Source organism: Lactuca virosa, chromosome 5 (genome assembly GCF_052849685.1).
Source record: "Lactuca virosa cultivar CGN04683 chromosome 5, Lactuca_virosa_CGN04683_v6, whole genome shotgun sequence".
NCBI lineage: Eukaryota > Viridiplantae > Streptophyta > Magnoliopsida > Asterales > Asteraceae > Lactuca > Lactuca virosa.
Window position 1 is genome coordinate 14915944 of NC_136430.1, and position 72089 is coordinate 14988032.

Sequence of the window (72089 nt, forward strand, 5' to 3'; positions counted from 1 at the left end):
CTTTCTACCTGTTAGCCATATGTTGTCTCCTTTGCGTGATTAATAATCCGACCTGGTACACAGCATATGCAACCTTTTACTTCTCAATCCCTCTGAAATTCTAGTCAGTCATATGTTTCACTCTCTGTGTGATTGAAAGATCCGACCTAAGTGTACATCATATGCATTCTAAATCTATCATTTCTATTAATAATTGTCTGCTCACCTAAAGTAAGGAGTATCTCGGAAGTCCTTGATTATCGGGTATATCAGGAAGCGGGAAACAGTACATCTAAAAATTGAACAATTATAGATTGTCTGTAGATCTCGCTGCTCAATTTAGGTGGACAACAATATCCTTGGTCGTCGTCGGCTGAATGGTCTTTAGGAAGTTTGTCTAGGAACACAGGATCACAATGTCTTGTCACTTGTAGTATGTCCTAAATTTGTCACTATCTTTCGTGTTTAAGTGGACAACAATACCGGCGATCGACCAGATCTATTCATGAAGGGGGAGGTACCGATGAACGGATTAAGGCTGTCTAACAACTTTGATCCCAAATATTTTTGTTTTTGTTAAATTTGTTCATAGTTTTTCTCTATGCACAAATTTAGGGGGAGTATTAGAAATAAACAAAAATCAGAAAATTCAAAAATCAAACAAAATTCAAAAAATTCAAAAATCAAACAAAAATCAGAAAATTAAAAAAAAAAAATTAGTGTTACCTCTATTTTATTTCTTGTTCAGAAAAATCAAAAAAAAAATTTCAAAAATATTGTGTGCTAACCTTGTTTTAGTTTTGTTTTATCTTTTTGTTTTGTTTGTCTTGAAAAGTGAATCCAGGTGTAGATGAGACTCGTGGAGACTATTGAAAATTTCTGAGCCGAGGCTTCATCCGTGAGCATCGAAGAATTCTCATTCGAAGGAGCAAGAAATGAAGATTATTCTTTCGACATTCAATGTTTCAACCCCAGAAGCAAGGTGAAGAAAGTGATCCAGAAGACTCGTTCTCTCTGATGTTCTCTCTGAAGATTCTCAAGCTGAAAGCGCTATCTTTCAAGAATCTTTTCAAGAAGCCTCCTCACCCAATGCGCGTTCAATGTCAAATTTTGAAGATAAGCCCAACTGCTCCAGATGAAGTCATTCATTGAAGATTCATCAAGTTCATCTTGAAGCTGTGAAGAATTTGAAGATAAATGCTGAAGCCAAGCTCACAATGAAGATTAACAAGAAAAGCCAGCTCCTTTTTAGGGGGAGCTTGGTGGGTTATTTAGAAAAGAAAGCTATAAACCAAGGGGGAGATTGTTGGGTGAAAAATATGGTTTATACTTTTCTTTTCTAAGCATTTGTTGTTTTTATTATTTGGGCCGAAAATAGTATAGGATTAATTGTAGCTTGGACCGAAAACCCATGTGTTTTCGATCTAGCATTGGATTATTTGTATTTTGGGCTTGGCCTTAGGTCCATATATATATATATATATATATATATATATATATATATATATATATATATATATATATATATATATATATATATATATATATATATATATATATATATATATATATATATATATATATATATAGGGTGAGGAGTGCATGTGAGGGTAAGAGCCAAGGAGCTTAAGTGTGTGTATTCTAAGGTGTGAGAGAATATAGAGAGAGAAGAAAGTGTGTGTGAATCTTGTGTATTGTTCATCATTCCAATCTTGAATACATCAAAAATTCATCTTCTTCTTCTCCTTCTATTCTATTAGATCTGAAATCATCCGTTTGATTGGGATTCCGCACCATCAAACGGATCTGATTGATACACAAGCAGATTTGGGGACTTACACAAAATCAACAAGTCAACCGAGTCAACCCAGTCGATTCAATATAAGGCTCATATGTGGGGCGTACTCCGGATGTACGTGGGGCATACTAGTTGTCCGAGGCGTCGGGGCTAAATCTGCATACGTGCAGTGTACCCTTCGGTACGCCCAGCGTACGCAACAGTCCCCTTCTTAATCTATTAAGAGCTTATTTCTCCGACGTAATACTGTTGGATTAATGTCTAAGTCCATAACTATAATTGGTAAGACTTGACCCGACCCGGCATGGTCCATTTGGGTTGCATGGCATCATGCATTTGGATAGACTATAATGAGAGAAATAACACTTAAGGTTGGTTAATATATTATAAGTTCTAATATATTAATAAGGTTATTTAATTAGTATTGATCAAGAATTAATTTGGAATTAATTAAGTGATCAAAAGGAGACTAATTAAATATATGGGTTGATTGTGTAAATCATTCATTCTTATATATGTGGGCTTGTGATCCAAGATTCCTTATGTTGGACTAAGTCCATGGGGTGACCCATGGATACTCCATGGAGGTTAAAATCCATGGAGCATAAGGAATGGGTAAAGTTATGAGTTACATGGTGTAACCCTAATAGCCACCATATAAAAGAATCCCATGGCTCAAGAAATCGTGCACTAATGTGTGAGTGTGAGGGTTAGACGATTTCAAGGAGTGTTCAAGTTTCTCTCAAGTTATTCCAAGTGTATTTGGTGTTGTGTGAACCATTTGAGGTGTCACACTTGGGGCACTAGGCACTCAAGCTTCATGAAGACATTCTACATCAAAGAGGTATGTATTCTATCTTGTTATATTTATTATTTTGTATGCTAGATTAGGATAATACCTTGGAGCGTGTGTGGTTAACCGGCACACTAACCTGGACTTAACAAGGTAGGCAAAGGGTAACTTAATATTTATCATAGTATCGGTAGAGCGTGTGTGGTTAACCGGCACACTGATTAAGGGGTAAATATTAAGGGTACCAAGTATATTTGCATGGTTATTCACACCTTGTTTTGTGATCCTCGGCATCCCAGTCACAAAACCTGAAGGGCACACTCGAGACTGAAACATGCCTTTGAACAGTTCAATGAATCTCAAAGATCTAGGACTTTCAAATCCAATTAAAACCTAATAAATTATTTCGTTTTTCATGGTGGAAATTGGTGAATCGTCATTCACCTACCTTCAAATATTTTATAGCTTGGATTACGGCATCCCTCTTCTAAGTTATAAAATAGTTTGTTGGGTCCTAGCCTTAATATTTCATATTGGGTGTCATATTAAGGACTTTAAATTAACTATCTTGAATATCTCCCAAAAAGATGTCTGGTCTAGACATTTATGATCTTCCCAAATCTCTTGAAACAAGCTTTCCTAAATGAAGATGATGTCCCATGGATATCATACTTCTTTCACCTCCTCCAATTATTCTCCCTAACCCACAAGTTCCTAAAAAGTTTAAGGTCACTCAAGCCCTATTGGCAAGGCAAGGTCTAGGTGTGATCACATCTTGGAGATGTAGTCACATATTGACAAGCCGGGAGAGTTGGGTGTCAAAGTCTTGAGAAAATTGGTGGCTCAACTACTTTCTAAGTCACATAGTGAGTTCTTTTGGGAATCCTATGAAACAGACTAAGACAAGACCCTTAATGATCTTATCTATTTGCTAAGATCAACTTCCTAAAACGCTATGGACATTGACAATGATGACATTGGATATCCAGTAAAGCTCTCTCTTCCCAATGGAAAGGGATCGGCCATAGTCAACTCGGTTGACCCAATGGTAAAGAGAGAGGCGAAGTCTGAGATAGTCCCATTATCAACGGTCTATAGGTAACTATTGCCAAAGGAAGGGGCATTGGTTACGAAGCTGCCAAATTTACCTAAGGATGTTAAAGTCAATAAGTTTGGCTCTACTTCAGGTAAAGTCCATTGTCTAACTCTATTAAGTACATGCTGATTCTGATCGCGAAGATGGATTTCAATCGCATGGTGCGGTGATCAGAATTTTGGGCTATTACTTAAGAGTTATGATATTTATATTGCTTAGGAATAGATAACAACAAGGTTTTCATATGGATTGTAAGGATAAGTTTTTCCGCAAAGTTTTTAAATAAAAGAAAAAGGTTTTGATTTTATTTATTTTAAGTATCCTTACAATGGCATTTGTGAAAAGTTGTTGCTTATAAGATTCCATTGATAGCAATATTGGAAAAATGGATTTGATTATTTCGGTTGTGGTAGTGTCTAATATTACCAAATAAGGAAAGATTCTCATCACCCAAGGTTCAATTGGACAGAAACTTGGAATCATGCAAGTTGTATAGTATGATGAATGAGAACTTTTAGCTTGGAAAATTAAGACTAATTCCTTATGTGAATAAGGAAAGGACTAAGGGATCGAGTACACATTCTTGTGCATTGGTCAAGTCCACCACAAAAGATCAAGAAGACTATTCGTCATGATTTACTTAAGTTCAGTAAATATGGTTATACTTATAAGTTTAAGTATAAGTCTGTAGCATTGGAGAAGTTTCAATGTGAGACAGAACGAATAAGAAGAATCAAAGTATGGCAGAAAGATAAAAGTTTCTCAAATCTGAAAAGATGGGAGAGTACTTTAGTATCATGTTTATGATCATCTTAATGATTAAGATACCATATCATAATTGGTCCTCTAAAGTCATCTTAGTGCATTCTTATGACTAAGAAGAGGAGTCATGAATTGTTGAAATGGTTAAATCAAAAAGATGAGTCATACTTCGTTCCAAAACAATTCTTAGAGTCATACTCCAAGATTGTAACTTGAGTGACATATCTTAAAGAGGGTTTGTTAACACTAGTCAAATGTAAGAGTAAAAGGTTATCTACTCTTGTACATTTGAAATTGGTAAGTTGTGATGTTTTGGATAAAACAGAGACCAACTTAGGCCAATTGTGTAAAGTGTTAGTCTTGATAAAGAATCCGCACTATCTCTTGACTATTTGACAAGGGAGTCTTATATGTGAAGAGGACAATGGGAGTCTTAAAGCTCTTGAAAGTTTCAAGACTTAATCAAGAATAAAAGCTAAAGTCCTTCACTAGCACACGACTTGAGGTTTATAACCTATCGTGTTGAAATTTTTGTGCCTATTCAAGTTGGCTTTGCATAGGAGTTCTGAGAGTTCTCAATTGGTTCCACAACTACTTGGAAGCAATGGCAGGCACCTGAGCTGCCAAATGTCAAGAATTTAAGATTGCACAAGTTTAATCAATATGAGTTTGGATTTGTCACTAACCTTGTCTTGTGATTATGGTTTTGACAAATTCACATGGATAAGAACACATACACTATTAAATCTAAGTGTCATAAGGTTTCTCTCCGATTCATGAAAATGATGGTGAGGAAACACTTTCACTAAGTAGATTTTAGCTAGATAGCAATTGTGATATTTGCATTCTCAAAGTCGTTAGTGGAGCGTGTGTGGTTTACCGGCACACTAACATAGACTTGTGAGAAGTGGCAAAGGTCTAAAAAATTGAGACTATGATTACGACATCCCTTTTCATAGTTCTAAAATTGTTTAGACACACATGTGAGCTATCTCAGAGAGGTGTATGATTTTGATAAAGTTTTATCAAAACAATCTAGTATCAGAAATCTGAACTTTGGTAAGAAAGTCAGCTGATTTCTGAGTACATGTCAAAGATAGTGGGAGCATAAGTGTTATGCTAATAATCATCATGTTAGTGGGAGCATGATAATTATGACAAAGGTTGCAAGTTAGCAATGTTAATTATAGAAAACAAAAGTTTCAATTCGTGAGGTTGCAGGGGTTGAAAAAGTTGTTTTGCTATAATTAAGGGAGAGGAAATTATACTTCATTTCAATTCTAAAAGCTTAGATTGAGATTTTAATGGTATTTAATCAAGGATATATATATATGAATTTCATGTTGGAATGGCTCAACATAAGGAAATTCTATATATGGGTCCATTATTTGCGTTCTAAAATTCGATTATGATTACGGCATCCCTTTTCATAATCTGAATTTTGAGAACTTGGCAAATTGAAATGGAAATATTATAGCAAAAGACTGGTTTAGTCTTTATGTGAGACATCATGAATCGTGTCCCATATGCTTCGGATATAGGATCGATTACATGTGGTATATTCATCCTTTCTAAAATTTTCCAAATGCCTGGGGCATTATGAAGGGAAAAGGTCTAGAATTGGATTGACTAAAATGATTAAGCAATTGTCGAGGACAATCTAAGGTTTACCAAAGATTGGTTGCTCAAGGATAGTTGGAAGTATAATGTTAATTCTGGAAGGACCATATTGACATAATCTGTAAGGAGGCAACTCTTGTTCAGAAGTGATAATCAAAATGAAATATGGAAATGTTTCAAAGTTAGAAATTATTCAATCTGTGTAAGATTAGGAAACTTAATGAAAGAAGGATGTTTCCAAGGAGCTGATCTCCTTTGGAATGCTCTGTAATGATTGTTGTCATGTCTTTCTGACTTCGTGCATAATCATTAAGAGGATCAATGCATATAAGTTTAGAATCTAACAGATTTCAGTAAATGGCATGAATTTGGAATTCTTGCATTTGCAGTAAGGATTTGGGACTGTGAAAAGAGGATCATTGGATTGATGTTCAATTGATCTATTTTACAAAGTAAAGATCATAGACAAACATAGTATGCATACTTGGTGTATGGCATGACTAGTGTTTAGAAAACATAGTGTACATGCTTGGAGCATGGGACAACTATTGTTTTAAATTCAAGTATAAAGTTGATAAAACCGAAACAATGAATAATGAGTAATCAGTATGGTGATAAATAAAAGTGTTTATTTATATTCATAGGGTTTGATACCATATTTGATTCATTTATTCTTGTGTTTCACTTTGCATGTTTTGACTTCCAGAATAACTAAGTTGCTCTTCCTGAATGATTAAGTTATTCAAACCATCCACAGTCGGTATTATGTTGGAAGTAGATATGAATCAAGATTGTCATGGGTTGGTTTGTAGAGGTCCAAGTTGGTGGACAAAAGTGGTGCTACAACACTCATGAGTGCTCATAAATTCTGAGTATTGGATTCAACCCGCGCTCATTTGAATCACTTCATGGATTTTATCACGAGTGATCATGAGACGATAATATCTTATATTCTTCAAACCTAGAGATATGAGTTGTTACTATGAGTTGGTTATACATTGATTGCACGAAAACGCATTGGTAACTCGATGTTATAAAACGTGCCTTTGTGTATGATTCAACAAGTAGTAGAACAAGCCATATGAGTCGAAGTTTATCCATTCCTTTTACCTTCGGGATAAAAGCGATATCTGTGGGCCCCTCGATGATTTAAAGATGATACATGTGAGTGCTTGGCCAAGCCAGGACTGATTTGATTTGTTCAATCAGTCAGTCATCATGAATCGGAAATCAGGAAACAACAAATGGACAGAGAGAATGATTGATAATCCATGTCTCAGTCCATATGATATCTAGAATGGAGGAATATATGATCCCTTATCTAATGGACAAGTCATTGACAAAGGTCAGAGTTCATCGACAAGGTCAGAGTTCGACAGAAGCTTTTGAGAGCTACGATTGCTGATCGGTTCCTGAAGTCATACGCAATAATAGTTTTAGACTTATCCAAGTGGGAGACTGTTGGATTAATGTCTAAGTCCATAACTATAATTGGTAAGACTTGACCCGACCCGGCATGGTCCATTTGGGTTGCATGGCATCATGCATTTGGATAGACTATAATGAGAGAAATAACACTTAAGGTTGGTTAATATATTATAAGTTCTAATATATTAATAAGGTTATTTATTTAGTATTGATCAAGAATTAATTTGGAATTAATTAAGTGATTGTGTAAATCATTCATTCTTATATATGTGGGCTTGTGATCCAAGATTCCTTATGTTGGACTAAGTCCATGGGGTGACCCATGGACACTCCATGGAGGTTAAAATCCATGGAGCATAAGGAATGGGTAAAGTTATGACTTACATGGTGTAACCCTAATAGCCACCATATAAAAGAATCCCATGGCTCAAGAAATCGTGCACTAATGTGTGAGTGTGAGGGCTAGACGATTTCAAGGAGTGTTCAAGTTTCTCTCAAGTTATTCCAAGTGTATTTGGTGTTGTGTGAACCATTTGAGGTGTCACACTTGGGGCACTAGGCACTGAAGCTTCATGAAGACATTCTACATCAAAGAGGTATGTATTCTATCTTGTTATATTTATTATTTTGTATGCTAGATTAGGATAATACCTTGGATGTTCATAATTGTATGTATAATAGAGAAAACATAGATCCAAGGTATTTAGGGTTGCATGTACACTTAGGAGTGTTAGAATGCTCATAACCCAACAAATACGTCCAAATGCAGATCCAAGGCTAAAATACCACCAAGAGTCATAAAGTTTCCAACTTTATGACTTTGCATGTCCATTAAGTGCTTAATACACAAAATCTCAGCATCTTAATGCCTTAAGACCTTCTATAACATGCATGGAGAAAAACTAAGCATGAAGACCACATTTTTATGACTCAAGACCCCTCACAAGGTCTGAAAGGACGACTTATTTGGTTAACGGCATGCCATGCTCAAGAATCACCAAATTTGGGACCAAAAATGCCCTAAATGAAGAAATGGCTAGATCTACAAGATAGGATGATCAAGTTAAAATCTTTTTACCTCCTGGAGGTTGCTAGCAAGTGGAGAATCCCATATCTAAGTTGCTTCCAAGCTTCAAGTTACTTGCACCAACTTCTTCTTCTTCAAGAACACCACCAAAGCACAAAAATGAGCTCAAAAGCACTATTCTCACTTAAGGTTTGCTAGAGGGTCATATTCTCAGTTGGAGGCTGATTAGGGTGAAGGTCTTGGGTCCATAAAGTTGTTTAAATAGGGTTCAAACCCTAAAATTTAGGGTTTGGAACCCTCACACATACGACTAGCGTACGAAGAGTATGCCCAGCATACTAAGTGCCTCGCATGTACACCATATGTATGAAGAGTATGCCCAATGTACTAAGTTCCAGTCAGAAATTACCAAAATGCCATTGTGGGCCATTTTGCACTCTTTCTTATGCACAAGGACTAAAATGCAATATTTATTCATGCTTAGGGTTAAAATTGAAAATACCTCATCATCGGGGTGTTAAAAAATATTATTATTAAAAATGTATTGCATTGATATTCGTTTAGAGTTATAATGATTTGATGCCTCAAACAGTATGTTATTTAATAAAAATACATCACTAATCTATAGAAGATTGTGACTCCATGACTTGACTTCTACGAGAGTAAGCTTCCTTCACTTGTTTCCTTAATATTACATGCATTCTGAAAGAGTGTCAACATAATGTTTGTGAGTTCACAGGTTTGAAATGTCTATATTGAAATTTACTTTTATGCTAAAAGTATGTTTACTGAAGATATACCTTTATATCAAAATTATATTTATTGAAAGTGTACTTTTAAACCAAAAGTATGTTTGTTAAAAGCGTTCTTTCTTGACCGAAAGTATGTTCCTAAAAATTGTACTTTCTTAACCGAAATTATGTTCGTGTAACATCCTGACTCTTGAGTTATTTAATTCAAATTAATTAAATTAATTTTTGAGTTGCCACGACGTGGTGGAGGCACCACCACGACGTGGCATATTAAGAATGTTTGCAAACTTTATTTAGGTCGCCACGACGTGGCAGTATTTATGCTACAACATGTTAACCGTCTGAGGATAAAAACCCTAATTTTCGTGTCTTAAGCCTTATTTAAGGAATGTATAAGCTAGAGTTTGCTCACCCTCAGCCTCCAACACTCTCTTTCCAAACCATAATTTGTTCTAGCCTCCTTGATCTCATTTTGGAAGAAACTTGTGGTGTTTTTGGCCTATTGAAGGAGAAGGAACCCCTCTTGGTGTGTTGGTTCACCTTGAAAGCATCGTCTTCATCTTCTAGAATATCTTATGGATATTTGTAAGTGTCCAAGACTCAATCTTTATGTTGTTAAATTGCTAGATCTCTAGATTTGTCCCATGTTTCTCATGTCTTGGTGGGTTGGGGTGGTGATATCTCATAAAGATTGCAACTTTATAAATCTCTAGGATATTTGGGGTATTTGATACTTAAGATATGAAGTAAGAGTGGGTTTTGTAGCAATGCATGAGGTTTTGGTCATAAAACCTTATTTTTTTACCTAATATGAAGTCAAGACATGCATGTCTATAAAGCACCAAGTTTTATGTTAGTTTTGGTGTTAGAAACTCTTCTGGAGATGATGGACTAAGGACCTTAAAGAATTTATGCTTAATGGTTGAGTCAATGTCATGTTTTGCCTTTTTAGAACCTAGGGTTTTGAGATCTTGATCTCTTGAGTGGTCTTAATGGATAAAGTTGGAAACTTTATCCATTTAGACCATAGTATGGATCAAATCTGAGATTTGGAGCTCTTGGGTCAGGGGAAACAGCTTAATCAATTAAGATGTTTAGAACCCAGTTCCCATAACACGGCACTCAGTGGACACAACATGGCGACTGGGGGTGGATCGATTGTTTTGTCCTTATTATGCCACACCGTGGCCAATAGGAGGCCACGACGTGGAGATCGGGTAAGACCACCTGGACTGCCTGATTTGGATTTTGACCGAATTTCAACCTGCATGCCATGACGTAGCCAAAGGATGACCACAACGTAGAGGTCGACTAATTTTGACTTTGACTTTGACAGTTGACTTCTAGGGTTGACTTTCGACTTGCGGACTTTTAGTCAATTTACTAGTTCTAGAAGGGAAAACTAAGGGTTCCATTATGTGGTTATATAGGTGTCGTTTAGCACCTGCGCCATGATTTTGAGAGCTTGTTGACTGTTGAGCTGTGTTGCGAGGTGAGTCTTCTCACTGTACTATAGGATGCTAGACTGTATGTGTGACTCTTGCATGTGTATGTATGTTTTGTATGTGTTGGGCATGATTATATGGGTTGGGCCCATTATATGGGTTGGGTCTGAATGTGTGGGCTGGTCCCGAAGCATGTATGTTGTGATGGGCCCATTCTTGTTTGGTATATGGTATTTTGGGGGAACTCACTAAGGTTTGTGCTTAGGGTTATGTTTAAATGTTTCAGGTACTCCTGGTTCAAAAGGGAAGAGATCGACATGATTGCTATGCACTCCCCTGAGTTTTATTCCGTATTATCTTTGATTTATCTTTGATGTTTGAGGATACATTATCACACTCTGATTATCTTTTATTTGAAATGAATGGATGTTGGTAATTTGTTACTTTAAAAATAAAAATTTTACCTTGAATTTTTGGGACGTTACAAGTTGGTATCAAAGCCTTGGTTTCAGGGATTCGGACACTCTCAAGTGTGTTTGGGCTCAAACTGAGAAATTGGTAAAAAAAATTTAAAGAAAAACGATTTCTCTAAAAAGGGTTTTATAAAAGAAAAAGGGTGCAATGCATGCAATCAACCGAGCTCAAGTAAGTATTTCACCAAAATACTATATATGTGTTATGTTTAGTGTGTTATATGTGGATCACATGCTAGATTAGGGCTAAGGATATGCTCAAAATTTCATGATAGAATGTTTGCTTAGGAGAGATGCCTTTATGCCTGATATGTGAGTCGATAGTAATGTATGCTAGTGATTAGAGATCTTCAGGGGTTTCTGAGATAGGACTGCCTGATTTTGTGGTGCCAGATTGCTATCATCAATGCTCGAATGCTACTTTATTCGTGCTTTGGGAGACCTTTACTGATGCCCATTAGCTATTAAGCGAATACGATAAGTTTCATACTATAAGGATTAAACAATCTTACGGTGTTAGGTTAAACTCTATTGCGTATCTCTTGTTTGAGTCCAACCCTTGTAGTGTAAGACCTTACAGTCGAAGGATTGTTTAATATTTGTCGTATGTGATTGTATTCATGAGGTAGCTAGGGGCGTCGGTGGAAGGTTCCTTTGCAGCTGATAGCGGAGATGGGGGAGGGAATCAAAGGAGAGCCTAGGAAGAATATAGTAGCTTGTGAGTGTGTTGTTTAGCGGGGTTTCAGGAATTGTTAAGGAAGTGAATTTGAGGATTCGATATGATTCTTGAGTAAAGTAAGGATAGGTGTTGAAGGTAGTATTGGGCTCATACTACTGAAAGCGCAGGATCTGTACTAGAGTCAAGGAAATTCATGATGATTATAAGGAACTTATAGAGTGTGAGCTTCTTCATGTGTATTCTGATTGTTTGTGTGTTGTATTTCATTATGGTGATGATACATGATGGAGCAGGAGGCAGGATCTAGTTTCGGTTCGAGCTCTAGTGTTGAACCAATTGATGAGGGACTACGCGAGTTCATCGCCTCGGAGATTACACGAGGTATCCTTGATGCGACCGCTATGATGTTCGGGATGATCAAGGAAGGGATTGTTGAGATGATGGGTGATCGCTTTCGGACCTTTTGAGTAGAGATGGCTGCCGGTCAGTATGGAGTATATGCGATCACGTATAAGGATTTACGCGCATGTGGGGCACCAAAGTTCTTCAGGGTGAAGGACCCCATTATCTTCAGGCGATAAATATCCAACATTAAGTGTGCTTAGATGACGAGCTTCTATCCTGAGGGGTTGAAGGTGAGGTTCGCTACGAGATGTTGGAGGGATCAAGCTCGTGAATGGTGGGTGGAGGTTGGACATGCTCTGGGAGCACCTGATATTGAGGCTATGACATGGCTTGATTTTGTGACCATATTTCGTCCAAAGTTTGCACCGACTGTTGAGGTTCAGCAGTTGGCAAGGTAGTTCCAGGACCTACGCCAGACAAATGATACTATGGCAGAGATCACCTCCACGTTTAGGTAGAGAGCTTTATTAGCTTCGCAGTACGCCGTAGATAAGGATATGAAGAAGACCCGGTATAACGACATACTGAGGGCGGATATAAGGTAGTTTGTTAGCTTTTTGGATGTTAGAGGATATGATAGCGAGAGCCCAGGAGCGGGAGATTGACTTGGAACACCTCAGTAAGAGGAAGACATAGAAGGTGCAGACATTACGAAGAGACCCAAGACTTCTGATTCACGATCTAGAGACCAGTCGGGTCGGGGCCGATGTGGTAGATGTGGGAGAGTTCATGAGGGGACTTTCCGAGAGAAGGGTGATGGCTGATTCAAGTGTGGCAAGACTGGTCATTTTATCAGGGATTGTCGCCAGGGATCGGGTATGATTTTCTTTCATTGCAATCAGACGGGCCACAGGAAGTCCGTTTGTCCAGGGTTGATGAGAGGAGCGGTGGTGGCACCCGCTCTAGCTACATTGAGGATCACAGATGGTCGTGAGGGCAATGCAGCGACCCTTGTAGTGAAGAGCAGGACTTTTTAGCTAACAACCAAGGAGACATGTACAACTCCTAATGTGGTCATGGGTATGTTTTCCATTTATTATTCGCTTTCATCATTGTTTATACTTATGTTTCATGTTGTAATGTTTAGGGACGCTCTAAGTGAACAGGTTGCATGCTATGGTTCTTTTTGATTTGGGTTATACTCGATCTTTTGTGTCTCTAGCGCTTAGTAAGAGGTTTGACGACGCTCCTGGTGAGCAAGATTTCCCATTGGAGGTCGAGCTTGATAATGATCGTATAATGAGAGTTTCAATGGTTCATCAAGGTTGTATTTTGGAATTTTCTAGTGAAAGGTACCAGATTGACTTGGTTCCCATTATGTTGCATGAGACGAAGGTGATTATGGGGGATGGACTGGTTGAGCCCTAATGTGGCTATGATTGATTGCGAGTGCCAGTTGGTGAGAGTTCGAGCCCCAAGTGGGGGAGAACTGGTTATTCATGTCGAGAGTGCACACCATGGGCCAACTCTGTGCTCCGCTGTGAGAGCTTGCAGGTATGTTCAACTGGGATGTTCTGGATTTTTCGCTTTCGTGACAAATGTCACGCCCGCAGATTCGGGCTAGACGATTAAGATATAATAAGTGTTAAAAATGACTTTTTGATAGAATATTATTTAGGAAAAATAATATTAACCAAAGTTATAGTATATGTGACAAGGATTCTGTACATATAAAGAACGTTGAAATCCGACTTCGTATGAAGAAGTTACGCTTCTTCGAAGTTTTGCAATTAAACCAGCACAACTCTGTGTATCAACAAGCATGAATTTTTGATAAACAACTTTTTAGCCTAAGTGATTGAAATTAAAGTCATAGTAGTCGTAAACCGAGAGAGTGTATATAAAGAACGTCCAAATCTGACTTCGTGATAGGAAGTTACGATTTTTCGAAATTTCAGTGCAACAGTGCGGACACAGAAACCGAAATCAATATCGGTCGATTGTTAGGAAAAACAATATAAATGAGAGTCAAAGATCTTGTTAATAAGAGTCCATCGATATAAATACAGCCAAGAACGGAAGTCATATGAGAGGGTTATGATTTTTATACTCGTTTAAAAGTCTAAGCCTGTTAAAAATATAACTTTAAAATAAAGTGAAAATTAGCTAACGGAGTCTCAAAGAAAATTATAGATCTCACTGATAGCTACGTGTGGATATAAAGAACATCGAAAACGGGGCTTGTATGAAGAAGATGTGATTTAAAAAAAATACGCGTGTGCTCGACGTGCTGACACTCCACTAAATTTCAGCCATATGTCACACTCTGCATGGAGCCACGTCACCCACCCAACAAAGTGCACAGAACGCACAGACAGGGTGCGCGACGCGCCTCCCCAGAATTTTCCTATAAATGTTGATTCCAAGCCCCATTCCATTTCCAACTCTCTATCGTGTCCACTCTGATTCCAAACACGGGTAAAACCCTTTCAACTCGTCAAGTTGTCTCGTTAACTCGCCGAGTCTGCAACGTGTCCAAACCATAGGGGTAAACCCTAACCGACTCGTCGAGTTGTCTGATATGTGTGAAATGAACTAGTTTTAATCCTAACAAACTCAAATAAAAATAAACACACGCAGGCAGTGTACCTATCGATAGCAGTTTAGTTCAAGCAAGCAGGGTATCGAACACTGGGAACAGTAATAATTAAACTAACTACTAAATTTATCTAATTAAAACTAACAATAAAAAGAAGAGGGTTTTCTTTAGTTTTGCAAGACTAGAAACTTAAATAAATGACTAACACTCAACCTAAAATAACTAACAACTAACGCAAATAAAAGGTAACTAGATACAATATTAAAAGAGACTTTTGTTCAGGTTCGAATCATTTATTCCTACGGTTGATTTCATGGCAAGTGCAATGGATTAATTTGTCATTGGCTACCGATTTAATGTGATTAGGTTCATATTCATTATCACTAATCCTTAGCAAACTAATTAATTTAAAAAGTGGCAAATTAATTAAACTAACAAGCTTACTAGATTACAAATTCGGATCAAGTGAGACTTGTAATATTAACTAAATTTATCAATTTAATTAACTCATGTATGGTTGTTCATCATACATGCTTACACATTGATTTACTTATTTTTCTAGTTAATCCTAGGTTCATAATCACTAATACTAGGCGTTAATATTGTGTTCACAAATCTGTATGATTCAAGCAATTAAGATGATATTCATGCAACTCAATAACTTGACTACTAACAGAAAAATCATCATAATCAACACATAAGGTTCTTTAACAAGCTCAACAAGACAAATTTACCAAATCTAATCAATCCAACCATAAAATCAAACCATAGTTATAAATTCATTTAGCCTAAACAGAAGTTATGAGTTTTAGCTCATATTTACAGCAGAAAACATCTCAAAAACTAAATCTAATGGTTGAAACATATTCTAATCAAAAGATTAAGGAAAAGAGAATGAATTTTGCCTTTAGATCTCTTCCAAATTGGTATCTAGGGTGCAATATCAAGTTTCAAAGCTCGAAAAATCATTTTCTTCACAGATTAGTCGCTCCAAAGTCCCAGAGAGAAGTCCTTGTCTCGTGAGTTTGTGCCCTTTATATAGTTTTCTAAAAACAGGGGCGACTCGTCAAGTCCATATACTGACTCGCCGAGTGAACAGGTTGCATGCTATGGTTCTTTTTGATTTGGGTTATACTCGATCTTTTGTGTCTCTAGCGCTTAGTAAGAGGTTTGACGACGCTCCTGGTGAGCAAGATTTCCCATTGGAGGTCGAGCTTGATAATGATCGTATAATGAGAGTTTCAATGGTTCATCAAGGTTGTATTTTGGAATTTTCTAGTGAAAGGTACCAGATTGACTTGGTTCCCATTATGTTGCATGAGACGAAGGTGATTATGGGGGATGGACTGGTTGAGCCCTAATGTGGCTATGATTGATTGCGAGTGCCAGTTGGTGAGAGTTCGAGCCCCAAGTGGGGGAGAACTGGTTATTCATGTCGAGAGTGCACACCATGGGCCAACTCTGTGCTCCGCTGTGAGAGCTTGCAGGTATGTTCAACTGGGATGTTCTGGATTTTTCGCTTTCGTGACAAATGTCACGCCCGCAGATTCGGGCTAGACGATTAAGATATAATAAGTGTTAAAAATGACTTTTTGATAGAATATTATTTAGGAAAAATAATATTAACCAAAGTTATAGTATATGTGACAAGGATTCTGTACATATAAAGAACGTTGAAATCCGACTTCGTATGAAGAAGTTACGCTTCTTCGAAGTTTTGCAATTAAACCAGCACAACTCTGTGTATCAACAAGCATGAATTTTTGATAAACAACTTTTTAGCCTAAGTGATTGAAATTAAAGTCATAGTAGTCGTAAACCGAGAGAGTGTATATAAAGAACGTCCAAATCTGACTTCGTGATAGGAAGTTACGATTTTTCGAAATTTCAGTGCAACAGTGCGGACACAGAAACCGAAATCAATATCGGTCGATTGTTAGGAAAAACAATATAAATGAGAGTCAAAGATCTTGTTAATAAGAGTCCATCGATATAAATACAGCCAAGAACGGAAGTCATATGAGAGGGTTATGATTTTTATACTCGTTTAAAAGTCTAAGCCTGTTAAAAATATAACTTTAAAATAAAGTGAAAATTAGCTAACGGAGTCTCAAAGAAAATTATAGATCTCACTGATAGCTACGTGTGGATATAAAGAACATCGAAAACGGGGCTTGTATGAAGAAGATGTGATTTAAAAAAAATACGCGTGTGCTCGACGTGCTGACACTCCACTAAATTTCAGCCATATGTCACACTCTGCATGGAGCCACGTCACCCACCCAACAAAGTGCACAGAACGCACAGACAGGGTGCGCGACGCGCCTCCCCAGAATTTTCCTATAAATGTTGATTCCAAGCCCCATTCCATTTCCAACTCTCTATCGTGTCCACTCTGATTCCAAACACGGGTAAAACCCTTTCAACTCGTCAAGTTGTCTCGTTAACTCGCCGAGTCTGCAACGTGTCCAAACCATAGGGGTAAACCCTAACCGACTCGTCGAGTTGTCTGATATGTGTGAAATGAACTAGTTTTAATCCTAACAAACTCAAATAAAAATAAACACACGCAGGCAGTGTACCTATCGATAGCAGTTTAGTTCAAGCAAGCAGGGTATCGAACACTGGGAACAGTAATAATTAAACTAACTACTAAATTTATCTAATTAAAACTAACAATAAAAAGAAGAGGGTTTTCTTTAGTTTTGCAAGACTAGAAACTTAAATAAATGACTAACACTCAACCTAAAATAACTAACAACTAACGCAAATAAAAGGTAACTAGATACAATATTAAAAGAGACTTTTGTTCAGGTTCGAATCATTTATTCCTACGGTTGATTTCATGGCAAGTGCAATGGATTAATTTGTCATTGGCTACCGATTTAATGTGATTAGGTTCATATTCATTATCACTAATCCTTAGCAAACTAATTAATTTAAAAAGTGGCAAATTAATTAAACTAACAAGCTTACTAGATTACAAATTCGGATCAAGTGAGACTTGTAATATTAACTAAATTTATCAATTTAATTAACTCATGTATGGTTGTTCATCATACATGCTTACACATTGATTTACTTATTTTTCTAGTTAATCCTAGGTTCATAATCACTAATACTAGGCGTTAATATTGTGTTCACAAATCTGTATGATTCAAGCAATTAAGATGATATTCATGCAACTCAATAACTTGACTACTAACAGAAAAATCATCATAATCAACACATAAGGTTCTTTAACAAGCTCAACAAGACAAATTTACCAAATCTAATCAATCCAACCATAAAATCAAACCATAGTTATAAATTCATTTAGCCTAAACAGAAGTTATGAGTTTTAGCTCATATTTACAGCAGAAAACATCTCAAAAACTAAATCTAATGGTTGAAACATATTCTAATCAAAAGATTAAGGAAAAGAGAATGAATTTTGCCTTTAGATCTCTTCCAAATTGGTATCTAGGGTGCAATATCAAGTTTCAAAGCTCGAAAAATCATTTTCTTCACAGATTAGTCGCTCCAAAGTCCCAGAGAGAAGTCCTTGTCTCGTGAGTTTGTGCCCTTTATATAGTTTTCTAAAAACAGGGGCGACTCGTCAAGTCCATATACTGACTCGCCGAGTGCATCACTTAAAATTTGTGCGCGGTAAAGCATTTGAGGTTTCGCGAATATTCCTATCTACTCGACGAGTTGAGGACCAACTCGCCGAGTCCTTCACATTTTTAGCTTGATTTCTTCTTTCTTCAATTCCCGAGCTTCCGATTTCTAATCCCACTTCCTTTTTAACTTGAGCATGTCTTTTAGGCTAAAAATACAATTTAAACACAATTAAGTACCTTTTGTTCAATAATTAGGACAAATTAGCTAAAAAGTATTAAGATATTAACCAAAATATATGTCTAAATATGCACATATCAAAATACTCCACAATTGACTTTTGCTTGGCCCCAAGCAAAACTGAATTTTAACACACTAGTACCACATAAGACAATTATAATCAAACCCAACCATTATGCAAAGACCGCAACGCATGCATTTGTGTCTAAAAATATTCCTAAGGACCCCCCCTAATCCTAAATACTCACAATCCTCATAAACACTCGCCCACTTCTTTTGAACAATGCTCATTTTATGCATCCCTCCGAATCCATCCCAGAAAACTTTCTTAACCTCAAGTCATTTTTGGTTAAACTACCAAGCATACATAATTTCTAGAAAAATTACAACTTTGATACCACAATGGAGCTCTTTGAATTCTTCACTTATTTGACCTTTGATCTCTTTGAATTCACCACCTTCTTTGTTTGGTTTTTGGTATCTTCAACTTTTGAATTTTGATCTTCATGCTTCATACTTTAATTGCTCCAAAGTTCTATAACTTTTTGGTTATTTCTATCTCTCTTTTTTTACATGTTCCTCACTTTTCTAGACACTCAAACCCTACATGCTTAAGCAAGTAGCTTAACTTCATCCTTTATTAGCTAAGGTATTAAGTTTTCCTGGATACATTTTTGGTACACGATGCTAAACATATTGCATCCCTCAAACTAAGCGAGGTTATGTTTTTATCCCATGATTTCACTAGAATAAAAGGAGCCACAAATGCATTATAATGTGTATAGGCTCAACTAAACATTTGGGTCCTCATAAGATCATCAAACACAATACTAGCATGAATCCTAATTGCTTTACCAAGATTTCCTAAATTAACCCTAGCAATTTTTTATGCAAAATTTTTTAAACTGACTAAAATTCTAAATTGACTAATATGTAACCAACCCCCTACCCCCACACTTAATTTATGCAATGTCCCTATTGCATATTATACATGATAAAAATATAAAAAGTAAAGAGGGAATTGGAACAAACTCCCTTGGGATAATAATGGCGAGGTTGATCTTCTTCATTTAAAGCTCCATCTTCAATTGACTTTAGGAATGGGAATAGCTCATCCAAATCCCGGGAGTCAAATCTCGTGTGTACAATTCCAAATATAAAAGAACAAGCTCTTGGAAATGCTCGGAAAATGATCTTCAAATAATATAGCCAAAACCAGCGTCAAAGGGCATTGAATTCTCAATCGAAAAATAAGAAGTTGAGAAACTCGTCGAGTCCATGTACTGAATCGGCGAGTTATAGTTATAAAAGCAGAAGAAATCGCGTTTTTTCACTTGGACTCATCGAGTTCTAGATGGGCACTCGACGAGTAGGCGTTGTATGGTAAAAAAATTATCTTCTGCTTCAGGTCCGTTTCTGGTGTATTTGGGCAATATCAAGATGACACTTCCTTTCATTTTTCTTCGATAAATAAGAACTGTTTTAACCTCTTTCATGATCGGACTCATACTCGGACTCAAAACTTCTATTTCTCTTGCCTAGACTCGATTTTTCTTGTTAATCTTGACTCTACTCTTGCACTTATCCCTCACCCTTAAACTGAAAAGACCAAAAACAAACACATGTAATAAAAAAGCAAACAACTAAAGATCCTAATTACTACAAGTTTCAAACATCAACCAAAAGAAAAACAAACCAAACCAATAGAATAGTTTTAAAACAAACCAAACAAATAAAATTAAAAAGGATAAACTAATCTTCATCTCTTTCCTCCTCATCATCTCCAACTCCGCTCCCCCCGGCTCCACTCCTTCTCGCATTTACCCTTTCTTCCCAATTCCTAATATGCGAGTACCCGGGTCCGTCCATCGGTTGAAAGTGCATGTGGTTCACCATATGGGAAAGAGCCATATAATTGTAGTTTAAACCTTGTCCAATATCATCTTGATGCCGTCTCAAATCCACATTATATCAATCCATTGGTAATTCTTCTTCCATGGGGATTACCGGTGGGTCTTCATGTGCACGTTCTTGTCTTGGCCTAACCTGCCTACTCGGTTCCTCGGGAGCTATCACATCATCATCATCATCGGGGATTGCAAAGTGACCACCACCATAATCTTCCACAACTCATTCCCTCCTATAAAGCATAACACTAAATGAAGGTGTTGGTAACATAGTCAACATAGTTCCGACTCCTCTCTCTAATACACCATACGACCTTGCCAAGCGGGTCACAAACATTCCACCATTTATCTTTGAAGTAGTCCGATTCTTCATCGCTCCCTCTCCTAAATACTTCGCCAAACAATAAGGAAGATTGAAAAATGTATTTGGCAAAATAATGCTCCACAAGTAGAAGATGTCAAGGGTCGGGACCTTGTCGTAATCTTTCCGCATGTTTATGGTACTAGTGTTGGATTAGTGTCTAAGTCCATACCTATATTTGGTATGTACTTGACCCGACTCGGCATGGTCCATTTGGGTTGCATGGCATCGGGACAATTGGATAGACAAGATGAGGAAAGAAAGGGATACTAGCTATTTATATTAATATATTATAAGTTCTAATATATAAATATATAATCATATTATTTAATTAGTATTGATCAAGGATTAATTTATAATTAATTAAATGATCAAAAGGAACTAATTAAATATGGACTTTTAGATATATATGTGTAGTGGGCCAAGTTCATTTAGGTTGGGCTAAGCCTTCATGGATAGTCCATGGAGCTTTAACCCATGGATCCTATGGAAATGAAAGGTCATGGGTATTAGGGTTTAACCCTAAAACTCCACACTATATAAAGAGTCAAATGGTGCATAAAATGGGTGCTAAGAAAAATGACTAGTTCATAGTTGTGAGGGCATAACCGATTTTATGAGATGTAAACCAAGTATCCTTTATTCCTTAGTTATTCCAAATGTTCATGGTGTTGTTTGAACCATTTGAGGTGTCGCACTTGGGGCACTCGGCTCTTAAGCATCAAGGAATCAAGCTACATAAAAAGGTATGTCTTCTAACTTGTTTTATTACCCAAGTATCAAATATTATATGCTAGATAGGGTAATACCTTGGAATATTCATATTTTCATGTATAATAGAGAAAACATAGATCCAAGGTATTTAGGGTTGCATGTACACTTAGGAGTGTTAGAATGCTCAAAACCCATCAGTGGTATCAGAGCCTAGGCTTGTTTTCTTGTTATACCTGCAAAATTGGCTGAAAAACGAAGTTTGTATGCTGTCTGGACAGCAGACTCGCCGAGTCCATAAAGGGACTCGACGAGTCCAAGGCAAAATTCATCCAACTCGTTGAGTTGGTTCATGCACTCGACGAGTTGGACCCCCTGACAGCATATCTTCGAGTTTTTTGGTTGGAAATGGACTAGGAACATTACCATAAGTTGTTTTCGAACCTATAAACCTGTTTTTTATGTGGTAATGTTCATGCTAATCTAATTTCAAAGATAATTATCAATAGAATCATGTTTTGTATTAGTTTAATGGTTAGGCTAATTTCATGAAAAAAATTGATTTGAATTATCTTGTTCTTATGAGTTGCTTAGATTAATAGGAAAGTTATGTGAAATTGTTGTTTTTCAATCCATTTTAATCTAAGAGTTGATTCTAAAATGTGTTTTTGTAACTTGTCCTCAAGTTACATGAAAAGTCACATTTAAGAATCATAAAACTCATAAATATTTCATAAGTTATGAATAAAGGAAAAGTCACATTCTTTTAATAGTTTAAAGTCTTCCATAACTTGTCCTCAAGTTATGGAACTTGAATAGTTTTTGTATTAAAACTACTTTAAACACATGAGTTATGGAATTGAATAGTTTTGAATAGTTTCAAAACTTGCCCTCAAGTTTTGGAATTTGAAAAGTTTTCCCTGATGAATACTTTAATTCCAAGTTAACCCTTAGAATTTTAAAAGTTAAAATTCAACCCTTATACTTTATAAGATTATAAGCTAATAATATATATATATGTATAAGAGCAAGTCAGCCTTACCGTTAGTAGGCCTCATTCACGAAGTCGGTCTATAAGGGGGGTATAAGGTTGTTGCCTATAAAATGGCAGCTTAATGGGTGTTCACTCTCACCCACCGCTTCCTTGACTGGTGGAGGGTCGTTAGCCGAACGGGTAGGAAAAGGACTATAATTCTCCCTTCATTAAAAGTATTAATGATAAATACTAAGTAACTAAACTTTTATAAATTCCCAATCTTAGTTACTTAGGAAAATGTGAATTTGGTGCTAACCCATGAAATTACACTTTGCACTTTGCTTAAGTCGGTTAGTGGAGCGTGTGTGGTTAACCGGCACACTAACCTGGATTTAAGAATGTAGGCAAAGGGTAACTTAATGTTTATCATAGGATCGGTGGAGCGCGTGTGGTTAACCGTCACATCGATTAAGTGATAAATATTAAGGGTACCAAGTATATTTGCATGGTTATTCATACCTTGTTTTGTGATCCTCGGCATCCCAGTCACAAAACCTGAAGGGCACAATCGAGATTGAAACATGCCATTGAAAAGTTCAATGAATCTCAAAAGAATCTAGGAGTTTCAAAACCAATTAAAACCTAATAAATTATTTCGTTTTCATGGTTGAAATTGGTGAATCGTCATTCACCTACCTTCAAATATTTTATAACCTGGATTACGGCATCCCTCTTCCAAGTTATAAAAGTATTATGTTGGGTCCTAGCCTTAATATTTCATATTAGGTGTTATATTAAGGACTTTAGATCAACTATCTTGAATATCTCCCAAAAGATGTCTAGTTCAGACATCTATGATCTTCCCAAATCTCTTGGAACTTCACTTCCTCCACCTCCTCCAATTATTCTCCCTAACCCACAAGTTCAAGGTCACTCACGCCCTATTGGCAAGCAAGGTCTATGTATGATCGCATCTTGGAGATGAAGTCACATATTGACAAGCCGGGAGAGTTGGGTGTCAAAGTCTTAAGAAAGTTGGATGTTCAATCACTTTCTAAGTCACATAGTGAGTTCCTTTGGGACTACTATGAAACAGACTATGACATGACCCTTAATGATCTTATCTATTTGCTTGGTGCTGCTGAATCAGCAATGATTTGAGGACTAGTAAAGCAAATTTGATTAGAAGATCAACTTCCCAAACTTTCACGGACTTTGAAAATGGTAACATTGGATATCCAGAAAAGCTTTCACTTCCCAATGGAAATGGATTGGCCATAGTCAACTCGGTTGACCAAATGGTAAAGAGAAAGGCAATTTTTCATAGTCTAGTGCGCCATTCCCAAAGAGTCCATATGTTTCTCTTGCCAAAGGAAGGGGCATTGATTGCGAAGCTGCCTATTTCTCTTGCCAAAGGAAGGGGCCTCTAACTCTTTTAAGTTTCTATTCTGAGATTCTTATTACATGATGTGACTGGGTCACATGTTGATGTTTTAAGAATCAAAGAAAAGTGAAGAAACTTAAAGGAAGAATATGTTGATTCTGATCGCAAAGATGGATTTTCGATCGCATGGTTCGGTGATCAAAATTTTGAGATGTTGCTTAGGAGTTATGATATATTGCTTAGGAATAGATAACAACAAGTTTTTCATATGCTTTTGTATTGTAAGGATAAGTTTTCTGCAAAGTTTTAAAAAATAAAAGGAAAATTTTTGATTTTATTTATTCTAAGTATCCTTACAATGGCATTTGTGAAAAATTGTTGTTTATATGATTCCATTGATAGCAAAATTGGAAATATGAATTTGATTCTTTCATTTGTGGTAGTGTCTAAATTTACCAAATAAGGAAAGATTCTCATCACCCAAGGTTTCAGTTGGATAGAAACTTGGAAATCATGCAAGTTGTAAAGTATGATGAATGAGAATTTTCATCTTTGGAAAATTAAGATTAATTCCTTGTTCACATGTATATGTGAGTCAAGTGAAGGACTAAGGGATCGAGTACACATTCTTGTGCACTGGTCAAGTCCACCACAAAAGATTGATAAGACTATTCTTCATGATTTACTAAGGCATAGTAAATATGGTGTACTTACAAGTTTAAGTATAATTCTGTAACATTGGAAAAGTTTTGATGTATGGCAGAACGAATGAGAAGAATCAAATTAGGCAGAAGGATAAAAGTTTCTCAAATCTGAAAAGATGGGAGAGTACTTTAGTGTCAAGTTTTGTGATCATCTCAATGATTAAGAAACCATGTCACAATTGGTCCTCTAAGGACATCTTAGTGCATTCTTACGACTAAGAAGAGCAATCTTGAATTGTTGAAATGGTTAAATCAAGAAGATGAGTCATACTTCGTTCCAAAACAAGTCTTAGAGTCATACTCCAAGACTGTAAGTTGAGTGACATGTCTTAAAGAAAGGTTTATAACACCTGTCAAATCTAAGAGTAAAAGTTTCCTACTCTTGTACATTTGAAATTGGTAAGTTGTGATGTTTTGGATAAAACAAAGACCAACTAAGGCCAATTGTGTGAAGTATTTATCTTGATAAAGAATCCGCACTATCTCTTGAATATTTGGCAATATATTCTTATATGTCAAGAGGACAGTAGGAGTCTTAAAGATCCTGAAAGATTTTCAAGATCTAATCAAGAATAAAAACCTGTAGTTTGACACTAGCACACGACGTGAGGTTTATAACCTATCATGTTGACATATTTCTATTTATGTGCTCATTCCAGTTAAATTTGGCTTTGCATATGAGTTCTGCGAGTTCTCAATTGGTTGCATAACAACTTGGAAGCAATGGCAGGCCCTTGTGTCGCCAGGTGGCAAGAAATTAAGATTGATTTCAATCCATAAGTGTGTGAATTTGTCACTAACCTTGTCTTGAGATTATGGTTTTAACAAATTCACATGGATAGGAACACATACACCATTAAATCTAAGTGTCATAAGGTTTCTCTTCGATTCATGAAAATGATGGTGAGGAAACACTTTCACTAAGTAGATTTTAAGTAGATAAAAGTCGTGATATTTGCATTCTCAAAGTCGTTAGTGGAGCGTGTGTGGTTAACCGGCACACTAACATGGACTTGTGAGAAATGGCAAAGGTCTAAACAATTGAGACTATGATTATGGCATCCCTTTTCATAGTTATAAAAATTGTTTAGACACACATGTGAGCTATCTAAGGAAAGGTGTGTGATTTTGATAAAGTCTTATAAAAAAATCTCTTATTAGAAATCTGAACTTTGGTAAAATAGTCAATAAAGTATTGATTTTTAGAAGTTCAGCTAATTTCTGAGTACATGTCAAAGCTAGTGGGAGCATAAGTGTTATGCTAATGATCATCATGTTAGTGAGAGAATGATAATTATTATGAGTATTGCAAGATAGCAATGTTAATTATAGAAAACAAAAGTTTCAATTCGTGAAGTTGAAGGGGTTGAAAAGTTGTTTTGCTATAATTAAGGGAGAGGAAATTATACTTCATTTCAATTCTAAAAGCTTAGATTGAGGTTTTAATTATCTTTAGTCAAGGATATATATGAATTTTGTGTTCGAATGGCTCAACATAAAGAAATTCTATATATGGGTCCATTATTTGCGTTCTAAAATTCGATTATGATTACGACATCCCTTTTCATAATCTGAATTATGAGAACTTGGCAAATAGAAATACTGTAGCAAAAGGACTGGTCTAGTATCATGTCTTTATGTGAGACATCATGAATCGTGTCCCATATGCTTCGGATATAGGATCAATTGCATGTGCTATAATATTCATCCTTCCTAAATTTTCCAAATGCTCAGGGCATTAAGAGGGGAAAAGTCTAGAATTGGATATGAGTAATTTGATTAAGCAATTGTCGAGAACAATCTAAGCTCTACCAAAGATTGGTTGCTCAGTGACAGTTGGAAGTATAGTGTAAATTTTTGGAAAGGACCATTTTGACATATTCTGAAAAGAGGCAACTCTTGTTCAGTTGTGATAGTCAAAATGAGAATATAGAAATATTCCCATAGGTGGAAGTTATTCATTAAATCTGTGTAAGATTAGGAAACATAATGTAAGAAGGATGTTCAAAGCAATGTACTTTGAATTTGAGACTTTGTTTCCATGGAATGATCTCCATTGGAATACTCTGTAATGTCTGTTGACAAGTCTTTGTGAATTTGTTCATAATCATTACAAGAGGACCACTGCATATAAGTTTAGAATTTAACAGATTTAGGTAAATGGAAGGAATTTGGAATTCTTGCATTTGCGGTAAGGATTTGGGATTGTGAAATGAGTATCATTGGAATTATGTTCAATCGATGTATTTCACAAAGTAAAGATTATAGACAAACTTAGTGTGCATACTTGTTGTATGGCATGACTAGTGTTTAGAAAACATAGTGTACATGCTTGGAGCATGGGACAACTATTGTTTTAATTCAAGTATAAAGTTGATAGTTTGAAACAGTATACAATGAATAATGTGTAATCAATATGGTGATAAATAAAAGATGTTTTATTTATATTCATAAGTTCTGAGACCATATTGGATTCGATTATTCTTGTGTTTCACTTTGCATGTTTTGACTTCCGGAATAACTTGGTCGTTCCTCCTGAATGACTAAGTTATTCAAACCATCCACAGTCGGTCATATGTTGGAAGTAGATATGAATCAAGACTATCATGGGTTGGCTTGTTAAGGTCTAAGATGTTGGACAAAGTGGTGCTACAACACTCATGAGTGCTTATAAGTTCTGAGTATTGGATTCAACCCACGCTCATTGGAATCACTTCATGGATTTTATCACGAGTGATCATGAGACGATAATATCATATATTCTTCAAACCTAGAGATATGAGTTGTTACTATGAGTTGGTTATACATTGATTGCACGAAAATGCATTGGTAACTCGATGTTATAAAACGTGACTTTGTGTATGATTCAACAAGTAGTAGAACAAGCCATATGAGTCGAAGTTTATCCATTCCTTTTACCTTCGGGATAAAAGCGATATCTGTGGGCACCTCGATGATTTAATGATGATACATGTGAGTGCTTGGCCAAGCCATGCCTGATTTGATCTGTTCAATCAGTCAGTCATCATGAATCGGAAATTGGGAAACAACAAATAGACAGAGAGAATGATTTACAATCCATATCTCAGTCCATATGATATCTAGAATGGAGGAATATATGAGCCCTTATGTAATGGACAAGTCATTGACGAGATCAGAGTTCAGTTACAACGTCATATTATTTAATTAGTATTGATCAAAGATTAATTTACAATTAATTAAATGATCAAAAGGAACTAATTAAATATGGACTTTTAGATATATATGTGTAGTGGGCCAAGTTCATTTAGGTTGGGCTAAGCCTTCATGGATAGTCCATGGAGCTTCAACCCATGGATCCTACGGAAATGAAAGGTCATGGGTATTAGGGTTTAACCCTGAACCTCCACACTATATAGAGAGTCGAATGGTGCATAAAATGGGTGCTAAGAAAAATGACTAGTTCATAGTTGTGAGGGCATAACCGATTTTATGAGATGTAAACCAAGTATCCTTTATTCCTTAGTTATTCCAAATGTTCATGGTGTTGTGTGAACCATTTGAGGTGTCACACTTGGGGCACTCGGCTCTTAAGCATCAAAGAATCAAGCTACATAAAAAGGTATGTCTTCTAACTTGTTTTATTACCCAAGTATCAAATATTGTATGCTAGATAGGGTAATACCTTGGAATATTCATATTTGCATGTATAATAGAGAAAACATAGATCCAAGGTATTTAGGGTTGCATGTACACTTAGGAGTGTTAGAATGCTCAAAACCCATCAACTAGCAATCAAGCGGTGAATCAAACGGTGAATGGGGGATCTTATGCTCCCCTCTTGAGCCGTCGAAGGAATGTAGACTCTATTCTCTATTGTATTCCACCAATTTACACCAATTGTTCCCTCCGGAAGATCTTTGTGGAAATTCTCCAAAAACAACCCGAAAGCTTCAATCATAACCTCAGATTCATCATAGATGCCCAGTCTCCAACCCAAATCCGCTATACTGCATTCACGGTATTCACCTCCAAGGCAAATATTTAAGACATTTTGATTATAAAAATCATTCCCTCCCCGGAATGATACCGTGGCAAAGAACTCTAGGCAAAGCTCCCGGTATACTGGTTCTTTAATTTGGAAAAACCTCCTCCAGCCATTGCAAGTAATTGGGATCCCATTTTGAACGAAAACCTTAGTCAAATAAGGATTTAATGCCTCCGTCAAACCCACTTGACCCATCCATTCCTAGTTTATCTCGTTTGGCACGTAAATATCCTTTCCCTTGAGTGTCTCGAGCTTCTTCTTCCACCAAGCCAAAGTGGACTTTTGAAATGGCTTGTGGAAAATTAAACCACGGAAATTCCCCTCGGCTTCCCCTTGAGCTTTGGCCTACTCTGAACATTTTCTGCAAAATCAACACAACACAAAACCACAAAACCACAGAGACATTAAAAGTTAAAAATCTGGACAGTTGTAACATGGACTCATCGAGTCCATGAACAGACTCGGCGAGTCAGATGAACTGTTCGCAGAAATCGAACCTGAGTTGGAACAAATCAGCCATGGATACTCAAAATTCGTTTCAGGGGTTTATCTAGGTTTGTATACCAAGTGTTAATTCACAAAGAATTTCAACTATAACACCCTAAATCGACCAAAATCGAAACCCTAAAATTCATGTCAAGTTCAAAAATCAGGAATCTAACAAATTAAATCATGAAGCTACCAAAGATTGAACCTTTAACAGAACTAGGAGTAAAAGATCTTACCTTTTGGTGAGAAATTGAATAAATCACGAAAATTGGGGAAGCTTGCTTGAGAGAAAACTTGCTCGTCGAGTGGTAGGCTGTGGTGGCTGAATGAAAAAAATGTTTTTACTATTAGGGTTAAAACCCTAATTCACAGAGTTTAAAAGTTATTTTTTTCCGGTTAAAAAGTCTACTCGTCGAGTAGGTGTCCCTAATCGGCAAGTAGCATCGCGATTTAATTGACTCATTTCGAAATGGACTTGTCGAGCAGGTATCCTGACTCGGCGAGTTTTTCATTATGTTTGAAAAAAATTTAAAATTTTTTACTCTTTTTGAAATACTTCACCACACTCCACACTCAAACCTTGCTTGTCCTCAAGCAATCATTTTAGACGAATAAGAAGATTTAGATTGAAGAAATCCTAAGAAAACCACACAAAAGAAAATAAAAGACGAAAAACAAAACGAAAAAGAAAGGTAAAAAGAAAGCAAACTCAAGCAGCGGGTTGCCTCGCGTAAGTGCTTCTTTTTGAGGAGTCTTTAGCTGGACTCCTTCCCGCTCTACGTTGCACCGAATTTCTCCAAATCCAACCCCTCTTCTAGTCCTTTATCCTTTGGCATTCCTTCTTCGTATTTCTTGATCCTATGCCCATTGACTTTAAAGCTCGACAAATCCTTGCTCCATACCTCAATCACCCTGTATGGATATACATGTTTGATTGTAAAAGGCCCGGACCAACGAGTGTGCAATTTTCCCGGAAAGAGATTTAGTCTTGAATTGTGCAAAATAACTTTTTGCCCTTCTTCAAACTCCTTATTACCCTTCAACCTTGCATCATGCCATCTTTTAGTCTTGTCTTTATAAATCAATGAGTTAGTGTAAGACTCATTTCTCAATTCCTCCAAAGCATTCATTTGCAATAGTCGATTGGCACGCAACTCGTTTGGCTCAAAATTGCATGTTTTTAAAGCCCAATAGGCTTTATGTTCAATCTCCATGGGTAAATGACAATTTTTTCCATAGACTAGCCTAAATGGTGTGGTTCCAATGGGTGTCTTGAATGCAGTTCAGAAGCCCAAAGTGCATCATCCAATTTATCCGCCCAATTTTTTCTATTACCACCCACCGATCTCTCCAAAATCCTTTTAAGTGCTCGATCTGTAATTTCGGTTTGCCCATTTGTTTGTGGATGATATTGTGTTGAAAATCTATGGCGTACACCATATTTTTGCAACACTTTTTCTAGTTGATCATTTGAAAAGTGGGTTCCTCTATCACTAATCAAAGCTTTTGGCACTCCAAATCTAGAAAATAATTTCTTTAGGAATTTTACTACCACCCTAGCATTATTAGTTGGTAATGCTTGCGCTTCTGCCCATTTTGACACATAATCCACCGCCACAAGTATGTATTTATTGCCTTTCGATGAAGGAAATGGTCCCATGAAATCCATACCCCAAACATCAAAGACTTCACAAACTTGAATACTCCTTTGAGGCATTTCATTCCTTGTCGATATATTAACTGTTCTCTGGAAAGCATCACATTCCCTCACGTATGTAGCAGCATCCTTGAAGATAGTAGCCCAATAAAACCCCACATCAAATACCTTCTTAGGAGTGAATTGTACAACATGATGTCCTCCTGTCGGCCCATTGTGGCAATGCTCTAGAATATCACGGATTTCCTTTCCAAATACACATCTTCTAATAATCCCATCCGCACAACTCCTAAAAAGATAAGGCTCATCCCAGAAATAATATTTAATTTCTGAGAAGAGCTTCTTCTTTTGTTGATGAGTGAGCCCTTTTGGAAGAAAATCTCCAGCCAAGAAATTTGCAATGTCGGCATACCATGGTTATTCCCCCATTATAACCATCAAATACTCTTTCGGGAAGCTATCTTCAATACCCTTGTCATCTATCTCTTCCCTTGCCGGATTTTCTAATCTGGAAAGATGGTCAGCAGCTACATTTTCCATCCCCTTTTTGTCCTTGATCTCGATGTCAAATTCTTGAAGTAGCAGCACCCATCGGATCAACCTCGGCTTCACATCCTGCTTGGCAAACAAGTACTTAATAGCAGAATGGTCGGTAAACACAGTAGTCTTAGACAAAATTAAATAGGTACGAAATTTGTCAAAGGCATACACCACGGCTAATAATTCTTTTTCCATTATGGTGTAATTTTCTTAGGTAGGATTTAGGGTATTGATGGCATAGTAAATGGGTTGAAAGTGTTTGTCAACCCTTTGGCCAAGTACAGCTCCTAAGACGAAGTCGCTTGCATCACACATTATTTCAAACGGTAAGTTCCAATTCGGAGCGATAATGATCGGGGCGTTAGTTAATTTTTATTTCAAAATGTCAGAAGAGGCTAAAAATTCTTTATAAATTTTGAAAGGTGCATCTTTCAAAAGTAGTTGAGTTAGAGGTCTAGTAATTTTTGAAAAATCTTTAATAAAGCGACAGTAAAAACCCGTGTGACCTAGAAAACTCCTAACTCCCTTTACATTAGTTGGTGGGGGTAATTTAGCAATTGTGTCAATTTTCGCCCGATCCACCTCAATCCCCACCTTGGATACTTTATGGCCTAATACAATGCCTTATTTCACCATAAAGTGTCATTTCTCCAAATTCAATAATAAATTGGTCTTTTCACACCTAGCAAGCATCAAGTCGAGGTTAGTAAGACAATCATGAAAAGAAGAGCCAAAAATAGAAAAATCATCCATGAATACTTCCATGAATTTTTCCACCATGTCATGGAATATCGCCTTCATGCATCTTTGGAAAGTTGTCGGAGCATTGCATAAGCCAAAGGGCATGTGTCGATAGGCAAATGTTCCACTTGGACAAGTAAAAGTGGTCTTCTCTTGATCAATTGGGTGTATGGAGATTTGGAATTAACCAGAAAATCCATCTAAAAAACAATAATAGCTATGGCCCGATAAACGCTCAAGCATTTTATCAATAAAAGGGAGAGGAAAATGGTCTTTGAAAGTGGCATCGTTTAGCTTTCGATAATCGATGCACACCCGCCAACCGGTTACCGTTCGTATAGGTATAAGCTCGTTCTTCTCGTTTGTGACGACCGTCATCCCTCCTTTCTTTGGTACTACTTGAACGGGACTAACCCATGCGCTATCAGAAAAGGAGTAGATTATCCCTGCATCTAAGAGCTTGAAAACTTCTTTCTTGACCACGTCTTGCATGTTCGGGTTCAACCCCCTTTGGTGTTGCACTACTAGCTTTGCACCTTCTTCAAGAATTATCTCATGCGAACAATATGAAGGACTTATTCCTTTTATATCGGTAATTTTTCATGCGATGGCATTCTTCCTTTTCTTTAAAACTTGAACTAACTCTTCTTTTTCAGCTTTGGTGAGGTCAGAAGCAATGATAACAGGCTTTTCATCACCTTCTTCGAGAAATGCGTATTCCAAATGTGCAGGCAGAGTTTTTAGCTCTAATTGCATATTTTGTACACTGAAATCGTTAAGTCCAGATAGGGGACTCATCGAGTCGAGGCCAAAATCCCCGTCTGATCACGATTTTTCAAGTGGACTCGTCGAGTCAGTTCCTGCGACTCGGCGAGTCGATCGTTCTTCATTTCTGATTATTTCTTCATATTCAGCTTCTTCTAGAAGTTTTCTATCTCCTTTAAGTCTTTTTTAGCATCAAAATTTTCTTCAAAGGTAAGGGTGGGTTCGTTTGGGTGGTCGTCTTTCCATTCTTCCATTAGTTCTTCCAAAGTGTCCACCAAAAATGTCGTGTAATCACTATACTTGGAATGCTTTATGGCTCGATCAACTCCAAATGTAACTGGCTCATCTCCCACCCGAAGGGTAAGCTTGGATTCTCTCATGACTACTATGACACTTGCGGTGTTTAGGAAAGGTCTTCCAAGAATGATCGACACTTGGTGGTCCTCTTCCATGTCTAGCACTATGAAGTCTGCGGGGAATACAAATTTATCAACTTTGACCAATAAATCCTCGCATATTCCCCTTGGAAATGTCACAATCATATTTTCTAAATGAATTGCCATACGGATTGGTTTTGGCTCCGGAAGGTTCAACTTCTTAAAGAAAGAGTATGGCATGAGATTAACACTCACCCCCGAATCCGATAATGCATAGCTAGTAGCTAGGTTCCCGAATTGGCATGGCAAAGTTAAGCTACCCGGGTCCCCCATATTCTTTGGTAATTTGTTCAACATTGCGGCTGAACAATTCTCATTAAGCACCACCTTGGACACCTCTTCCAACTTCTTTCGATTAGTGAGAAGCTCCATTAAGAATTTTGCGTACTTGGGCATTTGTGCAACCGCTTCAAGGAAAGGAATATTGATGTGGAGGGCTTTGATGTGTTCCGGGAACTTTTGATAATCTTCATGCTGCTTCTCTTGTCTGGCTCAGCCTGGAAATTGCAATGGAGGTTGATAAGGTTTCAAAGGGGGATCATTTTTCTGTTCAGACTGTGGACTCGTCGAGTCCTTATCCTTGACTCGGTGAGTCGGGTCGACTGTTTGGGATTTCGGGTCTCCGTTCTGTTCCTCCTACACCTCTTTTGTATTCTCATTCATTATAGGTGTCAGAGGGGTAATTATCTTCCCACTTCTAGTCGTCACAATGTTGATTTGAGCTCCTCTCGGATTTTTCTCGGTATTGCTTGGAAGTTCACCCGGTGCTCTTTGATTGATTTGTAGTGCAAGTTGGCCCAGCTGTTTTTCAATGTTGAGAATAGAGGCTTTCTGATTTCTCATCATTGCTTGTTGTTCCCTTATTGCTGCTTCGGTATCATTGTGTCTTTTGTCGGATGTGGCTACAAATTGCTTTAGCATGTCTTCAAGATCCATTTTATTTTCTTACACCGGCTCCTCCTTTTGATAGAAACCTCTAGTTTTCAGCCTATACGTCTCCTTCTTTTCCTTCTTGTACTCTTCATATGGTAGCCACTCTTTTTTCGGTTTTCGCCAATCCTCATCATATCTATCGCCACTTGAGTAACATACTTGCACTTTCCGGTTCCCATGTTCGTCTAGATCACAGTCTTTAGTAAGCTGAGGTCCGCTATAGTTTTCACATCCCACCTGGATGGCATGGATGGATTGATCCATCTTTGTCATTCTTCAGTCCATACTTTCCAATTTAGCCATCACGGTTGCCATACTATCATTGACTGAGTTCACCACCCATTGATTTGAGTCGTTCCTTGGATTATGATATTCTCTAGAATGCTTAGAGAATTCTTCAATTAGCTCATTTATAACAATGGGATTTTTCTTCGTGAGTGGTCCTTGGGAATCAAGGAGTTGCCTAGTTGTCACGTTCACTCCATCATAGAAAATGGAGACCTCTTGTTGAATGTTAAGATCATGGTGGGGGCAATTCCTTAACAAGCCTTTGTACCTTTCCCACGCTTCATAAAGTGACTCTCCCACTTGTTGTTCAAAGTTTGCAATTGCCTTTTTCAATTTTGCTATTTTGGAGGGAGGGAAAAATTGGTCTATGAATTCTTCATGCATTTTAGCCGATGTGGTGATAGACCCTGGAGGGAGTGATTTAAGCCAATCTTTCGCCGCTCCCTTAAATGTAACTGGTAGCATACGAAGCACGACAGGCTCGCGAGGTACATTAGGGATGTTGAAGTAGTCGGCTATGTCATTGACCTCCTCGATATGCTTGTATGCATCTTCGTGATCTTTCCCGTAGAATGGGATTTCCTTGAGTTGGGAGAGTATGTGGCCTTTTAGTTCAAAGTTAGCAGTTGCTGGAATCGCGGGTTGCACGAGTCCTGGTCCGATGTCGTCACGCATTCTTCTCTTGTACTCTCCCATTGGTATTTCTGTGATATCAGCCATGGTGTTTCTTAGTTCGCCTTCTGTGTCGCTTCCTTCAAATTCAGATCCGCTTTCTTCCTTCTCGGTTTCTGTTTCGTAGTCGGTTTCTTTTGGATTGGGATTGAGTTCAAAACCTTCTATCTTACTTTCTTCGCTCTTTTGGCTGCTAGACTCACCCACTTTCTTTCCTTTCTTCTTTCCAAAAACAGGTTTTAGGTCCTTGAAAGGTGACTTTTTGGCAGGTTAATCTCTTCAACGGTCTTATCCTTGTCCTTCCTCAAAGCTGATTCCGGATTTTCAAGAGGTGGTACCAAAGATGACTTCGATCCTTGGGTCATAAAATACCTGAAAGAAAATAGAAAACACGCGTAAAAAGAACAAAAACGAAATAGAAATAAAAACAAAAAATGCGATGGACTCGTCGAGTCAGTTCGACTGGACTCGACGAGTTCACTGCTTAAACAGAAAACTAAAAATTAAATTTTTTTAAGACAAACTAGAACTTAAACTAGATCACTAATTTACTAAAATGGTAACTTTGTGCAAGATAAATCTTACACAAAGGATCGATAACTCTAGCAATTAAGATAACTATTTAGACCGTTCCCCGGCAACGGCGCCAAAAACTTGATGTGTGTGAAACGAACTAGTTTTAATCCTAACAAACTCAAATAAAAACAAACACACGCAGGCACAATACCTATCGATAGCAGTTTAGTTCAAGCAAGCAGGCTATCAAACACAGGGAACGGTAATAATTAAACTAACTAGTAAAATTATCTAATTAAAACTAATAATAAAAAGAAGATGGTTTTCTCTAGTTTTGCAAGACTAGAAACTTAAATAAATGACTAACACTCAACCTAAAATAACTAACAACTAACGCAAATAAAAGTTAACTAGATTCAATATTAAAAGAGACTTCTGTTCAGGTTCGAATCATTTATTCCTATGGTTGATTTCATGGAAAGTGCAATGGATTAATTTGTCATTGACTACCGATTTAATGTGATTAGGTTCATATTCATTACTACTAATGCTTAGCAAACTAATTAATTCAAAAAGTGGCAAATTAACTAACAAGCTTACTAGATTACAGATTTGGATCAAGTGAGACTTGTAATAATAACTAAATTTATCAATTTAATTAACTCATGTATGGTTGTTCATCATACATGCTTACACATTGATTTACTTATTTTTCTAGTTAATCCTAGGTTCATAATCACTAATAATAGGCATAAAAAATTGTGTTCACAAATCCGTATGATTCAAGAAATTAAGATGATATTCATGCAACTCAATAACTTGACTACTAACAGAAAAATAATCATAATCAACACATAAGGTTCTTTAATGTCACACCCCAAAATCAAGAACGGCGGAAACGTTCTGGGGCGGAGGACGTCATGTAAAGTATCACAACAGTGTAAAGTAGTAAACAAGCAACAACATCATCCATTGCATTAATAGTAAGATTTTAATACATGTGTTATTTCATAGAATAAGATATGAATATAATGTATCAAAATAAAAGACGAGTCTTGACTGCTCCGTCTTCTCAAAACCTGGTCATCGTACCTGTCTACTGGTGACCTGAAAATACAAGTTATTTTGAAAGTGAGTATCAACTTTAAAGCTGGTGAGATCATAAGTATTTTAGTGTCATTGATTTGTAAAACTGTAAAGAAAAAGACTTATAATTTTTTTATGAAAACTTTGTATAAATATGAAAAACCCTAGAAAATCCCATATTTCCTATTCGTATAAAAACAGTCTTCTATCAAGACTCGACTGTTTTGAAGGTTTGCACCTCTGCAAAAATGAAGGTTTTTCCCCTAGTATAACTATTATTATCTAAATATAGCTATACATAAACGTGTATGTGATAAAATCACCAAGTAAATGTAATAGGGAAAATAATATTTTACCTCAACAGTGACACTGCTGGCTATAAAGTGAATAAAACATAGACTCCAGGTGGTATCGAATGAACAATACGCCTCGAAAAGTCTAAATGAATGAAGTGTAGACTCCAGGTGGTATCGAATGAACAATATGCCTCGAAAAGTTTAAATGAATGAAGTGTAGACTCCAGGTGGTATCGAATGAACAATACGCCTCGAAAAGTCTAAATGAATGAAGTGTAGACTCCAGGTGGTATCGAATGAACAATACGCCTCGAAAAGTCTAAATGAATGAAGTGTAGACTCCAGGTGGTATCGAATGAACAATACGCCTCAAAAAGTCTAAATGAATGAAGTGTAGACTCCAGGTGGTATCGAATGAACAATACGCCTCGAAAAGTCTAAATGAATGAAGTGTAGACTCCAGGTGGTATCGAATGAACAATACGCCTCGAAAAGTCTAAATGAATGAAGTGTAGACTCCAGGTGGTATCGAATGAACAATACGCCTCGAAAAGTCTAAATGAATGAAGTGTAGACTCCAGGTGTAGGATGGTCAGTCCAGTGGGGAGTAGTGTATGTACTAGTGCATCTTCATATAGTATACACTAGTGTCCCTATATATAGTATTTAATAGTGTCTCTTCCTATAGTATGTAATATATTCGTATAGACTCATGAATGAACTGACTGTTGTGTGATTCCTTGCACTAGAAATAGTAAATAGTATCTCCTAACTATACCCATTATAGTTACTAGTAATATATATATATATATATATATATATATATATATATATATATATATATATATATATATATATGAATAAATGGAAGTATGCCTTTGCTACCTAAAGGTACTGAACTGACCGATAGAACTTTTATGTCTATAAATGTATACATAATATATAACTAATATTTAGACGACCTTCGGACAAATAACTGGATACCCTAAGTCCACAACCAAACAAGGAACAGGAAATAAGGCGGGTTAGCAGTCCTAAGTCCTTTAAACATTACTTATATAACTATACATATATAGGCATGCATTTGACAATATAACAGTTTAAAAGGAGTTTTGTAAAACATTTGAAAAGTTTAATAATAAGACTTGATGACTTGATGTCAATTTATAAAACGATTTAAAAGCAGTTTGTTTGACATAAACAGTTTAAAGTATAAGAAATCCCTTATTTGGAACATAGTTTGAAGTACATGAAAACCTTTGCTTGAAACATAGCCATAACAGAATTTGAAAGGAAAGATGTAGTTTAGAAAACAAGTTTGATAAAGAGTTTAACGTGTAAAAGCATTCGAGAAATCATTTTGAAGTAGTTTGCTTGATAAAACAGCTAAAAGTGTAGTAAATCCTAAGTTTAATAGTTAATAATCACATGCGATTGATATAATAACTATCATGATTCAACTTGTATTCCCCCCCCCCCATAAAAGCATTTAAAAACATTTAAAAGGTTAATTAAGGGGTATGAACTCACCTGCAGTGAGTGGTTTGGATGGAAGTGTCGGATAGGATGCTAAGTGTCAAGTGAGGACTTGAACACACACACGGATCCTATGTAACATGTAGTGATACATAAATGTATCTAATTAGTCATTTAACAACTAATTAAGCAAGTAAAGACATCCTAATACATGGAAACACTTTGTTTCAAGTGCTAGGAGTGCTAGAGGGTTGCATCTAAGGAGAGTATGGCCTCACATTGGAGTTTACTTCACATTTGGTAGCAAGACATGAGTTTACGGTTTTTGGTCAATTCCCCCATGAGTTTACGGCCGTAAACTCATGGTAATTTGTACCATTGTGTGTTTTAAGGTCTTATACCCCTCACGGAAGTGTTCTAGGTTTGTATTCAAGGTTTAGGAAGGGACTAGGGCTCAAAATGGCTCATCTTTGGAGTTTACGGTCCTTGGACCACTCCCTTGGAGTTTACGGTCGTAAACCCATGTGTTTACGATCGTAAACCCATGAGTTTACGGCCGTAAACTCATGTTCACTCCAACCAATTCGTGATTTGGGGTCTTTAGCTCATGCATGCAAGGTTCTAGTCCAATATCCAAGCCCTAGAAGGTGTTGGTGACCCTTATTCATCACTTAATGGTGTTTACAGTTCAAGGAGATCCCTTGACCGTAAACCCATATGTTCTTGAGGGTTTTTGGTGTTCTTCAATGGTTTAACAAGTATTCTAAGTAAATAACTAGTTAGGAGGAGTGTACGTACTTATAGGAAGCTTGTATGAGTGTTTAAAGTCCAAGAACACTAGTGTGTGTTCTTGGTGTTTTGAAGAACACTTGAAGATCTACACAAATGGAATGATTTCATGGATGAAATCATGTAAGATCACTAGATTAAGGTAGAGAACAACTAATCAAGGCAAGAAACACTTACTTTCTTGAAGATCTTGAAGAAAAGTCGGATGATACTTGAGAGAGAAATGAGTTTTCTAGGCTTGAAATGGTGAAAAAGTGATAAAAATGACTAAGTGTCATATTTATACTTCTTGGGGTTTACGGCCGTAAACACCATGTTTGGGCTGTAAACTCCAAACTCTTGGAGTTTTGAGACTTTATTGTTGCACAATAAACCCTAGGGTATCCTCTCTCCAGTTATCTCCTGAAGCAATAAGCTTTAAAACACTCAAATGGACTTTAAACCGACTAAAATTTAGCAGAAAAGTATTTGACTTCTATTTGAAGTGCTTGACAGTAGGTTTTATACGAATGAAAATTTCGGGTTGTCACATTTAACAAGCTCAACAAGACAAATTTACCAAATCTAATTAATCAAACCATAGTTATAAATTCATTTAGCCTAAACAGAAGCTATGAGTTTTAGCTCATATTTACAGCAGAAAATATCTCAAAAACTAAATCTAATGGTTGAAACATATTCTAATCAAAAGATTAAGGAAAATAGAATGAATATTGCCTTTAGATCTCTTCCAAATTGGTATCTAGGGTGCAATCTCGAGTTTCAGAGCTCCAATAATCCTTTTCTTCGCAGATTAGTCGCTCCAAAATTCCATAGAGAAGTCCTTGTCTCGTGATTTTGTGCCCTTTATATAGTTTCCTGAAAACAGGGGCGACTCGTCGAGTCCATAGACTGACTCGCCGAGTCCATCACTTCAAATCCGTGCACGGTAAGGTATATGATGGTTCGCGAATATTCCTATCTACTCGATCAGTTGAGGACCAACTCACCGAGTCCTTCACATTTTTAGCTTGATTTCTTCTTTCTTTTATTCCCGAGCTTCCGATTGCTAATACCGCTTCCTTTTTAACTCGAGCATGTCTTTTAGGCTGAAAATACAATTTAAACACAATTAAGTAACTTTTGTTCAATAATTAGGACAAATTAGCCAAAAAGTATTAAGATATTAATGAAAATAAATGGCTAAATATGCACATATCATTGTCTCATCAACTCGTCGTGTCCCTTAATTCTATTTTCTCATTCACACAATTTTGGAAAAAAAAATAAGGTCTCATACTCTGAATCTAACCTCCTAAGGCTGAATCATCACGTAAAGTTGCAAGCTTTACGTTCATGCATGGCATATAGGGCTCAAAATGCCAAAATAAGCTCCATAAAAGTTTTTATGTTTGAAGACTTGCCCAAAGCTTAAATAAAGCTCGAATCTTTGGGCTCATCGGGACTCATATAGCTCAGATCTGAAGTCTCAACTCTCATGACCAGCTCAACAACTCCAACCCAAAACATAGATAAGATAAAGCCCTAAAACTCTCTAGAAAGAGATCTAACAAAAGGAATGATCAAGGAGATGGCTTTTTACCTCAGATAGCACCGAAAGAACACTGGATCCAAAGCTTCTTCTCAATCCAAACCGTCTTGCTCTTCAATCCTCTTCTAAAAATGCACTTGAACACAAGATCTTTAGCCTTTCTATCTCTCATTCCAAAGTGCTCGTCTAGGGTTTCCCTCAGTGTGTCTAAAATTAGGTTTTTCTCAATACAGACTCAACTCGTTGAGTCCAGCCCTTCGACTCGACGAGTCAGCTTCATAATTTGCGCGGTCAGCTCAGCTCCTACACGATGAGTCGGGACCAACCACTCGTCGAGTAGGTCATCCAAAGTGCATTATAACCCTTAAATTTCTCATCCAGAATTCGGGGTGTTACAATTCTCCCCCACTTGAATTAGATTCCGCCCTCGAAATCGATCCTTGACAACACATATATCCAACCCAATAACTCGATAAGCACCACCAAAAATCCCATATCATACAACAATCTCCCTTCCCAGACACCCGACCCTAATCAGAAACTCCCAATCCAGAAACAGGACGGACCCCTCTACCGCTACATACCAGTTCTGACTCTCCAGAACCTGGAAACCCTATTGGTCTGTCTCCCTGCTAGACCGCCCATGCAAGATATCATCATGTTACTCGCTCATCGAAAAACAGACCCCTGTAACACACTGCCATCTCTGATTTTCTTGTTGTGACTGTTGGAAACAAGTCGTTGACTAATAATTGGTTACCGATCACTCATGTCAGATATACCAATCGATCCAGATCATAGATCAAAGGGAAAGGAAGGGTCACACCTCACTAGGGACCCACCACATGTACTGCTATCAAAACCCATTTGAAAATGAACCTCGATAATCTATCCTTAGACATAATAAAATGATCATGCCCACTCAGAACTATCCTCTGATAACTACACTCATAAGCCCCAGCTTCCTCTCAAATTCCCCCTCCAACACTGAGCACAAGGTCAACTCCCGACCTAACAGTGGAACCCTCAAAGGCTACCCATTGCACACCAAATAAATCGACTTTACAGACTTCCTTCCCACAATAGCTATCTCTGCCCATCATATGACACACCAGTCACGAAGTTCGCTTTAACTCGAGCGAATATCACAATCCCATCTGAAGTCGCTTCACCTCAGAACTTTACGTCTCGTGGTCCTTCCCAAACAAACGAACTGACCCACTCAGGTCTATGACATCAGTTGGAACCCATTACCTTTCAATATGAAACCCATCCGAAAATCCAAAATCTCATCCTGCCTACTCAGTACACAAATAGAGCCAGACTCAAACTCGGGAGTCTGATTCAATAGAAGAATTGGAACCACTCATCTCCAATCTGATACTCAACTCACGCCCCATGATCCATAGATCTATGCATACACCACTTCTCCAATCGGGATGTAACGATTCCCGACCATCACGGAGACCCCAGTGTCACCCCTGGTCCGTCCTCCAGTTCCCAAAGACTCAATTGGTAAGGCTACCCAAGCCTAAGAACTCCTCTGTGTCATGCTCTGATTAGTGAATACTACGGATCCCCGTAGTTACAACATTCTTCCTTGTTTGATAATGAGTGCTACGACTCCCCGTAGTCTTAAGACACTACCTCACTGACTCGTGAATGCTACGGCTCCCCGCAGGCTTACGAGACTCTCTCACTGACTCGTGAATGCTACGGACCCCCGCAAGCTTACGACACTCTCTCACTGACTCATGAAAGCTACGGCTCCCCGCAGATTCACCATACTCTCTCACTCGTCGTGGGCTCACCCCACGGTTTTCCCTGACAGTCCCAAGTGATTACTCTCACTCAGATCCACTCGCTCTCTTATCACCCCATAATCTCATCCTCGAGTCATCACCTCACTGAGTTCACTAACTCATGCTCCGCAGTCCAATCATAGATAAGTACACACACCCACCCTGATTAAGCATCACTACTCCTGACGACAATCATTGCAACAAAACACTTTCTCTTGCTACAATTCACATTCTTGGATAATCTCGTTTGATGACAATTAGCTTAAGGGCTCCCGCTGGAACAATAGTCACTCGATACTCCACTTGCCATCTCACAAACTCAAGTCTCAAAGAATCCAAAATTTTAGGGCATCATACTCGGATACCTCAGTACACCATCACATAACCTCACTATGTCTTGCTTCGACCACTAATCTTCCACTCACGGCATCATACTCAGATACCACAATACACCCTCTCAGGATCTCACAATGTCTTGTCTCAATCAATGATATTCCTATTGCACAACTTGTAACCTCGAAATACTCCAACTCACAATATGATATACGGAGTAATCGTCAATGACTAAGAACACGTTGACGACAATCCGAAACCCCATCCTCTACTGCTCAAAACCCATGCAAGAATACTCATACCGACTCTGAAGTTGGTTGCCAAATCAAATGCTGCTCTTCCCGGAGTGCATATAACAACCCATACATCGAACTAGAACTTCTCATTAGTCGAACTAGACCTCAACGAGCCAACCGCCTCGAGCTCAACCATTACAACTCGAAGAGTTCCTAACCACAATAAGGTCACTGACCAACAACTACTTGTTGTGGATACACTCATCCTTTCATGAACACGTACAACATGCATCATCTCGCTTTGCACCTTACCTCATTCACTAATAACCCAACTCTCATGTATCCGTACCGCAGATCTCGATAACCAGTTCCCTAACTGTACTTTGAACAGATCATCGATCCTCTCGATAGAATACCCAGTGCTCCCCCACTCAGGGTTCGAACCATCACCAATTCGCATACCGACAGTCTACTCCACAAACTGTTTCACCAGGTACTTGTAACGACGTAAATTTCTTTTATAACTTTTTTGAGTGTTTGGCTTTGAAACGCAAGGTCCGCAAACCCCGTTAAGCCATGTTTAAGAGTCTTACACACCTCTGAAGGGTATGTAATAGTGTTTTATCGCTTTGCTACCTCACTTACCCCGATTAGGGTTCAAGAAATCCAAAAATAGAACTTTTCAAGTGATGATTTCTTATTAAAATAGTGAGTTGTACCGTAATTACATAAAGTGAACCCTAGTATACAAGTGTTAGCAGAGTTGACCGGTTTGACTTGTTGACTTTAGTTGACTTTGACTAGACCAGAATTTGACGGTTGTCACATCATCCCCCCGTTAGAAGGAATTTCAACCCGAAATTTGCTTTTTGACTTGGACTTCAAGAATTTAGGAAGAGATGCGGGTGCTTTTGTTTCATCTGATCCTCGCGTTCCCAGGTGAATTCGGGTCCTCGCTTAGCGTTCCAGCGGACCTTTACAATGGGAATACGACTTTGCTTTGTTCTTTTGATCTCTCGATCCATGATTTCTACCGGTTCTTCCACGAAGTGGAGACTCTCGTTGATTTCAATTTCGTCGAGTGGTATCACGAGGGTCTCGTCGGATAGGCATTTCTTTAAGTTCGATACGTGGAAGGTAGGATGTACGTTATTAAGTTCCTGCGGCAAACGTAGTTTATATGCTACCGGGCCAATCCTGGCAAGGATTTCGAATGGTCCGATGTATCTAGGGTTCAGCTTTCCTCGCTTGCCGAAGCGTATTAAACCTTTCCAGGGTGAGACCTTTAATAGCATACGATCCCCAACCTGGAATTCCAAAGGCTTTCGTCTGTTATCCGCGTAACTTTTCTGTCTGTCTCTAGAAGCTTTTAATCGTTCTCGGATTTGAACAATCTTCTCTGTAGTTCTCTTATTATTTCCGGGCCAGTGAGGGTGCTATTAGGGACTTGTCCCTTAGCTAGTTGCGTGTCATCCACTTCAGCCCAGCACAGAGGTGACCTGCACTTGCGGCCATAGAGGGCTTCAAATGGTGCAACCTTGATGCTAGTGTGATAACTGTTATTGTACGAGAATTCAACAAGTGGTAAATGGGTATCCCAAGCTTTACCAAAGTCTATCACACACGCTCTAAGCATGTCTTCTAGCGTCTGAATAGTCCTCTCACTTTGCCCGTCGGTTTGTGGGTGATAGGCTGTACTCATGTCCAGCCTAGTTCCCAAGGACTTCTGAAGTGATTGCCAGAATCGCGAGGTAAATCGACTATCCCTGTCTGAGATGATGGATTTTGGCACGCCATGCAGTCATACAATCTCTTTGATGTATGTCCTAGTCAGTTTCTCCATCTTGTCGGTTTCTTTTATCGGTAGGAAGTGCGCCGATTTGGTCAATCTGTCTACGACTACCCATATGGTATCGAGCCCTCTCGTGGTCTTGGGCAGCTTGGTTATGAAGTCCATGGTTATCCGTTCCCACTTCCACTCAGGTATGTCAGGCTGTTGTAGAAGTCCTGAGGGTTTCTGATATTCTACTTTGACCTTGGCGCAAGTCAAACACTTGCCTACATAGGTAGCAATTTCGGCTTTCATGTTTGGCCACCAGTACAACTTCTTGAGATCCAGATACATCTTATCTGAACCTGGGTGGATGGAGTATCGAGTCTTGTGTGCTTCGTTCATGATGATGTCTCGGAAACCACCGAATTTCGGTGTCCAGATTCAGTTCATGAGGTAACGAACTCCGTCGTCCTTGACTTCTAGGTTTTTATCCATTCCTCTTAATGCCTCACCCGTCACATTTTCCGGTTGTAAGGCCTCCAGTTGAGCCTCTTTGATTTGTGTGGACAGGTGTGAATGGATTGTCATCGTTAATGACTTTACTCGGCATCCCGAGTATTCCTTTCGACTTAAGGCATCTGCTACTACGTTTGCCTTACCTGGGTGATAACGAATTTCACACTCGTAGTCGTTCAGTAGTTCTACCCATCGTCTTTGCCTCCTGTTGAGCTCCTTTTGGTTGAGAATGTGCTGAAGGCTCTTGTGATCGGTAAAGACAGTACACTTTGTTCCGTAAAGGTAATGCCTCCAGATCTTTAGGGCGAACACTACTACTCCCAATTCGAGGTCATGCGTGGCGTAGTTGACCTCATGTGTTTTCAATTGCCTCGATGCGTAGGCAATGACCTTTCCTCGCTACATCAATACACACCCAAGCCCCTGGTTTGATGCATCGCAGTAGACTACAAAGTCTTCAGTTCCCTCTGGAAGAGACAGGATCGGTGCGCTGCACAGGGCTTGTTTTAACGTTTGGAAGGCAGCTTCTTGTTTATCTTCCCATTTAAACATCACACCTTTTTGAGTCAAGGTGGTGAGCGGCTTAGCGATCTTGGAGAAGTTTTGGATGAATCTTCGGTAGTATCCAGCAAGCCCCAAGAATTGTCGGATTTCCGTTGGGGTTGTAGGTGCTGACCAGTTCTCGATTGCCTTGATTTTGGAGGGGTCCACATGTATCCCTCTCTCACTGACCACGTGACCAAGGAAATCCACTTCTCGGATCCAGAATTCGCACTTAGAGAATTTAGCATAAAGCTTCTCAACTCTCAATGTCTTTAACACTTGTCGCAGGTGTTGGCGGTGCTCTTCCTTGTTTCGTGAGTAGACAAAAATGTCGTCGATGAATACGATCACGAACTTGTCTAAGTAGGGCCGACACACTCGATTCATCAGGTCCATGAATACCGCAGGTGCGTTGGTTAACCCGAAGGGCATCACTACAAACTCGTAGTGCCCATAGCGAGTTCTGAAAGTTGTCTTGGGGATATCTTCTTCTTGAACTCGTAGCTGATGGTAACCCGACCTCAGATCGATTTTTGAAAAGTAGCTTGCTCCTTGAAGTTGGTCGAAGAGGTCGTCGATTCGGGGTAGAGGGTATCGGTTTTTGATGGTAAGCTTATTTAACTCGTGGTAGTCGATGCACATGCGAAAAGATCCGTCCTTCTTCTTTACAAACAGGACCGGTGCTCCCCAAGGTGAAAATCTCGGCCTGATGAACCCTTTGCTTAACAGCTCGTTCAATTGATTGGACATTTCTTGCATTTCTGCCGGCGCTAGGCGGTATGGAGCTTTGGCTACTGGGTAGCTCCGGGGACCAAGCCGATTCGGAATTCGACTTGCCGTGCGAGGGGTACGCCTGGAAGGTCATCAGGGAATACGTCGGGAAAGTTGCACACTTCTGGAATGTCTTTGATATCCTTCGTCTCTTGTTTCTTATCTACTATGTGGGCTAAGAAGGCGTGGTATTCCTTTCGGAGATACTTTTGAGCCTTGACGCAAGAGATGATTTGTAAGTTTGCACTGGGTTTATCACCGTAGACGAGAAGGGTTTCGCCACTTGGCAGATTGAGGCGAACGGCCCTTTCGTAACATAGAATGTTGGCACGATGAGAACTTAACCAATCCATGCCGATGATTATGTCGAAACTTTTTATTGTTACCGGCATCAGGTCGATTTTAAATGAATGATTACCTAGAGTGAGGGTACACCCTGAGTATATATCGCTAGCACGCTCTGCCTTTCCGTTTGCCATTTCTACGACGTATGTGTCTTTTAGTAATTGGGGATCTTGTTTAAGTAAATGTTTGAATTGATGGCTCACAAAACTCCTCTCCGCTCCACTATCGAAGAGTATGCATGCATATGAGTTATTGAGAAGAAACGTACCAGTAACCACCGTGGGGTCCTTGATTGCTTCTCCATGTCCTATAGCCAGGACTCTCCCCATGCCACCAGCATTAGGGGTTTGTGCTTTTGGGCAGTTTCTTTTGAAGTGCCCTGTCTCCCCGCAGCCGTAACAGGCTTGACTTGCCCCCGTATTGGCGACTTGAGTGATTGGTTGGGCTGGCGTCCTACAGAAGCGAGCGGTATGCCCCTTATTGTTGCAATTTTTGCAGTGCATTTCCCGACAAGCACCGGTGTGGTGGAAATTACACTTGTTGCACTTAGGAAGGTTTCCAGCGTATTGCCTCGGTGGTGCTGGAGTGGCAGGAGTAGTGGCAGCACGGACAGCAACTGTCTGTTGCTTTTTGGAGGAGTCTGGCACCAACTGCTTCTTTTTGTTGTTCCAGAATTTTCTTTTATTGGTCCCCCCTTTAGCTTGATCATGGGTGGTGGTAACAATACCGTGGCTGGCTCTATGATCGATGAGTTGTTGTGCCAATTCCTTGGCACTGTCGAAAGTAGTGGGCTTCGAGGCCAGCACACTATCGTGAATCTGGGATGATAGCCCCCAGAGGTATCGTTCCACCTTCTTCTCTTCTGGAGTGACCATTGCTGGGCAGAGGAGTGCGAGGTCATTGAATCGGGTAGTATACGTTTCAAGGTCTGTGCCCGACATCTTGAGGTTCCAGAGTTCTTCTTCAAGTTTTTGCACTTCGCCCCTCGGGCAATATTCCTTTAGCATTAAAGCTTTCAAGTCCTCCCAGTTGATAGAGTTAGCCACTACAGGAGTAAGTGACTTAACTCGGCCATTCCACCAAGTGAGAGCTTTACCGGTGAAAGTGAATGCCGCATACTTGACTTTGCTTGCTTCGGGACAAGCACAGATTTCGAAAACTGCTTCGGTCCTCTCGAACCATTGCATTAGTGTGACCACTCCCCCGCTTCCATTGAAAAAATCAGGTTTGCCATTCGTGAAGTCTTTGTAAGAACACTCTTTTGTACGCCCCGTACTGTCCCCGTGGTTAGAGTGCGTAGCACCCAATCCAGAACCACCAGCACCGTTTGTCCCTATCTGCGACATTGCGGCCGCCACGGCTGCTGTTACTGCAGCCTGGAACATCACAGAATCAAATTGTGGAGGTGGCGGCGGCGAAGGTGGTGCTGTGCTGCCGGAAGGTCTGGGTCTTTTCCGTGGTGGCATAGTTCTATCAAAAGTTATAAAGACGAAAAATCGGTAAGTCTTCAATTGTAAGTCGGAGTTTATTGAATTTGATTATTTGTTATATGACCCGACTTAAAACATTCAGAAATGATTTATGAAGAAAGTTCTTGCGCTCGAACTCCCCGAATTTAGTAGTGACCCAAATGTAATTCTGTAATCTTTGGTCATGCCTGGTCCTTTCTTATGATCACTCGATGCACACCAGTTATTTGTGATTATGGTCCAATAGGACGTTGAACTAAATGAGTCTATCCTAGGCCCACAACCAAACAAGGAACAGGACCTAAGGCGGACTCACCATTTCTAAGTCGATCGTCTCACAATTACAACTAACCAGGAGGTGTACATTAAGAATCTCAGAAACACCGAAAGTAAATTGTTTGCACTGTCATGCTATGAGATTTATTATAAACTCGCAATGAAATAAAATAAATGCCAATTTCATTGATATAATTTGATACATATTGTTTAGGAGAATTTGACCTTTAAGCAGGTCTACATCAATGTAACGGAAAATTTTGGCATAACATAGCCCCTTGAGTAGTGTAATCACTTAATCGCAGGGTTAGCTTACATGCAAAAAGAGTAGTACCAACGCATACTCATAAACCAACTATACGAGGACGTACGAGTAGAATGAGTTCTACTCACGGTGATCGGCCCCTGGTGGTGCTTGGGACGAGGTCGATGCACCCTGGAGTTCAGCCAATCGTCGCTCGGCTGCAATCACTCTTTCCTCGAGTGCCAAGTATTTTTCTTGATACTCCCTTGCTTCTGCTCGAGCAGCGAGAAGGTCCTTGATGAGTTGGTCCCTGAAGTAGGAGTCTCTCTCGAGGTCTCTGGTGCGGGTAGTAGTAGCTTCTATATTGGCACTCAGCTCCCGAATTTGGTCCATCATCGCTCTACCACGATCATCGATGTTTGTTATCTGTTGAGTCATGACTGGAAGCGCTCTGTCAGCCCGTCCCCCGTGGCTGAGGTCGTAGTAACCTCGTTGATCACCAAATGGTGATCGTTGTCGTTGCTGACGGCTCCATCGCTCGATCACTGTTGCCCAATGGGGTTCGGGCCCGTTGTAGCCAAAGCGGTTCGCAGGCACCCTGGCGATGTAAGGAGGGTTGATGACTTCCTCCTCTGGCTCTTCTTCTTCTTCTTCTTCGTCCCCCATTTCTTCTTCCTCCTCGGGTTCCTCTTCTTCCCCAACCTCTTCGGGGTCTTCCTCAGCCTCTTCGGGGTCTTCCTCAGGATCTTCCTCGGCCATCTCCTCGGGTTCTGCCTCGAGCCATCCAGCGTTTCCCTCATTAGGGAAGTAAGGGTCTCCAGGTAGATGGAATCCCGCCATGTTGTCTGTACGAGAATAGGGGTGTAAGAGATATGAAATGAATCTAAAATGTCGAGTTATAAATTTACAAAATACTCCTATAGTATTTTTAAATGTTATGTTTGGTTCTTAGCGTATTCATTATAGGGTGATGTTAGGTTGTCAGATTTGTTGTCCACTACGACTATCCCCCAATATATGCAAGTCACTTCTCGGACAGATATAGTTGATCAGGCTATATCCATCCCAGACTTGACCACATATCCCAAGGCATACTCGTAACGTACAACTCCTCCTCTTTTACTTTATGTTTTTCCTAGCTATGACACTATGCGAACATGTATGTATGTACCTATACTTTTAACAAGAAACCGTTTACTTTCTAAAAGTATAGTCATTTGAAAATGTTCAATCAGAGACTTTCAGTCCCAAATGTGTTTATAGTTTGTATATCTTATGTGGTTCGATATACTTAGTTCACTATAAACATTGCTCTGATACCAATCTGTCACACCCCCAAACCAAGGATGGCGGAAACGTCCGGGGGTGGAGGACTTCATGTATAGTATCATAACAACAGTTTTGATAGAGATCAAAGTAAACACAACCAACATAAATATAATTGAAAAAGTTACATCATAGTGTCTGTTTACATGTTTCCAAATCAATTACATTATGTTGACAAAAAAAATGAAATGTTTGACGCCTTAACGTCCCATCCTCAAAAGCGCTTATTTACCTGTTCATTTATTCCCTGAGAATACAAGTAGTTTGAAAGAGTGTCAACAATTAAGTTGGTGAGTTCATAAGCTTTTGAAGGTGATGCTAAAATCCTTTTCTTGTAAAAAATGATGTTTGTTCAAGAAAGATCCCATATTTTCTTATGTAATGCATCATAGTCTTAAAAGTCAAGACCGAAGTGTACAAGTACTTTACCATACTTAAAGAAATTTATGCAAGTTTAAATCGACATAAACTCGTTAAATTTAGAAATAAAACCCATAAATCTTATGTTTTGTTAATACCACATGTGAGTTATTATAACCATACTATGACTCAGACGGCCTCGTAACACGACGTTCTTCAGGCGTCGCAAGTTAAATGACACTTGTCACCCCAGACCTGCCGGTCTAGCTGTTGCATGCAGCTCAGGTGTGGGTTTGTCAGACCCAATATAGATCTATACACAACTATCACGTTCTCCCTACAAGAGACTCTGATTACAATTTACAGGACTTTTGATTTTGTTACATGGATGTAACGCGAAGCGAATATCTCACAAATTTATTCATTAACAGATTTACGTGAACTGAAAACCTTTAGTAAAGAGTTTGAAATGTAATGAAACATAAACTATACCTATTATAGTTTATTATAATCGTTTATAATGTAAAAGCAACATAAACTATACTTCCATAGTTTATCAAATGTTTGTATACAATGGATGTAAACTTTGTTTATAACAATAAACTAATTACCATACTTGTGAAGGTAAAATCCATTTGTTTTCTGATGTATGTCAATGCACCAAGACGAAATGACATATAATGTAAAAACATATATTCACATAATGATACACACCTTGCTCAACAAGTTACAAGGTGCAAATGAAATTGATAGCATTTTTCTAGTATTAACATTTCTATTACTGTTCTTAGAAAATTTATAGAAAAATCATCAAAGGTCCAAATCAGAATCTGTAAATTCTAAGAGTTTGGAAAATGAGTCTACTTTGTTCATAAATTTTATTATGATTTTTAGTGACCTCCAACTTGTGTGAAAAAGTCCTTAATCACCGACTGATCCGGATTTGTTCTTGAAATGATAGGCAGTTTTGTAAAAATCACCACAAATTGTAGAAAAATCGTATAAATATGTGCAAGTAGTCATTTTAAAGGTATGAACCTGAACTATTTGCACCTAATACAGTTTTGAAAACTAAAATGTTTAAGTTGACCAAAACAGTCTGTGAATGGAGTTTAACTTTTCTAATGAAGGCTGTTAAATGAGTTTAGTTGTGTTCTTAGTGTTTTAACTTGTATTCCCCCCCCCCCCCTTAAAACTTAAGAAAACATGAAAAGATAGGGGTATGAACTCACCTTGTGTGATTTCAGTGCGTGGATGTTGAAGAAAGGTAGTGCTCAACTCAAGAACACTTAGAAGGTTGCTTGAAGATTCGAAAAACTAACACAAATATGAAGAAGTTTGTGTGAGTAACCTATGATGAGAGTAGAAGGAGTGAAATAATCATATGGAGGATGATAATACTTACCAAGAGTGGAAGAAAAGTCTGGAGAATACCCTTGAATCTCGAATTTTAAAGAGAGAAAATGAGAGAGAAAGGAGTTTGTTCTTGGGTGGAGAATGAGAGAAATGAGAGTAACATGAGGAGAAATAAGAGTTTTCAGCCTTTGACCAAGAGCGTGGCTGGTCAAATGATGGTGAAAGTACCATTGAATGACCAGGTATGGTGGAAGGACAAGGGTGGTTAATGGAGTGGGCATGGGGGTTGCTTGTGTCATACACTAAAGCAAAGTCAACACTCCACCAATAATATCCCACCCACTCTTCTTGGAAAAGGATTATGCCTCAAAACGTGATTAATTATGAAATAAGGGGTTTTATATGTTAAAATATGATTTTGGGTGAAAATCCCGCGTTAAAATCTCGAAAAACGGGCTCAAAACGCTAAAAATATTGGAAACCGGGCAAAAACTGTCAAATTCCGAAGTCCTGGGCCGGAGGTTCGGTCCTAGCCCCTAGAACCGAGAGTAGAAGGAGAAACCGAGAGAGGGGTTCGGCTGCGCAGGGTCGCCTCTCGGACCGAAGTGTAGTCCTCTCGGACCGAAAGTGGAGTCCTCTCGGACCGAAGGTGAGAAGGAGAGCCGAAAGTCAGGTCTCGGTTCAGCAAGATCAGGTCTCGGTTCAGTCATGATCAGGGGACCGAAATGGACAGAGCGCTCGGTCCATTTCGGTTGTGAGGGTTTCGATTCTCAGGAGGTTCGGCTTTAAGAGGTTCGGCTCCTAAGAGGGGTTTCGGCTCCTAAGAGGGGTTTCGGTTCCTAAGGCTGTTTTTCGCGTAGACTTCCGTTTTTGAGCGGTTTTCGACTAAATTAAGGGTCGGGATGCCCCGAGTGATTATAAGAAGTTGAGAGAGATTTTGAGAGAGATTTGGGAGAGATTTGACATACTTGGAGAGATTTGACATACAGAGAGAGATTTGGGAGAGATTTCACATTCTTGGAGAGATTTCTCATACAGAGAGAGATTTGGGAGAGATTTCACATACTTGGAGAGATTTGGGAGAGATTTCACATTCTTGGAGAGATTTCTCATACAGAGAGAGATTTGGGAGAGATTTCACATACTTGGAGAGATTTGGGAGAGATTTCACATTCTTGGAGAGATTTCTCATACAGAGAGAGATTTGGGAGAGATTTGACATACTTGGAGAGATTTGGCATACTTAGAGAGATTTGGGAGAGATTTGACATACTTGGAGAGATTTGGGAGAGATTTGACATACTTGGAGAGATTTGGGAGAGATTTGACATACTTGGAGAGATTTGGGAGAGATTTCTTTTATGACCTTTTTGAGTGTTTGGCTTTGAAACGCAAGGTCCGCAAACCCCGTTAAGCCATGTTTAAGAGTCTTACACACCTCTGAAGGGTATGTAATAGTGTTTTATCGCTTTGCTACCTCACTTAACCCGATTAGGGTTCAAGAAATCTAAAAATACAACTTTTCAAGTGATGATTTCTTATTAAAATAGTGAGTTGTACCGTAATTACATAAAGTGAACCCTAGTATACAAGTGTTAGCAGAGGTGACAGGTTTGACTTGTTGACTTTAGTTGACTTTGACTAGACCAGAATTTGACGGTTGTCACAACACACCTCGTTTCCGATACCTCAATCAATATTTCATCGCGTAGATCATCATAGAAGCAAGAGACCTCACTCTTACAATCGATACACAACGTAGTAAACCAGGGTCGCCGCCCGGACATACTCTGCTTGATCACCTGGAACTACTGCTAAGAAGCATGCTTTAATTAACTAAGGCATCTCATTGTCCTCATCCATCTCCGTCCCCACTGATGACTCTCTCATTGTATAAGAAATACCTCGCAGCAAACATACAACAATTACTCTGGTGAAAATATCGCAACTATATGCTATCCCTCGGGGTTACTTCCAAACTTTGGAACCAGAAGCTCGTTATCTCGTTTGCTTCACATGAGAAGCGGAAAGAGTGAAATTCTCGTCACATGATGTGGCATCTCAACCATCGGTCGATCACTCAACCCAGACCGCGATCCTCCTCAACGTATCACCTCCACTTTTCCTCAAGTCGTGCGACTCCAACTGGTACCCCACCAGTCAAATCCTCGGGATCTAACTCAATTCCCTCACAAGGTACTCTCTATCAAAGCTCAACCGACATGGCCCTCTGGCCCCACAATTTACCATATCCATTCTCAGTCTGAACACCCAGCGTACTCATTTGCCATAATATACATTTAAGGGCTAAACAAGACAACTTAGAAAGAAGAAGGGTTTAAGAGACGCACCTGAATTCCGGGATGTTACAATTCTCCCCTACTAGAACCAGACTTCGCCCTCGAAGTATCATGCCGCAAACAACTTTGGATGCTGCTCCCGCATCTCTGACTCCAGCTCCCAATTCAGCTCGGACCCTCTCCGATGTTGCCACTGGACCTGAACCAGAGGCACCTCCTTGTTCCTCAGAACCTTGATCTTCCGATCCAAGATCGCGATCGGTCTCTCAACATAATTCAGGCTCGCATTCACCTGAATATCCTCCAGAGGCACCACCGCCGACTCATCGGCTATACACTTCCTCAACTGAGACACGTAGAAGGTATCATGTATCTGGCTCAACTCCGCAGGCAGCTCCAAATGGTATGCTACCCTGCCCACCCTGGCGGTCACCCTGAAAGGACCAATGTACCGGGGCCCCAGCTTGCCCCTCTTCCTGAATCGAATTACTCCTTTCCAAGGAGACACCTTTAGGAGTACAAAATCCCCGACCTAAAACTCGAGCTCGGACCGTCGCCTATCCGCATAAATCTTCTGGCGACTCTGGGCTGTCAACAAACTCTGTCTAACCTGCTTAATTTTCTCGGTCGTCTGAAGCACTATCTCAGTGCTGCCCATCACCCGCTGTCCTACCTCTCCCCAGCAAATGGGAGTCCGACACCTCCTCCCATACAACAACTCGAAGGGAAGCATACCAATACTCGAGTGATGGTTGTTGTTATAGGAAAACTCAGCCAACGGCAAATACGTGTCCTAACTTCCTCCGAAGTCCAACACACATGCCCGAAGCATGTCCTCGAGCGTCTGAATCGTCCGCTCACTCTGTCCATCCGTCTGTGGGTGGTAAGCGGTACTGAAATGCAGCCTCGTGCCCAACTCCTCATGGAACTTCTTCCAGAACCTGGAAGTGAAACGTACATCTCGATCTGACACAATCGAGATCAGTACTCCATGTTGCGATACCACCTCCCTCACATACAACTCTGCCAGTTTCTCTGCAGAAGAGCTCTCACTGATAGCAAGGAAGTGAGCGCTCTTCGTCAGCCGGTCGACAATCACCCAAATTGCATCGACACCCCTCGCGGTCCTTGGCAATTTGGTGATAATCCATGGAAATATGTTCCCACTTCCACTGGGGAACCTCAAGTGGCTGCAACTTGCCGTGCGGACGCTGGTGCTCAGCCTTAACCCTGCGCAGGTCAAGCGCCTCTCCACAAACCATGCTACATCCCTCTTCATACAGGGCCACCAATAATCTTTCTTCAGATCCAAATACATCTTAGTGGCCCTGGGATGGATCGAGAATCTCGATCTATGCACCTCCTCCATCAGTATGACACGTGCCCCGCCTAAAAACGGCACCCAAATCCGACCCTGAAAGATCATAAGCCCACAACTATCGGTAACGAACTCAGATACCTGCCCAATCACCCGCTCTCTCTTGCGGTTCTCTGGTCTCACAGCTTCTGCCTGGGCCTCCCGAATGGTGTCCAACACCGGAGTCATCACCGTCAACCGCATACAAATGTCTCGAATCAGGGCACTCTCCGCCCTACGGCTCAGGGCATCAGCTACAACATTAGCTTTGCCCGTGTGTTACAGGATCTCGCAATCGTAATCTTTTACCACATCCAACCATCTCCTCTGTCGCATATTCAGGTTGGGCTAATCCATCAAATATTTCAACCTCTTGTGGTCCGTGTATATGGTACACCAAACCCCATACAGATAGTGACGCCAGATCTTGAGGGCGAACACCACTGCCCCCAACTCCATATCATGGGTGGGATACCTCGTCTCATAAGGCTTCAGCTGCCTTGATGCATACACTATCACATGCCCTCTCTGCATAAGTACTGCACCCAACCCCGATATCGATGCGTCACAATACACCATAAAATCCTCAATCCCTTCCGGGAGAGCTAACACCGGGGCCTCGCATAATCTCTGACGAAGTGTCTCAAACGAGGTCTGCTGCTCCGGGCCCCACGAAAAAGCGACACCCTTCCGGGTTAACCTGGTGAGAGGCACGACAATCTTGGAGAAATCCCTGATAAATCTCTGATAGTAGCCGGCCAACCCCAGAAAACTCCTGATCTCGGAGGGGGATCTTGGCACCTCCCATCTCATAACTGCCTCGATCTTGGCCGGGTTGACCAATATCCCATTCTGGTTGACGAGATGCCCCAAGAACTGGACCTCTCGCAACCAGAAATCACACTTGGAGAATCTGGCGTAAAGCCTCTCCGACCTCAAAACTCCGAGAATCTCTCTCAAATGCTCCTCATGCTGCTCTCTGGATCTCGAATACACCAAAATGTCGTCGATGAATATGATCATCGATCGATCCAACATTGGCCTGCATACCTCGTTCATGAGTTCTGATTGCCGTCTTCTGGATATCCTCATCACGCACCCTCATCTGATGATATCCAGACCACAAGTCAATCTTCGAGAACCAAGACGCTCCCTGTAACTGATCGAACAGACCGTCGATCCTCGGTAAGGGGTAACGGTTCTTGACCTTCAACTTGTTCAACTCCCGGTAATCAATGCACATCCGGTGTGAACCATCCTTCTTCTTGACAAAAAGGATCGGCGCTCCCCACGGCGAGCTACTCGGTCGAATAAACCCCTTTCCCAGCAGCTCCTGAAGCTGCAAGGATAACTCCTGCATCTCTGGCGGTGCAAGGCGATAGGGTGTCTTGGCAATCGGCGCCGCTCCCGGAATTAAATCGATGCGAAACTCCACCTGCCTCTCGGGAGGCACACCCGGCAACTCCTCGGGGAAAACGTCCGGGAACTCTCGCACTATCGGCACATCATCAACAGAACTAGGCCTCTCCGCTGCTACTCGTGTGTCCATCACGTAGGCCACAAACCCACTACGGCCCTGCTGTAGACTCTGCCTCGCTCTAGCAGCCGAACAGAATGCTGGCCCTGAACGGGTACCCTCGCCGTACACCGTAAGAACTCCCCCACTAGGGTCTCGTATCGTCACCAACTGTCGCTCGCAGTCTATAATAGCCCCAACACGGCTCAACCAATCCATGCCCACTATGGCACACACATCCCTCATCGCAATCGGGACCAGATCTATCGGGAACTGAACGCCGAAGATCTCGAGTACACAACCTCGAATCACGTCCGTAGCATACAACGCTCGTTCGTCAGCTATGGAAACCCGTAGCGGTCGACTCAACGCCTCCCGCTGAATACTGATGTGCTGACTAAACGCTAAAGACACAAATGACCGACTTGCACCCGAGTCAAATAACACCAAAGTAGGTACAGAACTCACAAGAAAAGTACCTACGCATATCATAATATAAGCACAAGATCTCATAACTCAGCATAAATAAATGAAAGAATACATACCAGCCACGACATCAGGCGCTGCGGGGACCTCCTCCGCTGTCAACTGGAAGGCTCTCCCGCGAGCCTTCGGTGCCTCGGCCTTCACTGGCCGGATCTCAGTAGCTCGAGCAATAGGTGCAGATCCCCGCGCTGATCCCTGCAGTAGCTGTGGGCACTCGGCCTTCCGATGGCCGGTCTGGTTGCAATGAAAGCAAACCGTGAACCCCTTGGGACAATCCCTCGCATAATGCCCCTCCTTTCCGTACTTGTAACACACCCCAACTCTGCACACTCCCTCGTGGCTCTTTCCGCACTTCCCACAAGTGCGGCCCTTCGGAACCCCAGATCTCGAATCAGCGGGCTTTGCCCGCTTGGCTGCCGGTTGCGCCTGTGCCGATCGCCTGTCCCTCCTCTGAGACTCGGCCTCCTCCCTGACCTGAGTCTCCAGCTCAATCTCTCTCTTCCGGGCATTTGCCTGGAGCTCAGCAAATGTCCGGTATGACGAGTTCGCCACGAACTCACGAATATCCCTCCTCAGAATGCTCAAGTACCGGCTCATACGTGCCTGCTCAGTCGACACGTGCTCAGGGCAAAACAACGCATTCTCATGAAACATCCTCGTAATCACCGTCACCGACTCAGTTCCCTGCTTGAGGGACAAGAACTCCTGGGCTAGACGTTCCCTCTCCACAGGGGGAACATACTCATCTCGAAACATCGTGGTGAACCTCTCCCAGGTCACCGCAGTAAGCTCTGCTGTAGTGAAGTCTGCCGTCACAAACTTCCACCAGTCCTTCGCTCCCAAGCGAAGCTGGTTCAGTGCAAACCGAACCCTCAGATGCTCCGGACACGAGTAGGTGTAGAAGCATCCCTCGATATCGAAAATCCACCTCATCGCAACAATCGGGTCCTGCGTCCCATCAAAGTCTGGTGGCTTCGTGTTGCTGAACTCTCGGTACAGCAACGAGTCACCCCCTTGCGGCCTGGCAGCAGCAACGGCTGCGGTGGCCGCAGCAACAGCAGCATCAGTAAGAGCAGCGTACCGCTCATCAAAAGTCTCGATCAGCGTGGTCTTGATAGACCCGAACATCTCTGGTATCTCAGCTTGAATGGCCGCAGCCACCTCCTCGTGAATCAACCTGCGGATCTCCTCATCACTGACACTGCTGCTCTCAGGTGTGTGGCGTGTCCCAACCATGATGTCTCTGAAATACAACATAACATAAAATATCAGAGACCCGCTCGAGTATACTCGCACTCGATAACTCAACCCAACTTGTTCCCTAGTACCCTAAGGATTCTTACTTGGACTGCGCACTGATCCGGTGTCTTCAGTAGTACGGGCCCTATACTAACGACGTAAATTTTCAAAACAATTTTTCATTTTTAAATCATACTTTTAATCATAAAACAATATCAAAACATAATGTTTCCAATGTCATCTCAAATAACAACTCCCAAGATCGCAATGTAAATAAAACTCCATCTGTGTGTACGGTCATGCCGGCGCCTTCCCGCGATCCTCACTGGTACCTGAAACACATAACACACAACACGGTAAGCATAAATGCTTAGTGAGTTCCCCAAAATACCACATACAACACATATGCCACACGAGGCTACAGTACGACCCTCCGGTCGATGTGTCTCAGCGGGACCCTCCAGTCCCGTAGCTCGTTGGACCCTCTGGTCCGATCATAGCTCGTTGGACCCTTCGGTCCGGTCTATATCGTTGGACCCTTCGGTCCGGTCTATATCGTTGGACCCTCCAGTCCGGTCTATACAACACATAACATGCATATATCACATAACACAAAATCTCATACATACACATAGCACACAAGACCCTCCAGTCTACACATAGATACCACTCTAGGTAATGTATAGTGAGAAGACTCACCTCGGGTAACTCGGATAATCTCGCACACGGATATACTGATCTAGCCCCCGCCTAATCACATAAACAATATCCTCAAATAAATAATGGCTCTCAAAGGCTAGATTAAATCCCTTTCTATAATCCCACAGAAGGGTAAAAGATCAATTCACCCCTCCCTGACCCAGAAGTCCAAATGTCGACCAAAACCCTAAAAGTCAACAAAAGTTAACCCTCCGGGTTACGCTGCGCGTACCAAATCTGTACGTTGGGCGTACCCGGCGACTTCATAGAATCGGGGAACGCGACCCCCTATGCTGCGTGTACTGGGATTACGCCCCGCGTAACTCCCAGTTTCATACTCCTTTTGATTTTGGGTCTTAATTGGTTAAGACATAACCTCAAACTCCAGATCTGACTTCTCTAAGGTCACTTAATCCATAAAGTCGAAACCTTTAAGCCTTTGCATGGTTATAAAGGTCACAAATCACTCTAAACACCTTTCCTCTTCCACAATAAGTCTAGATCTCATGCATGGCTCAATATTCACGACCAAGATTGGATTTTTATGAACATACAACTCATATTACCCTGAAATATGGCAGATCTAAGCTTATGGAGACCTTTTGCTCATAAAGTCTCCACCTTGGGACCAAAAACCCTAAAAATTGGTCCATGAAGCACAAATCAACAATAACAAGGAAAGCTCAGAGCTTTTTACCTCCAAGTGAAGCTCCTCCCTCTATAGAACTCAATTCCAAGCTTGCACTCCAACTTCTAGCCTTCACAAGAACCTCCTCTTCTTCTTCACTAACACACAAAGGCACTTTTAGCTCAAGAACACTCACACACAAGCTTAGAACGAAGGTTGGCTCTCTCTTAGGGTTTCACTCTCCTAAATGGTGGCTGAGGATAAGGCCATAGCTTTCTTTATATAGGGCTCAAGGCTCATTTAGGGTTTTGAGTTTGGACCCGCTACACCCAGCGTAGCCTAAGGTACGCCCAGCGTACCGGGTGGAGTCCACGTCCAAAACACGCCCATGAGTACGCGCAGCGTACTCTTCAGTACGCCCATCATACTCATTTGCCACAATATACTTTTAAGGGCTAAACAAGACAACTTAGAAAGAAGAAGGGTTTAAGAGAAGCACCTGAATTCCGGGATGTTACAATACATCACACTTGACTCTTGGAACGTACAATGTACCACTCGATGATCTTCCCGATAGAGACCAAGCAACTCCAAATATCCTAAATCTCAGATGAAATCCTCGGGAATTTCCCAACGTGACTGCCTCTATTCATCCTGAAATATCATACCGACACACCACCAGATATCCTAACTATCATGAACTAGTCATGACTCTCAATATGTGATAATGCACTATCACATACCTCGTCTCCGATACCTCAATCAATATTTCATCGCGTAGATCATCATAGAAGCAAGAGACCTCACTCTTATAGTCGATACACAACGTAGGAAACCAGGGTCGCCGCCCGGACATACTCTCCTTGATCACCTGGAACTACTGCTAAGAAGTATGCTTTAATTAGCTAAGGCATCTCATTGTCCTCATCCATCTCCGTCCCCATTGATGACTCTCTCATGGTATAAGAAATAGCTCGCAGCAAACATACCACAATTACTCTGGTGAAAATATCGCAACTATATGCTATCCCCCGGGGTTACTTCCAAACTCTGGAACCAATAGCTCGTTATCTCGTTTACTTCACATGAGAAGCGGAAAGAGTGAAATTCTCGTCACTTGATGTGGCATCTCAACTATCGGTCGATCACTCAACCCAGACCGCGATCCTCCTCAACGTATCACCTCCACTTTTCCTCAAGTCCTGCGACTCCAACTGGAACCCCACCAGTCAAATCCTCAGGATTTAACTCAATTACCTCACAAGGTACTCTCTATCAAAGCTCAACCAATATGGCCCTCTGGCCCCACAGTTTACCATATTTATTCTCAGTCTGAACACCCATCGTCGGGTAACTGGTAAATATGGAAACACACTCTGCTACGAATCATGGTACCCGAACCATGTTATTTCCCTGCAACCTGCTATTTAGAACCTATGGAATCCTCCCTGTTTTGAGTATGGGTCCTCTTTTTTCAGTAGTACGGGCTCATACTACCTACCACATCTACCCATACTTTCCACACGGATCGTCCCATATTTCCTAAGTAGCTGCTCAACCTTCTCGATCACCAATCTCGTTACACATGGTCGCTCTCCAGTGAATACTCTCCTCTATCAGCTTACTCATCTGACTAAAGTATCTCCCTAGGCTCTTCCTAGGTTCTCACACTTCTCTGCCATCAACTGGTGAAGAACTCCTTATGATGCGAGCCATCTACCTCTTGAATATCGTCATATTCACTTAGTAGCTGACTTCCATCATCAAGAGTTCCACAAAGCACAAAGCAAGCAGCATTCGGGCATCGAATAACCTCCACCGACACATAAAACCACTCTAGCATACAACTCCACTGGCTCTATCCACAACTCAAAAGGCATTACCGATCTCAGGCAACCCTACCTCTCGTGGGTATCTAACTACTCTCTCAGTAGATTCCTTAAATGCACATCTAGGTATCTCTCCAAGATTACTCCTCTACTCAAAGCTCTCTCTGAAAGATTCTTGCTAGGTACTCTTACTCAGCACATACATAGAGCAAATAGCAGATAATATCAGGCAACAGCATTCCCTAGGCTGAGGCATCACGAATCAGGAAACTCTTGCCCTAAATATGAAATACCTAGCCTATCCTCTAGCATGCATCCCTAACATCTCATAGATATCTCGTAACACAAATAAGTAAGGGTATTTTGGTAAATTACCGTTCGGGCTCTGGCTGATTGTACACACTGCTCCGTCTCATTTTCTCTTAAAAACTCTTACTCGCTTTTAGAAAAAAATCATTTCTCTTTAGAAAATTTTCTCAAATCCTCAGTTTGAGTCCATACATACCCAAGAGTACATCCAAATCCCTCAAACCAAGGCTCTGATACCAACTTGTAACACCGTAAATTTTCAAATAAATTTTTTGTAACATCCCCGTCTGGCACGAATCACAATATTGTCCGCTTTAGGCTCTCGGCATGAAAACTTCCCAGGGGGTCACCCATCCCTGAATTGCTCTCGCCCAGGCACACTTAACTGCAGAGTTCTTATGGGATATGCTGCCCTCACGGCTTTAAAATGTGTTGTGACAAGGAAGGTATCCACACCCCTTATAAGGAAATGTTTCGTTCTCCTTCCAGCCTCACGTCGTGACCAGACCTTGTTCACATCGTGAGAGTCCACTCGGTCCGATTCCAACTCGTCTCGACCCAACCTAGCCAACTCAGTCAAAGAAAATCACCTAAGCTGACCTCACGATGTGAGCAACCTTCTCTCACAATGTAAGCTCCAAAGAGCTTAAAAGAAAATAGGGTCATTCAACCCTCACGTTGTGAGACCCTATGTCTCATGTCGTGAGCATAGTCTGAAGCCAAAATCCAACCATTTAAGTCCTTAATCCATTAAGACTTTTACTCTAGATTTCTAGAAGGTATTATTACTCCATAATACACTTAAAAGTCGATGCTTTATGAGCATGTATGTCCAATACATGTCTGGATCTCATTTGGGACCAAAATTGAGGAAAAGATCATCCAACTTCCATGAAAATGTTCAAAACCCAATCATTCACTAGATATGAACTTCATGACACTCTAAAGACCCTTATGACGCATAAAGTTGCCAGCTTTATGGTTTCCCTTCATTCAAACTTACTCAACCAAGGAGAAAAGTGGGACAGAACTCGGATCTAATCACAAACAATAAAGGTGGAAGCTTGACACTTATAAGGGTCGAGAACCAATGTGAGGTGATGGTGATGATGATTCCTTGCAAGCTTCTTCAAAATTTTACCTTTTTCTTCTTCTTTTTCTCTTCTTCTTAAAACCAAGAAATACTCCCAAATTGGCTAAGAATCAAGCAGGGGATGAAGGCTAGGCTTTTCTGAGGTGAAAGAGGGTATGGAGGCTGATAATGAACCCTAAAATGGGTTTAGATGGACTTAAATATGAAGGAAACCCTAAATGATCATGGGCTTAGGCTGCATCAGTTTTCACGTCGTGAGACCAGTCCCAAATAAAATTTCCATAATAACCCATCCCACGTCCTGACCACTCAAAGCTCACATCGTAAGCCTTGGTTTTACACAAAAACCATGCCTTTGACTCCTTAAAGCCCTAAATCGATCTGATCTGGAAAATGGGCATTACATTAACCTTGCACAGCCTGGCGCTTTCACCGCCGGCCAAGGTGTGACATGGGGTACCAGTTTCAGTGATTTTAGACTGAGATGTTCGCTTCACCTCCAGGATTTGGAGGAAATTCTATGAGGATTTGGATACTCAGTTGCATTTTAGTACAACTTATCATCCCCATACTAACGGTCAGAGAGATCGTACGATTCAGACGTTCAAGTATATGCTTCAGGCATATGTGTTTGATTTTGGCAGGAGTTGGGATAAGTATCTACCCTTGGATGAGTTCTCCTACGTCAACAGTTATCATGCCAGTATCGACCGACCTCTTTTTGAGATGCTTTATGGGAGAAGATGTCGGAATCCGATTTGGTGGATCGAGGTCAGGTAGCAAGTCATGGGGAGTACTAGGGTGGTACTCAAGACAATTGAACTAATATAGCATGTGTGCGGTATGCTTCAAACCGCATAGAGCCATTAGAAGAGCTACGTCGACAGACGTCGTTCGTACATTGACTTTCAGGTTGGGGATTTCGTACTCATGAAGGTGTCACCTTGGAGAGGTGTCATCCGATTCAGGAAGCGGGGCAAGTTGGGTCGCAGGTTCATTGGTCCCTTCAGGATCGTCACCAGGGTGGACAAGGTCGCATACCGGTTGGATCTACCAGTCGAGCTTATCCAGATTCACATCACACTCCATGTCTCTCAATTGCAAAAGTGTTTGGCCGATGTTTCCGCAGTAGTTCCATTAGATGATATTCAGGTGGACGAGCGCCTGAACTATGTGGAGAGACCAGCTGTTATTCTTGACAATATGACGGAGACCTTGCACAATAAGGTAGTCAGATTGGTGAAGGTGAAATTGTTGGATAAGGTGTCTAAGTCCATAACTATTTCTGGTATGTACTTGACCCGACCCGGCATGGTCCATTTGGGTTGCATGGCACCATGCAATTAGATAAACTAAAATGAGAGAAATAACACTTATGGTTTATTAATATATTATAAGTTCTAATATATTAATAATATTATTTAATTAGTTTGATCAAGAATTAATTTAGAATTAATTAAGTGATCAAAAGATAACTAATTAAATATATGGGTAAATTATGTAAATCTTCCATATCTTATATAGTGGGCTAAGAGGCTCCATGGATTATCAAGTTGGGTTCCACCCATAGGATGCTCCATGGATGCTCCATGGGAGTTACAAACCCATGGGTCATGGAAATGAAGAGTCATGACACATTAGGGTTTACATGGTGTAACCCTAGATGTGTCAACACTGTATAAGAAACCCATTCTCCACCAAAATTGGACACACTAAGAAACAAGAGGTCTAGAGCCGATTTTGCAAGTGTAAGATTCTCTCAAAGTTTACTCCTTTGCATTTGGTGTTGTGTGAAGCATTTGAGGCATCACACTTGGGGTGCTAGGCTCACAAGGTTTCAAGGATCATAATCAACAACAAGGTAAGTTATTCTATCTTTCATTCAAGTTAAAAATGTTCCCCATGTATGCTAGATAGGAATATAACCTTGGAATTCAACTTTGCATGATTATTAGACAAACATAGATCTAAGGTTATTAGGGTTGCATGTACACTTAGGAAGTGTTAGAATGCTCAAAACCCATCAGTGGTATCAGAGCATGGTTCGTTTGTTGTTTTTTTTTTGTGTGCAAACAGCTTGAAAAAAAATTGTTTTTCTGTTTTCTGCTCGTATGAAAGTTTGCACATTTGTTGCTGGAAATGGACTAGAAACATTACCCTAAACTGTTTTGATGTTTTAAAGCTTGTTTTAGATGGTGTAATGTTTATGCTAATCCATTTACAATGGCAATTATTAAAATTACAAGTTTTTTTAAGTGTAATTTTTTATTCTTGAAAGTGTTCATATTCATGTTCTTGAACTTATGAAGATTAGATGATCATAGGAATTGTTTGTAACCTTCATGGTAGTTTAATTCATGATCATAATGTGTTTTAATGGAGTCCATAACTTGTCCTCAAGTTATGGAAAACCAAAAGTTTCACTTTTATTAAAGTCATTAAAAGAACACAAGAGTTATAAAAATGAAGAGTCTTCATTTTTATTACTCAATTAATTCATAAGTTATAAGAAATGAAAAGTTTTGGAAGTTTACAAAACTTGCCCTCAAGTTTTGGAACATGTAAAGTCTTGATTAAAACTTTAGTTCCAACCCTTAGAATTTTAAAAGTTAAAATTCAACCCTTATACTTTATAATATTATAAGTTACTAATATATATATGTATAACGTCAAGTCGTCTTACCGCTAGTACGCCTCATTCACGAAGCCGGTCTATAAGGGGGGTATAAGGTTGTTGCCTATAAAATGGCAACTTAATGGGTGTCCACTCTTACCCACCGCTTCCTTGATCGGTGGAGGGTCGTTAGCCGAACGGGTAAGACAAGGACTTATAAATTCTCATTAAAAGTATGATGAATATTATAAAGTAACTAAATGCTTTTATTAAATTCCCAATCTTAGTTACTTTAGGAAAATGTGAATAAGGTGCTAATCCATGAAATTACACTTTACACTTTGTTTAAGTCGTTGGTGGAGCGTGTGTGGTTAACCGGCACACTAACTTGGACTTAACAAGGTAGGTAAAGGGTGACTTAAGGTTTACCATAGCATCGGTGGAGCGTGTGTGGTTTACCGGCACATCGATTGAGTGATAAACCTTGAGGGTACCAAGTGATTTGCATGGTTACTTCACACCTCGTTTTGTGATCCTCGGTATCCCAGTCACAAAACTTGGAGGGCACACTCAAGATTGAAACATGCCTTTGAAAAGTTCATTGAATCTCAAAAGAATCTAGGAATTTCTAAGAACCAATTAAAAACCTAATATTTATATTTCGTTTTTCATGGTGGAAATTGGTGAATCGTCATTCACCTACCTTTCAAATATGTTATAGCTTGGATTACGGCATACCTCTTCTAAGTTATAATATATTGTGATTGGATTCTAGCCTTAATATTACATTTGGGTGTTTTATTAAGGACTCTCTTAATATCTAAACTAATCTTGTTCTCTTCTTTCAGATGTCTTCAAACAATGCTGCTTCTGGCTCTAATCCTAATGGCTCCTTTACCCTTATGAACTTGTGTGGGAAAGTCACTTTTGATGGATCCAACTTCAATGAATGGATCAGAAACATCAGGATGATTACCCGCTACGAGGAAAAAGAATATGTCCTTGACAAGGAGCTTAAGGAGATTGATGAGACCACTGCAACTCCCCAGGAGATCGCTGACTTCCGGGCACATGAAAGGGATGCTACAAAAGTGGCATGCATCATGTTGGCCACCATGACAGCGGAACTCCAAAAGTCCTATGAGGACTTCTACCCTTTTGAAATGCACCAAGATCTGATGGAAAGATACCATCAAAGTGCACGACAAGAGAGGTATGAAATCATATGCTCTATCATAACAACCATGATGAAGGACGGGGAATCCGTCACGAGCCACATGCAGAAAATGCAAAGGTATGTGGATCGGTTGCTGAAGCTTAATGTGAACTTCCCTGAGGAGCTTGCAATAGATATCATTTTGCACTCCTTACCATCGTGCTATGATCAATTCCGCATGACATATCACATGAATAAGGAAGAGGTCACACTCAGCAAACTTCAGGGACTCCTCAAGACCGCAGAAACAGGTCTTAAGGGTAAGTCGGTTGTTAACACTCCTACTCCAAACTCCGCCCCGGTTTTGGCAATCGGGAAAGGTAGAGGGAAGAAGAGGAAGAGCTCTTCGAAGGGTACCAAGGCTAGGACCCTTGATGGCTCTTCTTCAAGTGGAACCAAGAAAGGTTTCGTCACTCCTTCTTCTGACCCAAAAGAGGCTGAATGCTTCTATTGCCATGAAAAGTCACATTGGAAGCGGAACTGCCCAAAATACCAGCAAGATGTGAAGGATGGGAAAGTTAAACCCAACCATGCAGGTATTTACACTATCTTATCTAATAACTCACCCCATTCTAACTCTTGGGTCCTTGATACCGGTTGTGGTATTCATATCTGTTCTGATTTGCAGGGACTAAGAAGAAGTGAGAATGTGGAGCATGGAAGAATAAACTTAATCATGGGAAATAGGAAAGCTTTACCTGTCACCAAGATTGGAGTTTATACTTTATTGCTAAGTAGTGGGTTTAGTTTAGATTTGAATAAGTGTTGTTATTCGCCAGAAATGGCAAGAAACATTATTTCCTTTCATGCATTGTATAAACAAGGTTTCACCTTTCCATTTGATAATGAAGTTGGTTCGATTAATGCTTTCTTTAATAATCTTCTTTATTTTAAAGCATTACCTTGTGATGGTGTGTATGAAACTGTATATGTGGTTGATAACTTAGGAAATAATGTATTGTGTATTGATTCTGTTAATGATAATAACTTGGATAAAGCATCATTATGGCATTGTCGTCTTGGACATATAAGCAAGAAACGCATAGGCCAACTCCAAAAGGATGGAGTATTGGAGTCATTTGACCTAAAGTCAGATGATAGTTGCGAATCATGCTTACTTGGAAAAATGACAAAGTCACCCTTCACAGGCTCTTGTAAGAGGGGTGAAGGTTTGTTGGATCTTATACATACGGATGTATGTGGGCCCTTCAAACATGCCACAAGGGATGCTAATCGTTATTATTTGACTTTTACTGATGATTACAGTAGATATGGATATGTCTACTTAATCAAGCATAAGTCAGAGACTTTTGAGAGGTTTAAAGAGTTTAAACAGGAAGTCGAGAATCAATTGGGCAGGAACATTAAGATGCTTCGATCCGATCGAGGTGGTGAGTATCTTAGTTCAGAGTTCCTCGACTATCTTAGGGAGTGTGGGATTGTCTCACAATTGACACCTCCCAGGACACCACAGTTGAATGGTGTAGCTGAGAGGCGTAATCGAACCTTGTTGGATATGGTTCGTTCCATGATGAGTCGAGCTTCGCTACCAATCTCATTTTGGGGGTATGCCTTAGAGACTTCCGCCCATATCTTTAATCTAGTTCCCACAAAGAAATTTGCCAAAACTCCTCATGAGATGTGGACTGGTAAAGTACCCAAACTAGACCACATTAAGATTTGGGGTTGCGAGGCTTTCGTGAGACGCGAGACTCATGATAAGCTCGAACCTCGAAGTGAGAGGTGTATTTTCATCGGCTACCCACAGAAATCCTTTGGTTACCTCTTCTACAGACCTAGTGAGAATGTGGTCTTTGTAGCTAGGAGGGCTTTCTTTCGAGAGAGAGAGTTCATAAGCCAAGGAGACAGTGGGAGGCAAGTTGACCTTGAAGAAATTCAAGAGTCAAGTGGTGAAGGAACTTCAAACCCTAGCACTCAACTTGAGGAGGAAACTTCTGTTGAGCCAATTGACAAGTCTGTACCTCTGAGGCGTTCCACAAGGGTTAGGAATGCACCTGAGCATTACTATGGATTCCATATTACTGCGGAAGGTGATACACTTATCAGTGATGAGACACTGATAGGTCTGGATGAACCTAACAGTTACGTGGAAGCCATGGCAGGCCCTGAGTCAGCCAAGTGGAAAGAGGCAATGGACAGCGAGATACAGTCCATGTATGACAATCAAGTTTGGAACTTGGTTGAGAATGTACCAGGTCGTAAGACTGTAGGGTGCAAATGGATCTTCAAGAAGAAGACCGACATGGATGGTAATGTACACACTTATAAGGCACGACTGGTTGCAAAGGGTTTCTCACAAACTCCGGGAGTTGATTATGATGAGACCTTTTCTCTAGTGGCCAAGATTAAGTCTATTAGGGTTCTGTTAGCCATAGCCGCATTTCATGACTATGAAATATGGCAAATGGATGTCAAAACCGCTTTCCTTAATGGAAAGTTGGCTGAGGATGTTTACATGAGTCAGCCAGAGGGTTTTGTCAACACAGAGTACCCTAATAGAGTGTGTAAGCTTGAGAAATCCATTTATGGGTTAAAGCAAGCACCTCGCAGATGGAATCTTTGCTTTGATGAGAAAGTCAAGGAATTTGGCTTTTCTAGGAGTGAAGATGAATCTTGTGTATATGTCAAGGCTAGTGGGAGTATAGTTAGCTTTTTGGTATTGTATGTGGATGACATACTACTCATAGGAAATGACATCCCAACTCTGCAGGAAGTTAAGTCCTGGCTTGGGAAGTGTTTCTCTATGAAGGACCTAGGAGGTATCAGGGGAACCCTGGCAAGGCACACTGGACTGCGGTAAAGAATATCCTCAAGTACCTACGGAGGACTAAGGACTGGGTCCTTACCCTCGGTGGGAGTGAAGACTTGAGAGTTGTAGGGTATACTGATGCTAGCTTTCAGACTGATAGGGATAATTTCCGCTCTCAGTCAGGCTGGGTCTTTACCTTAAATGGAGGAGCAATTTCTTGGAAGAGTTCCAAGCAAGAGACAGTGGCTGATTCAACTTGCGAATCAGAGTATATAGCAGCTAGCGAGGCAGCAAAGGAGGCGATATGGCTGAAGAACTTCATTGGAGACCTTGGAGTTGTACCAGCTATTAAAGAGCCAATGGAAATTTTCTGTGATAGTGAAAGTGCAGTTGCCTTAGCCAAGGAACCAAGGGATCACGGGAGATCCAGACACATCGACAGAAAATACCATTTCATCAGACATCGAATAGAAGAAGGACTCCTCGTGGCAAAGAGGGTATCATCGGATGAGAATCCAGCAGATCCCCTCACGAAGGGACTGACTCGGGTTAAGCATCTCCAGCATGCTCGGAGCATAGGGCTGAAGGATGATATTAGATTTAGTAGTTAGATAACCTTGAAATTTGTAAAGTGTAATTGACATTAGATGAGGAATAAAAGGTGTTTTATTTATGAGTAAATTGTTGCTATCTCTTGTCGATCGTTTACTATATTTCTTTTGCATGTTTTGACTTCCAGAATAATAATGTTTCGTATATCATATTATTCGAACCTCCACAGTCGGTCATATGTCGGAAGTAGGTATGAATCAAGACTGTCATGATTGGTTGCAGAGGTCTAAGTTGTTGGACATGGCTACAACACTCATGAGTGCTCATAAGTTCTGAGCATTGGACTCAACCCACGCTCACTGGAATCACTTCATGGAATTTATCTCGAGTGATCGTGAGACGGTAATATCATATAAGTCTTCAAACCTAGAGATATGATTTGTTACTTATGAGTTGGTTATGCATTGATTGTACGTTAACGCATTGGTAACTCGATGTTATAAAACGTGCTTTTGTGTATAATTCAATGAGTGGTAGAACAAACATATGAGTCGAAGTTTATCTGTTCCTTCTTGGATTAGAAGATGATATCTGGGCCCCTCGATGATTTTGTTTTGACCTATGTACCGGGCCCGGTCAGAACTAAGTTGATGTGTTCAATTAAGTTCTTTGTCAAACAAATCGGAAATCGGGAAACAAACTGCTGGACAGTAAGTAAGACATTGTTCCATGTATTTGTCCGGCTGATATCTAGAACAGAGGATTATATGATCACTTATCTTAAATGGCGTATCATCATCTTCTCAGTTTCGAGAGACCTTGAAAGAGCTACGATTGCCGATCGGTTCCTGAAGTATTGCAGTTATAGTTATTAGACTTATCCAAGTGGGAGACTGTTGGATAAGGTGTCTAAGTCCATAACTATTTCTGGTATGTACTTGACCCGACCCGGCATGGTCCATTTGGGTTGCATGGCACCATGCAATTGGATAAACTAAAATGAGAGAAATAACACTTATGGTTTATTAATATATTATAAGTTCTAATATATTAATAATATTATTTAATTAGTTTGATCAAGAATTAATTTAGAATTAATTAAGTGATCAAAAGATAACTAATTAAATATATGGGTAGATTATGTAAATCTTCCATATCTTATATAGTGGGCTAAGAGGCTCCATGGATTATCAAGTTGGGTTCCACCC

At 40.0% G+C, this 72089-nt stretch overlaps 2 protein-coding genes and 1 non-coding gene across 3 annotated transcripts; 1 reads left to right on the forward strand and 2 right to left on the reverse strand.

Annotated features, from left to right (window-relative positions):
* Nucleotides 1–29971: 29971 nt before the first annotated feature.
* Nucleotides 29972–30409, reverse strand: LOC145111014 (uncharacterized). Its single transcript, XM_079047312.1, has one exon. The coding sequence runs from the start codon at nt 30407–30409 to the stop codon at nt 29972–29974; it is 438 nt and encodes a 145-aa protein (XP_078903438.1).
* Nucleotides 30410–33053: 2644 nt separating this feature from the next.
* Nucleotides 33054–33707, reverse strand: LOC145111015 (uncharacterized). The gene has a single exon (XM_079047313.1). It carries the CDS (start codon nt 33705–33707, stop codon nt 33054–33056), a length of 654 nt encoding a protein of 217 aa, XP_078903439.1.
* Nucleotides 33708–34785: 1078 nt separating this feature from the next.
* Nucleotides 34786–34892, forward strand: LOC145117961 (small nucleolar RNA R71). Its single transcript, XR_013712952.1, has one exon. It is a non-coding gene; the product is annotated as a small nucleolar RNA R71 (small nucleolar RNA).
* Nucleotides 34893–72089: the final 37197 nt, after the last annotated feature.

What these genes read in the sequence shown, in the direction of transcription:
- LOC145111014 (XM_079047312.1), bottom strand. Translation starts at nt 30,409, where the DNA reads ATGGAGATTGAACATAAAGCCTATTGGGCTTTAAAAACATGCAATTTT.
- LOC145111015 (XM_079047313.1), bottom strand. Translation starts at nt 33,707, where the DNA reads ATGGAGCTTCTCACTAATCGAAAGAAGTTGGAAGAGGTGTCCAAGGTG.